Source organism: Camellia sinensis, chromosome 11 (assembly GCF_055761805.1).
Source record: "Camellia sinensis isolate YWXY chromosome 11, ASM5576180v1, whole genome shotgun sequence".
In the NCBI taxonomy this organism is placed as follows: Eukaryota; Viridiplantae; Streptophyta; class Magnoliopsida; order Ericales; family Theaceae; genus Camellia; species Camellia sinensis.
This window is the reverse complement of record NC_138971.1, coordinates 76649899-76721987: the sequence shown is the minus strand read 5'-3', so window position 1 is coordinate 76721987 and position 72089 is coordinate 76649899. Positions and strand designations below refer to the sequence as shown.

The 72089-nt window shown below is 43.2% G+C and overlaps 1 protein-coding gene across 1 annotated transcript; it reads right to left on the bottom strand.

The window, feature by feature from the left end:
- Positions 1-34850: 34850 nt before the first annotated feature.
- Positions 34851-38450, bottom strand: LOC145802421 (uncharacterized). Its single transcript, XM_082895133.1, has 5 exons — positions 38310-38450; positions 37224-37487; positions 36934-37082; positions 36564-36831; positions 34851-34922 (listed from the first exon to the last, which is right to left on the bottom strand). Exons 1-5 carry the CDS (start codon positions 38448-38450, stop codon positions 34851-34853), a joined length of 894 nt encoding a protein of 297 aa, XP_082751259.1.
- Positions 38451-72089: the final 33639 nt, after the last annotated feature.

Sequence of the window (72089 nt, the reverse complement as noted above, 5' to 3'; positions counted from 1 at the left end):
GTTCGCCAAATCATATAATCAGTGCGTACAACCGTGCCGTTACATCGCGGAGGGTTGGTTCTCAAGAAAGTGCTTCCTGCCACTAAAATTCTGGCCGATAGCAAGCCGGGCTCCAATTGGCACGGCCCATATCAGATTGACTCAATTGCTCGGGCAGGGGCATATCGGCTCTTGGACATGGCTGGCAAAAAGCTTCCCCGACCATGGAATGCCACCCACTTACACAAATTTTATCATTAACCGACATGAGAACTATCCATGCTTTTTGGCTTTTTGAAGTATGTAACAATGACGTGTTTATCTTCTATTTCCGCTAATATGTATATAATTATTTAGTTCATCAATGACTTTTGCTTGAGTTTTATTCACTTGGATCTTATATGAATCGTAAAAAAGACTTCGAATTCGGAGCGCCCCTCGTACTTGGCATAATCAGCCGAACAAGCCTCTGAATTCAGTGCGCCTCTTATGCCTAGCATGATCGGCCGAATAAAACTCTGAATTTGGAGCACGCATCATGCTTGGCACGATCGACCAAACAAGCCTCTGAATTTGGAGCGCCCTTTGTGCTTGCACAATTGGCCATCAATGAAAGACTCTAAATTCGAAGCGCCCCACGTGCTTGGCACGATCGGCCGAACAAGCCTCCGAATTCGGAGTGCCTTTTGTGCTTGCACAATTGGCCATCAATGAAACACTCTGAATTCGGAGTGCCCCTCGTGCCTGGCACAATCGGCTAATTAAGACTCTGAATTCGGAGCGCCCCTCGTGATTGGCCGAACGAGCCTCCAAATTCAAAGCATCCTTTGTGCTTGCACAATTTGCCATCAATGAAAGACTCCGAATTTGGAGTGCCCCTCGTGCTTGGCATGATCGACCGAACAAACCTCCCAATTCGGAGCACCTTTTATGCATGACAAAATTGGCCATCAATTAAAGACTTTGAATTCGGAGCACCCCTCATGCTTGGCACGATCGGCCAAACAAGCCTCTGAATTCGGAGCGCCCCTCGTGATTGGCCGAACGAGCCTCCAAATTCGAAGCATCCTTTGTGCTTGCACAATTTGCCATCAATGAAAGACTTCGAATTTGGAGTGCCCCTCGTGCTTGGCATGATCGGCCGAACAAACCTCCCAATTCGGAGCACCTTTTATGCATGACAAAATTGGCCATCAATTAAAGACTCTGAATTCGGAGCACCCCTCATGCTTGGCACGATCGGCCAAACAAGCCTCTGAATTCGGAGCACCCTTTGTGCATGGCATAATTGGCCGTTGATTGGATACTCTGAATTTGGTACAATTACTAACCTTTCATAAATTGGCATAATGAAATTGGTGGAATAACAAGTAATCAATTTTTTCTGTTTTGCATTCTATAAAGTGCTCCTGCAAGTGCCGTACATCATATTGGGTCAAAGAGGCAAACACGATATGCACTAAAGTCCATTACACACAATTTATTAAAAAAAAAAAAGAAATACAAAGGTCTACATCCATTAAGCTGCTCAAGCTCTCTCAAAATTCGTCCTAGCCTCCCCGTCATCAGCCTCTTCTTCATCATCCGTTTTCTAAGCATCATAGGCCTGAAATGGAAATTTGTAATTTTGGTACAAGGGCGACGCCGAGTCAATACCCGCAACTGGAAGCACCTTGATCCATCCGTGTTTGAACCCGCGGTTCTTATATCGACATAAATCATTAGCCAACTTTTCCTTCGTCTTTGCAATACTGATTTTCTGCCCATCAAAGAAACCTTCCTCGTAGGCATGCAATCGTACGGCCTCTTTGGTAAACACAGCCACCGTGTTTCGATTAGGCAATAGCATGAACAATCAGCCGTTGGTTCATTTTATCGATAACAGCCATAGTCACCGATAACAAAGGCTGTTTTTCAGCAGCCCTGGCTTTCCGCCATTCACTCTCAACCTTCTTTGCATGACGTTCCAAATCACAAATTTAGCCGTCCTTCGGTGTTATCTCTTTCTGAGCGGTCCGCAAGTGCATGCCAGTCTCGTATGCACAGTAGAGCCCTTTGAGGGACCCATGGACACCCTCTCTGAACACTTCATAGCCACTTCGCCTAATCATGAACTGCTGAACTTCAGGCAAAAATATTTTCCTAGCAAAATCCACTACCTCGTTCGAATCATTAATCATCGAGTCGACCTCAGTCATGGGTTTGTTGCCAATAAAGACAGCGAAGCTTAGAGGGCATGGCGGTCTACTTGGCTCATGTCAACTAGACCTTTCGCTATTTTTTGGCTACGTCCCACCCCTGTGCACTTTCTCCGCCTCACCTCTCTTTGGCAATATACTTTGATGATCTGAAGCTACTGTACTCGCTCTGGCAGCATTGCCACTCTCTTTACGATTCATCTTTGCCTCCAATTCCGCCAAACTTTTTCCTCCACCACCAGCTGCTCATAAAGAATTGGTTGCTCAAGTGTTACGTTGAGAGCTGCTAGATCCTTCAGCCAGCCATGCTTGAAGTCACGGTTCTCAAACTTCAATGCCTCGTCTACATAGAGCTCTTTTGTTACCATTTCTCTAGCTTTATATGCTTTAGTTGCATCGACCTCTGCACGTGCTAGCGCCTCTTTCAATTTCTCCAACTCGGCCTGTAATTTGGCATTTTCTTCAATGGCCAACTTCAATTTACGGTCTATACTGTTTGCCCTTTCTTCGATGGCACGAAAGAGCAGATCGTCATGCTTCGTTCTCTCCTGTTCGGCATCCACCCTCATTTGTTCTTCATCAGCTCTTTTGGATTCAGCTTTCACCTTCTGTGTCTCTATTAGGAAGTCGGCCATAGCAGTCTCAGCCTTGCATTTTTCCTGTACAAGTTCGCCTTCTATAATGCTGAGTCTTTCTACGGCGTCATAGTGTCGACGACCGATTTCTACAATTCTCCCCACCAGCTACTAAACATGATATAACAAAGTTAGTAGTAGGCACAAGAATGATGTATACAATCCAAAGTGACTTACCAATAGTGCCGATTATGCCGCCAAAGCAATGGAAATGACGTCTGGCTCGGCATGAAAGGTGGCCTTGTCAGACAAAAGTGAAAGTGCCAACGCAACACTTAATGTGATGGCAGGATCTTTGATGGTCGATCCGCTGGCCAGAACTAAGGAACTCTTCATCCTGGGCTGGATGGTGAATGGCTCGGCCGAGTCTGGAGAAAATGCCTCCATCCTTTGTCGTTTGTCAATTGGTTTATTTGATGATTCAGCAAGGGCTTCGGTGGGCTATTTTTTACCTCTTTGCTCAGTTTGATCAGAGCCTGAAGTTTCTGTTTGTTGCTAACTAGGTACTTCGGCAACTTCATCCACAATCAACTGTGTAGTTTTTGGAACGGCCGCTGGAGGGGGAGTTTCCTGACCACCCCCATACTGGCTCTCCTCTTTGCTGCCATTTTTTTGGCATTCCTTCATCTGGCGAATTGGGAAAGTGACTCTCCACCCATCTCTTCAGACTTGGCCCCAGGCAAATCTCCTAATTTGGTGAAAATATCGTCTTCAGGAGAGGCAACTGTAGCTCGGCCGGAAGTAGAGGGTTTGCCGCTACCCTCTGGGATAAACTGCCCAAAGGCCAACTCAAGCTCCCTATTTTAAATCTTAGTCTTGCAAATGGGCTTCTAGTCCAGACTCTTCGCTGTCTGCACCCTTTTTATCTAGACGGTCTTCGGGTCCAGCCTCATCGGTGTCTGAACCTTCGAAGCCAATATCCCTAAAGCTTTTGAAATTAGGGAAAATAAGTGCCGTTAGTTGCTGTTCTCCCCTCAGCATAGGAATATGGTTGGCGATCGAAAACGTTAAGTAGGTGGGATCGTACTTTAACATAATATGAGTGGCCTGCCCTTGCCCTTGAAGATTTGAATGCCCTTTGTATTTAAGGACCGTCTACACCTGACTCAGAACAGCTTCGTCTGTCGAAGGGGGGGCACTTTTTAAGTCGTTGCCTACGAACAACAAACTGGGTGTAGACGTTCCCGAATGTCCCGGCAAAACCCGTTTTGTTCATTTGGGCTGACTACAGTTTGGACTCAGATGTCACGGTTCTGAATCTAATCTCGCAAAGTGCAATGCGAGATTGATAAATCACCAAAGAGTCTAAATTTGGCAAATCGTTTTGAAAAACTAATTTTTAGAAAGAAGTGCCAAGAATGGACTGCTTCACCAGATATAGAGTTGCCACCTAAATATTTTATTTTGGGAAATTTAAGAAACCCTGACTCGTGCCTAAGGCCACGTGTCCGTCATCACCAAAGTTGCCTCGGCTTGAGAACTTGGGTACGAGAGGGGAAGGTCATGCAATGAGCACCCCCGCTCGCCCGATCAAAGATCGGCCTTTACTATCATGATATCTTGTTTTTGAAAACACATGTGCTCTTATTCCGGTTATTAACCTATAATTACTATGTGATGCGCACAGCATACAAGTATAGACTGGATCGCCTAAGTTGGAACAAAACATCTCATGTTTGTTTTTGAAAGCGGTTTGCTACTCGCAAGTAGGCTAAAATGCGGATTTTGCCACCCTCAAGTGGGCTTAGAAAACATGGTGATTTGCCACTCTCAAGTGGGCTTGAAACTCGTAATCAATGAATTGTTCCAGTTCAAGTAATCCAACCTTCACCCACATGCATTCAGGCAGTTATATCACATAAGCAGTTAGCCTCATGGCAAGCATGCTATCATGGCAGTCACTCACACACATGCAAGGATGCTAAAGCATAAACACTTACCGAGTACTCCGAGCCAAAACAAAAGATAGTTAGTAATCATGCATGATCCTAGCTATGTCAAGAATGCCTAATGCAACACATGCAAAATGCAACTAAGATAGGCTCGGCTATTCTAAAATGTCATGTGAAATGCAACTTGATATATGTATTCGAATAGGAATTGAAATACAATGCAGTTAGTATGATGCCCCGAGCCCGGTGCATGCAAGACAGATGAATGAATGCGAACATGCGAGCATAAGGATGCTAATCAAAACATGACCTAGAACTAACCATCAAAAGCAGGTAAGTAAAAGGGAGAAAGACGTGGGGTTAGAAGACATGCACACACTCACGCACACTTATTACCAAATTCGCCCTCTCGACGGAGGGTCCGAATAAATAATACAGAATCGACTAATTAACTAACTATTCCAGCTAATTAATTATTACACAACCAAAATTGAAACAAATATACATTCTAAGCTAACAAAACACAGAAATGGCCTCATGATGAGGGATGTGTGTATGCTCGAATCGCCTCGCTCGGAAATCTATCGCGATGCCCCGATTTGCCACTGTTTGCAACTGGTCTCAGAACACTGCAAAAAGCTCCAGAAGGCTGAAACGTCATCATGGGAATTTGTAGGAGGGAGGCCGACCAGTTGTTGGCACGGGGGACCACCTGCCGACCACTTTTTGTGTTGAAAACTAGGAAAAGTGGTCGACCAGCCACTTTATTTGGTCGGCCGACCAGTTTTTGCTGCTGGTTTCTGGTTTGTTGCAACAGAGAGCAAGAAAGGAGCATGACAAAGTATTTGCAACACATGTATACACAACCACCCTCCCTCTCATTACATAAGCTCAAGGGGGTGTGGTTCTCGACCCTCAGGCCACCAATCACGCATCTTGATGCATAGTGGCCGAGGAGCCAAATTGCACAATTTAATATGGAAATGAATGCACAAGTAAACACATAAAGCCTAAAACTCTATCTTGTATGATCAAGAGCGTCGGCGATTGAGAATTGAGGCGCGTTTCATCACTTTGAGTATGAAACGCCCCTCGTTTCCCGTGTTTGGACTAACACCCACTCCAAACACAATGCACCAAGTGGCATGGAACATAGCATACTCAATGCAAGGAACAAAATGGCATGCACAGTGCGAATGACAACCTAGTATACTCAATGGAAGGTAAGGTGGCATACTCGATGCAGTATGACCTAAGCATACTCAATGCAAAGTATATGGCATACGCAATGCAATGGACAATATAGCATGCAAACAACATGCAATCAATCATGCTCAATGGACTTAAACTAAAGTGGACAGACCTCAACCATGCCCAAATAGAGGCCAATGGTGATAAAATAAAGGCATGGAAGTAAGAGAAATGCATGCACATGCATTGGCTCACCAATTAGGCATAAGAACACAACTTTCAAAAGGCATTGAAAGGATGAAACATGGAGTACAATGGCATATGTTCCAGCACTGAAATGGCATGCTAAATGACTTCAAATCATGCAAACAACTCACGTGATGCATGTTGCAAGGCTTAAGCATCAAAGCTAGTGAAATGTGTTACACTAGAGGCATGCAAGACAATGCTCAAATGGCCAAACCAACCCCAAACAGACCTTATACATGCCAAAACAGTAGCCAAAATAGACTGAGATGATGGCTTGAAAGGCAAGAAAATGAGGCTCATGCAATGGTTCACAAACAAGGCATAAAGGAGCAACTCTCAAACACATTGAAGGAGTGATAAACATGAGAGTATGGCAAAGATATAAGCTCTAAAATATCATTTAAAATGATGCCAAGGCATGCAAACATCACAAGTATAGCATGGTAGAAGCCTCAAAACTCAAGACTAGTCAAGGCATTTGCACTATAGCTATGCAATGCATGAAGCATATGGCAAACACAACCCAAAAAAGTCCTAGAGCATGCCAAAACAATGACAAAACATGCATGGAGCAAAGCCAAAACAAGCTAGCATGAAGGGTCAAAACATGGAGTATGTAAGGCCAATAAGGAAGTTTACACTACACCTACCAAAGCCAAGTGTGTGATGACTTAACCAATAAAAATCAGAGTTATGACATGTCAAATGATGGCAAAAAACCTACTGAAATGGAGCCAATACACGCTAGAAAGACATGCTACTTTGCAAGGCTACAAGTAGGTTTACACTACAAGTATAAGAAGCATGAAAGAGGTGACCAAGACAGACCGAAAGAGAGTTATGGCAGGTCTGGGAAGTCACAAAAACATGCTTGAAAAGAGCTAACATAAGCCACAAAAAGATGCTACTTTATAGAGCTAACAAGGCATGGCATAGAGAGACAAGAAGGGGAGGCTATCCCTTCCCATTTGGGACCTCAAAACAAGCTTTTTACCACTGAAAATCTTCTGGATTTTAGTGGTTCTAAAGCCACAAAAAGTTGTTTTGAAAGGCCTTAGAAGATGGCTCAATAGCTATACAAGTCAAGTAGCAAAAGGGAGGAAACACCTCCTAGCCAAACAAGGCACAAACCAACACTTTGAGGACTGAAAAATAGAGTTTTCTTCAGTTCAAAAATAAGCCAAAAATAGTTTAAAAGGGTTGCAAAACAAGCATGCAAGAATGGCCAAGATAGTGTACAAAAATGAGCTTAAAAGAGGGAGATGCTTACCCTTGAAGCATAGCTGCAAAACAACCACTTTTCTGAGCTAAACAACCTTCAATCAGCCCAAAAATCAATTCCAAGAGACCTCAGCCCATGGATATGCAACTTTAATGAAGGATGCCTAGGCCAACTAGTTATATTTCTCTACTTTTATGCCCTTCTATGCACAAAAGGGGAAGAGAGAGTGAACTATAGAGAGAGAGAGGCTGAGATTTAGGTCTGAAAATTCAAGAGAGAGAGGATTTTTTAGAGAGAGAGGCTCCCAAACTTGCTTAAGAAGTTCTCCCTTTGCAAAATGGGAGATATGGCTCATATATAGCAAAAAGCAAGAGTTGGTTCGAAATATCTGTTTATGGAACAGCTAGAGGTTGTGGAAGACAGCTGGAGGGAAAATATCTTCAAAAAATCTAAGTTTGGGACCAGCCAGCCACTTTTCTAGTCGGCCAACCACTTTTTCTGGTCGGCCAACCACTTTTCTGGTTGACCAGTTACTTTTTCTGGTCGGCCGACCACTTTTCTGCTTTCTAGGTCCAACTTCAAATGGGCATAAGTCCTTCATATGGACTCCTTTTCAGGACATTCTTGTATCCAAATTGAAGCCCCAGAAGTAAGCTTTCCAATGGTGGCAGCCTTATATCAAAATTCCAACTGTGTAAAAAGTTATGCTTATTTTGGTGAAGCCACTTAGTTTCGATCTTCTCGGATTCATGCCAAACTTCTCCCAAACTAGTTTTCTTCTCTCCTTTCTCTTTTCTTCAACTCCAAACCCATAAACAAAGTGTTTTGAAATATTTTTCAAAGATTTCATCTCTCTTTCATTCATTTCCACTTTGTCCTTGCTCGGTTTATCGAAAAGCGCGACATTTAACAAAATGCGAGTGTTAGAACATCGTAGAAACTTTATTTTCAAAACATTTTGAAAGAGAGGGTTTCAAGGTCTAAAATCTTTTGATCAAGATTGTTTTGGTCCAAAAGGGGTATGAAGTTGAGATTTGTCTCTCTCATTGCTGAAGAAACTGAACTTTTGCCTTGCACACATTTCTCTACCAAGTAAACCATCAGTAGGGCCCAAGTCTTAAGGGTGGTCAAAAATGGGGTGTCTACACTGGGTCAGCACCATATTTTCGAGCCGAATAGATCATATTTTAAACCAACTATTTTTCCACCTGGCTCACCTTTCCGTCTTAGTATGGGGTCTTGACGATCATCTCCCTCACCGAATTCCCAATTGCCTCTAACGGCGACCATAACATTGTCAACTCTTTTTCTAGAGCTGGCATGGATAGTCACCAAGTGGTGATCTACATCCTTGGCTTTGAGAAAATAACGGCCCTGACGACCAGTTGACTTTACCATGACATAGTTGTGACGAATAGATGGAATCCCCAGGTTGAGCCCAAGTAGGCGGCTCAGTTTTACAAAACTCATGATTATACGATAGAAGTTCACATTGGGTTGAGAAGGCAAGAGACCCCAGTAGCGCAGAACAGTCCTGAGGAATGGGTGTAAGGGGAAACAGACCCCACCCTCAACAATTGACAGAAGAGAAAAAATGATGGCGTTTGCATCCATTCTCTCCATATCAACCACATTATCTGTAACAAGGGACGGTTGGACGTCATCTGGAATGGAAAATCGATGACAGAAAGCGGTGATTTGCTTTTCAGAGAGGAGAGCTTTCATATGAGTCGCCATTCCAGACGGAAGGGAAGATACACAAATAAACAAAATACAAAAAGGGACTGGAATGCGAACAAAAGAGAGAGAGATTGGGGGACTTACAAGTTAGAGTGAAAGAGTGATAGGAAGCAAGAGTTGCAAATCATAGGAGTCTTTTGAAGAAGGAAGAACGGAATGAGAAATGTCAAAGAGCCAAGGTTCAACACAAACGGAGGGACAATTTTTAAATCGCATTAAATGAATGTCAAAACACGAAGGGGCAAGAAGCAATAATGGTATCATATCGCGTTTGTTTTGACGCATCAGCACTAAAAAGCATGCGAGCGCTGTATTCTTGATGATTGAGGTTTGTCAAGTCTGTAAGTCGAAAAAGTAGACACCGACTATGCTGAATAACGAATGTTAATCGGATGTTGGGGGGGGGGGAGGGGAAACTGTAGTGGCCGATTAAATGAATTATTATCTATTATTATTTATGATTAAGTGCTCGTCAGATGGCCAAATTCAAGTTGGCCATGCAGGGTTAGGCAAGTGGAGAAGCCGAGTACGAACAAGTTATGGATGCCATAGGAGCCGACTATACCCTTTCATATATGGAAGGCCTAAGGATATGATCAAAGCCTAGAAAGCAGTGGGCCCATAGATGGCCCCTGGAGGAATCATTATAAAAGGAACAACCATGATCAAGGAAAGGGGATCGAGAAAAAAGTAATAGAGAGAGGATTAAGAGGTTCTGTTTGGACGAAAGTGTATTTCTAAATCCATTTCACCACAATTGGCACCGTCTGTGGGAATACTCAAGCACGTTCATGACAGACGTTACCGACAATCCTTCATCCGGAGCTGACAATGTTACAGCAAGAACCATGCTTGGTTCGAAGAATATCACCGCTCGAAGAGCCTTGAATTTTGATCCAGTGGTTCAACCTTTACCCTCAACCTCCATACAGGAAACCATGTAGACCATCATGGATCAAGCAAAACAAAATGAACAACGTCTGGAAGAGATGGAGGCTGACAACGAACACTTTCTTCTTCTCTACTTTCTTTTTTCCTCCTCTTTGTTTTTCTATTCTTATTGAATTGAGGCCTACCTGGCCTAAAACACGATTACCCATTCACTAAAATAATGAAACAAACGAACTGTCTTGCATTTGGAGCTAGTCGGGCCTAAATGAAGCACGACCGAGCTCCAACGGATCCGATTGGGTCACGACAGCGGTCAAGGGTAGTTTGATATCACCCTCTCTCTCTCTCTCTTACCTTTTCTTCTCTCTAGATTTCCATCTCACTCGCATTACCCAACAACTCTTGTGTTTTTTTCCTTTGAAAACTCTTCCACCCCTTTATATTTTGAACCAATTAGAATTGGTTTTGGTTGAGTTTTGGGATTTCTCTTTGTTTTCCTTGGCTTCTCACGTGATTTCTCGAGATTTTGCCTACTCTCTCTGGATTTTCCCATTCTCCCTTTATTTTCTCTCTCTGGGTTTATATTTGGGGTTTTCACTCAAACTCACTCACCCACACACCTTTCTTCATTTTTTCCTCATATCCCCTCTATGGCTAGTGACGAAGTTCCCATTCTGAACCCTGCCGTAGGTATCGGTGCTATCCTTAGTGAGGACTTAGTAGCTGAGGATGTTCTCCCCCCTATACCAAAGCCTAAGTTACTCTCTCTTGTTGATTGACCTTTTGATGTGGCCACCTACCAGCCACGCACACACGTCTTGACCCCTGGTAGTTTTCTAAGATTTGAGGGCCTCATCCTAGGGATTGACGAGGATGTCTTGCGGCGAAAGCTTACGGAGCACTTATCTGTTGATGCCTTCATGGTAAGAAACCATTTTTTTACTTTTGTTTGTGAAAAGAAGAAGAACAAGATGTTTTTTCAAAAAGTCCCTTGCAAGCTTCAAATACAAGTTTTTAACATCTCTCTGCCCTAGGTGATGGCCAGGAGGGTGGGTGGGTACGGGACTGTTTCTAGCCCTCAGCACTGGTATGAGAGGCTGGAGGTCCGCACTATAGTTGTTGAAGCAACCTTCGGATCTTTCTACTCAGGGCTCATACAGATGAAGACCGAGCCATCGCTATATGGGGCCTTACGAAGAGCTGGCGGGATACAACCAACTCCTTCCACTTTTCATTGATCGGGGAACTAACCCTCATCCCGTATGACTTTTCGATGCTTATAGGCTTCCAGATAGGGGTTGGTGGCCTGATCCCATTCAATACTGACATGACACAATGGAGAGTTGCACAGCTTCACTTTCTTGGAGCGATCCCAGATACTGCTGACCATGGGATGGTACGCTACAGTTGGTTCTTGGACCACTTCTCTGGCCTTCAGCCAATTACCCCAGAGGAGGTTGCTCAGTACACCTGCGATTTCCTCATGTACCTCCTCGGTACTACCCTATTTGCAAATAGGGAAAATACTATGGGGTTATACGTCTTCGGCGTAATGGTGCATCTACTACAAGTGGTGGAGTATGACTGGGGTGGCGCCAGCTTGGCCACCCTATACTGCTACATGAGTTCCACATCTTGCGGAAAGGCGGATTCACTTGGCTGTTACTGAAGAGTTTGGGAGGTACACCTCACACTTCCTTTTTTGTTTTGCTTTTCATTTATCGTTTATGTCTCCTTCATTTGTTCACTTGGTTTCTTAACTTGTTTTCCTTTTGTAGCTGTGGGTTTACACATACTTTACTTCCCTTGCCCCAGTCCCAGTGTGGCCGATCGAGTTGTTTGTACCTCGCTCTTGGTACTACAACTCCCGATCTGAGCGACGACAACGCGTAGATCGTGACTTTCCTTACTTTTGCCACTTCTTTGACACTGTCACCACAGAGAGGGTAACAAAACCCGATACTAGTCTTTATCTTTTACTACTTTTACTGTTTCCATACCGTTCAACCCTTGATAACTGACACTAGCCTTACATTTCTACTCGTAGATTGACTAGCACCCTTGGGTAGGCATTCCTCAAGCATCGATGATGACCTATATTGCTCCATGGGAGGCTTCCTCCATGTGGATTATGTTCAAGGGTCCCTTTGGCAGGGAATATCACTTAGGGGAGTGATTCATTCACCAGAGTCAGGGCCGAGCAGATCCTGAGGTTCCAAACCCTTCTCCTTTAGGTATGAGGATTGCTGATAAGCTCCGTGATGTTCCACTAATTGTTCACCTTATGGAAGGAGAGGACGGTGATTGGTACAACAAAGCCAGTGACTTCATTGCATTTCCTACAGACTTGTGTGATGGCTCCTCTTACCAGGGGTGTGGCTCGTATTTCTTAAGGCTACTGCTGCCAGAGATGTTCTTGCCGCAACTCCCATTCCCGGGCTTCCTATGATTCCTATCAAGGTGGTGTACATGTGACTAGATGGGGAGATCGAGCAGATCCCTCTTGAGCACATTGCAGAGAGCGATCGTAGGTCGGTGGTCGCTCCCAGCGTCGAGTAGGTGAACACTTCTCATATATTTCTGCCCACTATGCTTTACAACTTTGTTCAACATTCTCAAATTTTCTCTCTTTTACAAGTACCTGTGGGGTATGTTGATGACCTTCTCTAAATGGTTGACTGCCTACTTTTCATGGTACTGACGAGACAGACTGCTTGGTTTGCTCATGGGATCAGGGTACACTTTGCCCATAGTCAATTATTATTGCACTCTTGCTCATCATTCCTTCTAATATCTGTACTCTTTTCAACTTGAGCCGGCACCAACTATACCTACAAGACCCTCTCTAGCTGGGAAAATGAGAGGGAGATGGGCCCAAATGAGAGGTGGAGAGCGGGTTGATCGTGGGAGACGCAGAGTGAGACAGTGTTCGCTTTCTTCCGAGGCTACTTTTGATTAGTACAGGATCCCTGAGGATGAAGGGGACAATGTTGACATTCAGCCCAACAGTGCTAGTGATGATAGTGATTCGCCTCCTCCGTGACCAAGGATGAAGAGGGCATGGATGGGTTGATTTTTCTTTTTCTTTTCTTCTTTCGCTTTGTAGCTAGAAACTATGTAGCTTCATATAGACCTTTCATTTTTGTTTTTCTTAAAACTTTTCTTTTGTTTTTTCTTTTGTAAAATAATGATTGGGGTTAGACCCACTAGTTTATGAAAAGAAAGATTTTGGATGGTTTCTCTTGCATAGCATGTGATGAATGGCATAACCCTTTCATAACAACCTTGTACAAGACTTTAAAATCTGAATGTTTGCTTTGAATTCAGTCTTCATTCGGATAATAACCTACAACTGGACAAAATGTAAAATTCAACTCGATAATGGAAAAATAAATTGAAAACAATTGTAAAAACACCAAAACAACTTGCTAGGACCAAGACTAGACTCAAAACAAAACAACAGGATGCGTTACCAAAGCTAACCTCCCTTACAAATACTACTACCTTGGCCACACATTTAGACACGATCGGGTCTAAAGAGGCATGGCCTGGCCCTAATAAGGCACAGCCGGGTCAAAAAAGGATGTCAGTCAGTAATCCAGCTGTCCTGCACTGCCCTTTCCCAATCTCTATAAAAGGTGCTCTCATGCTATTTTTCTAGCAGAATAGAAATTCATTAGCATTTTATCCTCAAGATGGAGATTTTACTCAACAATAGGCTTAGAGATTGGGTAGCCACTTTCGATGGCTCTGAAAAGTTGAATTTCCATGGTTTCGACATAAATGCACTTTTTCCGTTGAGTCGTACTTCACTTTGTTTTCCATTCCTCCATGCCACGGTCTGTAGACACCCTATTTTTGACTGTCCTCAAGACTTGGATGTTCTTGTAGGTACATCCAGCAACAAGTTTGATTTCTCATCGAGTACTCGACTTTCGCAACGGAATGTTCCAGGTTTGATCCTTCAAGAACCTATTTCAATTCTGTCTCATATTTGGACCATGTCATGGTCTTTGCATAGTGGTCTTCTTGATGGCATGCTGGCCATAATTGAGGTATACTGGCCATGGGCTTTGCCCTGTCGGCCATCAATAGACCTTGCCGGCCACCACTGATGGCCGGCCGGCCACCAACTGTTCGATAGATATTTTGTAGATATTTTTGACAGCTGTTTGCACAGGTTGGCTCATCTACACCCACGTGGATGGCTGGATCTCTTCAAGGATCCTTTGTATCTTCTATATATAGAAGATATCTATATGGATGCAAGGGGTTAGAAATTTTGGCTGAGATATTTCATCCTCTCTCTCTCTCTAGAATACTCTCTCTATATTTTGTTCTTGAAAGTGTGTTTTCTTCACATATTTGCACTAAAACACCTAGCCAAACACCTTCACCTTAGTGATGAGGATCTTAGAGGCCTTGTTTGAGCTCCTTGGAGTGGTTTTGGCTTGGTTTTGGCTCAGAAGCTTGCTGTTTTCTTACTGTGCTTCAAGGGTAAGAGCTTTACCCTTTTAAGCTTTGTTCTAGTCCATTGCTTTGCATCTTTGTATGCAACTTTGAAGCTAGTTTTAGTCTCAAAAAGTTCTATTTTTTAAGGCTTAAAAATGTTGGTTTGAGCCTTGGGTGGTTTGGGTGGTGGTTCTCCTCTTTTGCTCTTTGGCTTGTAAAGCCTCTTGAGCCACCTTTCTAAGCTTTTGTAATAGCCTTTGTTTGGCCTTCTAACCACTGAAACTCAGAGGAATTTCAGTGGTAGAAAGTTGGTTTTGAGGCCCAAAATAGGAGGGGGTGATCCCCTCTCCTTGGATCTTGCTTGCTTGTGTTGATGGCCTCATACTTGAGCATGCTTTTCTACTCTTTTGTAACTTAGTTCAAGCATGCTTTTGGGTTTGTTTTGACATGCTTTAACTCTGTTTTTGGGTGTTTGGGTCACCTCTTGCTTGCTTTCGTACTTGTGGTGCAATTGTGCTTGTTGGCCTAACATGCTTCATGCTTTAGCCTATCATTCTAGCATGTATTAGTCTAACTTCAGCATGCTTTTACCACTGATTTTGCATTCTTTAACTCTGTGCTGAGTGGTTTTGGTCATATGAGACTTGTTATGCATGGTTGTAGTGCAAGGGCCCTTGACTAGCTTTGAGTCTCAAAGTCCCTAGCATGCTTTGCTTGAGTTGTTTGCATGCCTTAGTCTCATTTCTCACATGATTTCAGTGCATATAGCATAGTCACATTCTCACATATTCCACTCTTTCATAGCTTTTGTGAGTTGTGCCTTATGCCTTGTTTGTGAGTCAATACTTGAGCATGATTTATTGCCTCATGGACTTCCATCTCAGCATGTTTTGGCCTTTATTTCGGCATGTTTGAGCTCTGTCCAGAGCTAGTTTGGCTATTTGAGTATTGTATTGCATGGTTCTAGTGTAAAGCTCCTCACTAGTTTTGATGCTTAAGTCCCCTAACATGTTGTACATGAGTTGTTTGCATGTTAGAGTCTTATGTTTTATGCCATTTCAGCACTGACATTCTGCCACCCGCCCTCCCTTCTTCATCTTTTCATTTGTTTTAAGGATTGGTTAGTCTTGAGGTTGTGTTTAATGCTTAGGATTGAGGCTTATGCTTAAATGGCTTTAACCATCTTTTGAGGGTTCCTCCTAGTCAAAAGCATGGTCTCTCTTATGCCTTAAGCCATTGTTTTGGTTGTTGACCTCTTTCTCATTAGAGGACTTTCACATTTGGACAAATTAATTAAAGAATGGCTTGGTAATGCTAAAATGTGTAAACAAGAATTGAACCAAGTAAAACATGCCAAGATAAGCATTGTTGTTTGCATCGCATTGTGTTCAATCGAACGTCATATTGAACACAAGGTGAATTGGTCCATTTCATACTCAAAGTGATAAAAATGGGCCAATTCCCTTTGTCTCCATTGCCTTTGATCATCCATGATAAGGTGATGGCCCTAGAGTGTTGTTTGTCTTGCATTTATTGAATTTGTGCAAGTTGGATCTTTGGCCATCATGCATTGCATGCTTGATTGATGGTCTTGGATCCAATGGTACCTCTCCCTTGATGTTCAGAGATGATAGGGAGTGGCATAGTACATATATGTTCTTGGAAGACCCTCCATTTTCCTCCGTTTTGTGCTCTGTTACAGTTTGGTGTTGCAGCACACCAGTGGCCGACAGTGCCACACTAGTGGCCGGCACTGCTTCGTCATTGGCCGGCAGTAGCTCCTCATGGCTAGCAGGCCACTGGAGCAGTCTCCAGCAGTGTTTTGGTAAGGTTCAGCAGAAAGGTCTTGGAGACACCCTGCAAACAGAGTCTCAAGAGAGCAAACCGAAGAGCTTTTCGGGGCGAAAACTGAATGCATGCATGTTCAATTCCTTGAAGCAGAGCTGAGGCAGCGTAGTTTAATGCTTTACTTGTTAGTTAGCATGGTTTTGTACTTTAATTAATTAATTTGTTTGTTAATTAGTTAAAGTGTTGTAATAATTAGTAATTAGTTTGTTAGTTATTCATTCAATTTGTTTTGTAATAATTACTCTAATTAGTTTAATTAGATTAGTTGATTAGCTTAGCTTATTTATTCGGACCCTCCTTCGCGAGGGCACAATGTTGTAATAAGTGTGCATATGTGTGTGCATGTCTTCCAACCTCCACTTCTTTTTCCCTTTTACTTAACCGCTTTCGATGGTTAGTGTAGACACCCCATTTTTGACCGACCTTGAGACTCAGACGTCACCAGTTGAGCGCTCGGTGATATTGCATATTGTGCTCATTCAGAAGTTTCAGAGTCTCGGCTGCGAGCCTTGCCTCCGAACTTCTGGACTCTTTTGTGCTTTGTCTCGGTTTGCGAACCAGGCTCCGTTTTCTCTATTTTCTCTTCCTGAAGGGAGGGAGAGGTCTCGTAGATCATCTCTCAGTGGCTGTAGGCTACGTTTCGTGGTCGTAGGCCGTTTTGCCCGTTTGGAGTCCGGTTTCCGATTTTTCGTAGCCGTTGGCCGTGTGCCTCGGTTCGGGACTGCTTAACCACCTCTGTTTGCTCCAGTTTTTGGCATGCATCTTATTTACTCCTTTTGAGGGACACTGCGGTCCGAGAGACCAACTTCGTGGTCGAACACCACTTCCGGTGCCTAATAGCCCACTTTCGAGGCCCCGAACTGCGTGTTTTGGCTCCCGACCCTTCATTCTACATTTTTGGGCTCCGACCCGAACTTGAGATAGTCATATTTTGAGGTCCTTTTCATGTTTGATTAAGGACCTTTTGCTGTTGGAGATCTCCTACTGCCACTTGCTTCTTTACCCCTCTTTTAGGCCTTTTCTTGCATGATAGTTTAGGCCTACTTGTATTTATTTTCGTGGCTTGTCATAAACTACAAAGTGTCTTATTTTGAGCCCCTCTTCAACTTTGTCGTAGGGATCTCTTCAGTTTGAGATCTCCTACTATCACTTGCCCCTTTATCTCCCTTTTAGGCCAATTTTGAGGGAAAATTTGAATTTCATTTCCCCCCCATTTTCCCCCCTCTTTTCCACCGTCTTGTGTCTATATAATAGACCCCCCAGCTGTGTTTTAGGGGTTAGAAAATTTTGGTTTGGAGCTCTCACATTAAATCTCTCTCTCTCTACTCTAAGCCTTAAAAAACCCTTCGATTCTTACACCATTTCCTCACCATCACCTAGCACCACACCACCGCTCCATTCCAGCAGCTTGGAGGGTCTTCTCAGAGCTTAGGAGGCAGCATTTCTTGGTCCAAAAGGCTGTCAAAGAGTAGTCTTCAAGGGTAAGTCCTCTTCTCTCCTTTTTGACCCTTTTCTTGGTTCATACTCTAGCTCCTTGTACTTACTTTTTTGAGCTCCAACCCTAACTGAAAATAGTGTTTTTTTCAGCTCTATTTCATGTGTGTTTAAGGGCCTCTCACTGTTTGAGGCTTCCTTGTGGCACTTGCTTCTTTACCTTTCTTTTATGCCATCTCCTTGCATAGTATTTTAGGCCTATGTATAAACTGTTTTGAGCTCTGTCATAAACTGAAAAGTGGCTTATTTTGAGTCCTTATTCAATATTGTTGAAGGGCTCATCACTGTTTGAGGCTTTCATTTTCCACTTGCCTTTGTATCTCTCTTTTAGCTCCATTTTTGCATGATTTGTTAGCCTCTTATGCTTCAGTTTTTGGGCTCTGGTCCGAACTATAAATGGCCTTATTTTGACCCCCTATTCATGATTGATCAAGGGTATTTTGCTGTTTGAGGCTCCTTTTTTACACTTTGTGTTTAAACCTCTTTTTAGGCCTTATTTTGCATGGTATTTTAAGCTTACTTATTCATTGTTTTGGGCTCGGTTGTAAACTTTAAAGTGCTTCATTTTGAGCCCCTCTTCAACTTTGTTGAAGGGCTCTTAGCCATTTAGGGCCATAAGCTTCCACTTGCTTCATTACCTCTCTTACGGGGCCATTTTTGCATGCTAGCTTAGCCCCATCTGTGTTCATTGTTTGGCCTTGCTTAAAACTGTAAACATGCTTTTTTTGGGACTCCCTTGAATCTGTATTGACACTTCATGTTCAAATAGTGCATGTTTTGTATAGCTATAGGTCATTGCGCATGCCTAATTTTGCATTTCGGGTCTCATTCCATGCATCAGGTGCCATGTTTCTATGATTCGGGGCTGTTTTGGGTCATATTTTAGCACTGATATTTGCATGCTAGTATGCCATATTCCATGCCTTGCCATGTCTTGTTAGAGTGGCATTTGTGCCTTAGGATCGGTCCTCGATTTGCGTGCATGTGTGCACGCATTCCGAGTTGTCTCATTTTCATCTCATGGCTACCGATGTGAGTGTGGATGAGGTCCACTCATGTTGGTGTAAGTCCATTGCGCATTGTGTATGCCATTTCATTTCATAGCATTGTGTATGCTAGGTTGTATGTTAGCGCATTGTGTATGCCATGTTACCTCGTGCATCGTGTATGCCATTTCATAGCATTGTGCATGCTAGGTTGTATATTAGTTGCATTCATGCATGTCATGCATATCGTATTGTGCTTGGGATAGGAGTTAGCCCGAGCACGGGAAACGAGGGACGTTTCGTACTTCGAGTGAGGGAACGTGTCTCAATTCCCAGTCACCGACATTCCGGATTATCCATGATGGAGTTTAGGTTTTGTTGTGTTTATATGTGCATTCATTCTATATTGAGTTGCACAATTCGACTCCTCGGCCATCATGCATCGAGATGCGTGATTGGTGGCACGAGGATCAAGGCATGCATACATGTGTGAAAATACATTGCCATGCCCTTTTCCTACTCTTTGTTGCAGCAAATCAAGAATCAGCAGTCTTCCAGGGCTTGGTGCGCTTTCCAAAAATTATTGCAAAACAGAGGCTAATTGGGGCATCGCCGTGGATTTCCGCACAAGGCAACCCGAGCACGCATCATTCATCATCCGGGGCGGAGTCAAGGCAGTCCCTGGCTTAAATGCCAGTTTATTGTTTTCCTAGTTTAATTGGTTAATTAATTAGGATTTTTGTACATATTTGGACTGTATTATTTATTCGGACTGTATTATTTGGTCTGTAATATTTATTCGGGACTATATTATTCTTTTGGACCCTCTACGCGAGGGCAATGTTGTAAATAAGTGTGCGTGTGTGTGATGTATGTCTTCCAACCCCACGTCTTTCTCCCTTTTATTTACCCGCTTATGATGGTTAGATTAGGGCATGTTTTAATTAGCATACAGTATGATAGCATGTTTGCATTCATTTATCTGTTTTGCATGCACCGGGCTCGGTGCATCATACTAATTGCATTATATTTTCAATTCCAAGTTGAATACATGTTAGCTGTAGCATTCCATATGCCATGTTTAGAATAGCCGAGCCTGCTATAGTCGCATCTTGCATATGTTGCATTAGGCATTTCTGTATAATTAGGATCATGCATGGATTTCTAATTAACTTCTATTTTGGCTTGGAGTACTCGGTAAGCTTTATGCTTTAGCATCTTTGCATGCGTGTGAGTGACTACCATGAATAGCATGCTTAGCATGAGGCTATGTGCTTATGTGATATATCTGCCTGAATGCCTGTGGGTGAAGGTTGGGTTATTTGGATTGGAACAATTCATCAAATGTGTGTTTTAAGCGCACTAGATAGTGGCAAAATCATGTTTTCTAAACCCACCCGAGGGTGGCAAATCCACGTCTTAGCCTACTTGCAGGTAGCACCATCAAACCATTTTCATACAAACAAACATGAAATGTTTTGTTCCAATTCAGGCGACCCAGTCTATACTTGTATGCTGTGCGCATCACATAGTAAATCTAGGCTAATAACAGGAATAAGAACACACAATGTTTTCAAAACTTGATATCATGGTTAGTAGAGGCCGATCTTTGATCGGGCGAGTGGGGGTGCTCACGAAGTGACCTTCCCCAATCGTACCCAAGTTCCCGAGCCGAGGCAACTTTGGTGATGACGGACACGTGGCCTTAGGCAAACGAGTCAGGGTTTCCTAAATTTCCCAAAATAAAATATTTAGGTGGCGACTCTGTATCTGGCAAAGCAGTCCATGTTTGGCACTTCTTTCAAAATCTGTTTTCTCAAAACGATTTGCCGGATTTGGACTCTTGGGTTCAGATTAAAAACCGTGACAATTTGAGAGTCCTGAGCTGTAGTGAGCCCAATATCGAACGGAACCGGGGGGAGGGGGGGGACTCATCCCTCCCGGGGCGTTCGGGGACGTCTACAGTTTCTGGCGACTCCACTGGGGAGTTAGAGAACTTGACTCGAACTCATGATATCTTGTTTTGATTACACTTATGTGTTTCTTTGCATTGCATTTGCATTGGTGCGCCTAGGACACCGTGTTTGCCATCTGCTATTCCTGAACGGTTTGCCGGAGGCTTGTCTTGTCAAGGCATGACCATAAGGCTGACCGGTTGTGGGCTCTGCTAGTATGGGAACACAAACCCCGGTTTTACCGGGGCACCCTTTTTGACCATTCGACCTAGTGCATATTCGGATCCAGAGTGACCATTCCAAACTAGGACAGGTTGCTTACCCGTTTATAGGTTTTTTTGAAACCGCTGCGTGTGTAGTGAAACCCTAGCTCCTGACAAAATAGGATAGGGAAACCCTACCCCAACATAGGGGCGTTTTGGCTCTCACTTGCTTGTTATGTGCTTTTAGAGTGCGTCTCTATAGGAATGCATGAATCAGTCTACAAGTTTGGGCATCAGGCCTGCGGGCATCAGTATCTGGGAATCAGTTTTACCCGAGGGTATCAGATTTGAGGCAGAATTTTGGGGGTAGAATTCAGTAGAGAGCACACTCATTCAACTAGGCTCATATCTGTTCAGGTGAAATCAGGCTGAGATGTTGCATGTTTTCCCTTTTGCTAGGGTAGTCTTGGAACCATAGCTTCAGAAGGCTCCGATATCCCCCGGGTACATTGGATCCGTGTTGATAGACTTTGTCAAGTCAGAAATTCAGTTCAAGGGCAAATCAGTGTTCCTTCGTTGAGGTAAGGCAAAGGAGGGCCAGATAGGGTTCATTTTGTTCATCTGATCCGACAGTCACCAGTCACATCATCAGCAGACCCGTGATGGCACAGGGTTCGGAAGAATTTGTGGCCATGATAGCAGCGTTAAATCAGGGAACTGCAATGCAGGATAAGACCAGTGCTGAAACGCAACGCCCATCTGGGGCATCTGTTTCGTATCCAGCTTCGGGACCCCAGCCAAACTTGGACCCACTTCTACCAGCTGAAGATTTGCAGGGTCCAGATCCCCGAGAAAGGTTGACTCAAGCTCGAGTTTCCACAACCCTGGTGCAGCCTACTGAGAGACTTCATCTCTCTGATGCTAACGAATTCAATCCGACTGCAGTGAAAATTGTGGACCTTGAGAAGCAATTCAAAAGGGCGCAGGGCCTTAACTCCATTCACGACATTGAGGATTGGTCCGCCGAGGTTGCCGTAAGGCTCCCGGTCGAGAGTACCAATGCTGGAGGTAGCACTATTTCCAAACCTGCTAAAGTCAACACAGAACAGAGTCGCCATAGCCGACCCTTTTGCCAAGGCCAGCCTACAAATAGCCAGCCCAGCCCGAGCTCAGGGCAGATTTTTCACCCCCTCCATATGAGCCTAACCAGCGCATTCAAAGTTCTGATGGAAAGAGGGCATCTCAAACCCCTTAATCCTCAACCTTTGCCAAATCCACTCCCTGCCAGACATAACCCTAGCAAATACTGTGTATATCATCAACAACGCGGCCATGGCACCGATGGTTGCTACCGCCTTCATCATGAGATCCAGAATCTCATTGACAACCAGACAATAGTTCCACCTCAAAACCCCAAGGACCAAGTACCTCATCCACATCTCAACCTCAGCCATACACTGCCACCCACCTACAACCCCAGTGTATACACCCCGACCCATATACTCACACCCGAGATATTTATCCGGGAAAGCATGGGCTTAAGCACGATGGATGCACTTGAACCCCAATCATCTCAAACCCGTGAGCCCACTACTTCTGAGTTGAAGAGAATGATCGAAGATCTTCAGAGAACTGTGACAGATTTGGCCTCCGGGACATTGGCTCCGTCATCAACCACATCATATACCAGGAAGTTCATGTCAAAAGGCTCCCTAATCTTGGAACAGGCTGTATATGAGGAATGCCAATCCCTTGGCAAAGTGGAGGCGAGTGGAAGGAACAAGATGGGGGCGGACATGGATCCCTATGAACATCTTCTGTTGGCTATTGAGGCTTTGAAAGCTGAGTGACTGAACAAAGAGCAAGTGCTCGCAGTTGTTGCAAAAACTGTGGACGACATTTTCGCCACTCAAGTTGGGGGCAGTTTGAATCAAGGGGCAAGCCGGGAGAAGGGTCGTTGCATCAGAAGCGTTCCTTTCAGCTATAATCTTGCACTCGGAAGAGATCAACAAACCAGGCCAGCACCTACTAATCCCTCTGCTGGTGTGTCCAACAAAAATCCACAAACCTTGAAGTACCAATCTCGAGGTCGGAGGGTCTTCCATGCCCTCTATATGCCTTTGTCCAAAGCCCTCCAAATCCTTATTGGACAAGGCCATCTCAAACCCCTTGAGCCTCGGCCTCTCCCGAACCCTCTTCCGGCTACACATGATGCTACCCAGTACTGCGCGTACCATCAGCAAACTGGCCATACTACCGATGACTGCTTTCGTCTGTGCCATGATGTACAAGATCTGTTTGACAACGGGGTCATCCCAGCACCAGGTCCTACAAAGTCTATTGGCACTTGATCAGTGAACGTGCAGAGGATAATGTGATGTGATCGAGGGATGAACCACCTGCGGGCAGTGCTCAGTTTACTCCAGATATGGTGGATGGCATGCACTGTTTTGAGCATTTGCGAATACTAGCTTTTGTGCTTTCTGACTTGGGTATTGGGTCAGTCTTGTTGTTTTGTTTTTGAGTCTGTCTTTTGTTTTGAGTCAGTCTCTTTTGTTTTGGGTTTGTCTTGTTGTATCGACTCAGTCCTGTTGTATAGGAGTCGGGTGATCCCGGGGGCGTTACCTCGGATATCACTATTTTGTTTTGTGTCTGTCTTTTCACTTCCTTTTGAGTATGTTTCTGCCAGGGAGCCAGTAACGCCAGAAGATTTGAATGAAACAGCAGTGGTTTTTCATGCTTTTGTGCTTGCTTCTGCCGTGTGCCAATTGTACCAGAAATTTCAAATGAGATGGCAGTATTTGACTGGAAGTTGTGTCTTTTCTGTGCCTTGAATTCGTTGCATCGACCTAAGTTTTCCAAAACATTTTTCGAAACGTTGTGATAAAAAACGAAGAGGAAGGAATTTCTCGGGTTTGGTAAAATTTGATCAATTGAGAGAAAGAGAGGCGTGCTAAGCCCTTAATGATTGAAATCATGCTTGTTAATGTGAGTACTGGGAAGGATCCTGGCTTGATCCAGATTGGTTCTACACTGTCTTCAACGCGAGCGACTGGTCACTTTCTTAAAAGATTTCAAAAAATGTTTTGCGCGGTCCTGCGAAGACTTGTGTGGAATCGCTCCTGAGATTGTGCAGCCGAGGATCGCTCTCAGCCTCAGGACTCAGCCCCTTGCTTTCAAACCTTGAACTTGCATTCAGAATGTTCAATGGTCAACCATAATGTGGGGCCTGCGTGGCCAGATTCAAAGCAGCCCTTGAACAAGAGGCAAGGAAGTCAGATCAAGAAGACCAGATGTCATCAAAAGAAGCTTGCGAAGCTAGGTCAGAAGCACCCTTCGAACTAGGGGCAAAAAAAAATGTCAGACAGCTCGAAGAGCCAAAGGCGGATCATTCCGCAAGTTGATGAAGATCGGCAAGAATGCCAAATCCCAGAAGGGAGGAAAGAAGAAAGTATTGCTGAAGGACAGCTGAGTTCCTATCCACAACAGTAGGGGCAAATTCAGCCCCCATTGGATGGACTTCTACTTCATCAGCAAATAACAGCCATTCTCCTGGATTCAGACGACTTCAGGATCTCAAAACCATTGGACATGGCAAAGCTTCACTTTTACCCTTTGAGAGGCTCGCTGGGCCGAAAATCCGGAAGGGCGGCCCAGGCAAAAGTTAGAGGAAGAAAAAAAAAAGAAGAAAAATGAAGAAAAATGCAAAGAAAAGAACAAAAAAAAAAAAAAAAGAAAATCAAAAAAGAAAAGAAAAACAAAGCTCGCAAGGTCGAAACCAGCAACTGGCGTCTTGGCAAAAGTTAGAGCATAAAAAGGAGAGGTTAAATACCCGAGTGTACCTTAACCCCGAACTACGTAAGGCTTGATTCCCATCTTTGGGATACGTAGGCAACTTCATTCTGAAGTCCAACCGTAAAACAATTCGATTGTGTCCATGCGATGGTTCTGGTCATCTTTGTCTTCTCTGTATCTGAGGATTTGGTTGTGTTCGTCACTCTGAGGACTGCCTACAATGCGCTGCGGTGCCATCCAAACAAGGGGCAACTTTCCGTTGCCATTCAATGCGTCGCGGTGCCGTTCAAACAAGGGGCAACTTTCCGTTGCCATGCAGTTCCCCTCAAGCAAAGGGCAATTTTCCTTCGAATCTGAAGTTGTGCATCTCAAGAGCGGGTTCCGTGCTCGTTGAGCAGTGGCCGTTTGCAAAAATAGTTTTTGAGAATTTTTAATGAAGTTGACTAATTTTCTCTCAAAATTATTCCATTTTTCCAAAACTGGACCATTTCTTGGACCCCAAAAAGGGAAAATTTTCAGTGCTCACAGCCTAACTTGCATGATTTCAAATCAGAAAATCGAACAAGCGCATTAATCTAACTCTCGTTTTGATCAAAATTGTTTTAGAAAGCCAAAACAAAAAAATGGTCAAATTGATGAACTAGGGGCACAGTTGAGTCAGGCTTCCTGTCTTTTCCTCGTTCTCAATGCATTTGCTAGAAAGGGCACTCTACTTGCCAGAAAGGGCATCGTATTCGCCAGAAGAGGGCACAACTGAAGTTAGCAGAAAAGGGCTGAAAGCTCTCAACATCCTCCAAGCAGCAAGGTATCAAGCCAAGTGCAAAGCACGAACTGGAATGATCTGATCACGTCCAAACTCCCCGGTGGAGCATCATCAACCAATGTCAATTACAGATCTGCTGCACATCCAGCCGCATCATAACCCCTCTGTGGGAGAAACTCACTGTTGTGAACAAGAAGAAGAATCTATCGGAATGCTAGGGGCAAGAGCCTGCAACTTTCTGTTTGTCCATCAACCACCCAGGGGAGGGATAAAAAATGAGAGATTGAAGAATAGAGAGATGTGCGCTGAGAGAAAAAGTGAGGAAAGGGCTTTTCAGAAAAACAGAGCCTGAGGGCCGAGTGATGTGAGAGACACAAATGAGAAAGGGTGGGAAACAATATCCGGAGAAACTGGCTCCTCGCGATTTGAGAGGTCTGTCGTCTTTGTGATACGTCTGTGTGTCGTGTCTTTTGTTTTGTTTGTCTCGATTCTTGCTTTGAGTCGTCCCGAGCGTGTCTCGTTGTGTTTAGGTTGTTTACCTTTTTGTCTTTCATTGTTGAGTCTTTTTCGCTGTGTTCAGTCGTAGGCTCAATACTCGGTTAATAACTCATTTCTTAATTCCAAAAATAAAATCGTTTTGTGCTCAGAGTGCTGTGCCATTCTTCATGATTGTGCAAAACAAGATTCGTTCTTTCATAAAACCGCACGGTTCAACCCAAGTCATGTGAGAATAGTAAAATCAGGATCTATCTGAAGCTATATAGGTTCCAAGCTGCGAAGCAAAAGAAAAGAGGGAAAATTGGAGCATTTGAGTTTGTTTCAGTTTCCGTGATTATACTCTCTGTTATTATACACCAGATGTACCTCTTCAGGCCTTGTCAATGCTCCGAAGTATGAGTGTGCCTCTACTCCCAGGCTCAAGCCTACTTTAATGCCAGAATGGAAATCGAAGTGCTCCCTCAGAAAACCATCCCCTGCCAAATGCATCTTGACTGTGTTTGCAATGAGTTCCTAGGAGACCAACTGCGACGGTGGAAACTAGAGTTCGGACGGCTATTGCCTAGAACGCAAAGGTTCGGAATTTCTGAAACTAAAGTCTGGTTTAAATACCTAGGGGTCTATCCTCGGCTTGAAATCTGTATGGCAGCCCCATAGATTGAGATAGCATGTGAATGCGCCTCGATTCTGGATACTGAATCAACCTAGTCTGTCACCCCATTGGAGAATAGGGAAAGTTGTGAACATGGCCAGGAAGGAAAGGTAGTAGCTGCGGTTTGGAAGTACAATCAAGAAAGTGCAAGAAGAACCCACTCTTTTCAGCTCAAAATGTTTCTGCGGAATTTTCAACTCATGTCTTCGATGTGTAGCTCATCGTCAATCGGCATGGACGAGGTGTATCCTTTTTGGAATGTATCGTGACCCCTCCGAGAGGTAAATCGGAGGTTGCATTTGGAATTTGGTCTACTTAAGGCTTGTATTCCCTTAGTCGGTATTTTTGTTTCAAACGGGTGTTGTCACGCGTGTTCCACTGGCATTGTTATGCTCATTCGTTGCATTGTTCTGCACATCTATCTAGCATTGTTATGCTCATTCGTTGCATTGTTATGCACATCTATCTAGCATTGTTATGCTCATTCGTTGCACTGTTATGCACATTTATCTAGCATTGTTATGCTCATTACTTGCATTGTTATGCACATCTATCTAGCATTGTTATGCTCATTACTTGTATTGTTATGTACACTTCACCTGCATCGTTATGCACCTTTTCACTTGCAATTGTTGTCTTTTCTCCTCTCGCATGCTGTGCGTTAGGACATCTTCGGTTTCGAACATTCGGACGAGTTCCGGTGTTCATTCATACCTTTCCTCTCTTGCGTGTGATATGCTGAGAGGTTTTCTCTTGCGTGTGATACGCTGAGAAATTTACCTTTTCTCTCTTGCATGTGATATGCTGAGAGGTTTTCTCTTGCGTGTGATATGCTGAGAAATTTACCTTTTCTCTCTTGCATGTGATATGCTGAGAGGTTTTCTCTTGCGTGTGATACGCTGAGAAATTTATCTTTCCTCCCTCGCATGTGATATGCTGAGAGGTTTTCTCTTGCGTGTGATACGCTGAGAAATTTACCTTTTCTCTCTTGCATGTGATATGCTGAGAGGTTTTCTCTTGCGTGTGATGCGCTGAGAAATTTCCCTTTTCTCTCTTTCATGTGATATGCTGAGAGGTTTTCTCTTGCGTGTGATACGTTGAGAAATTTATCTTTCCTCTCTTGCATGTGATATGCTGAGAGGTTTTCTCTTGCGTGTGATACGCTGAGAAATTTGCCTTTTCTCTCTTGCAGGTGATATGCTGAGAGGTTTTCTCTTGAGTGTGATTACGCTGAGAAACTTGCCTTTCCTCTATTACGTGTGATATGCTGAGAGGTTTTCTCTTGCGTGTGATACGCTGAAGAATTTGCCTTTCTTCTCTTGCGTGTGATACGCTGAGAGGTTTACCTTCTTCCTCTCCTATGTGTGATACGCAGAGAGATGTTGTGTGTAAGACTCCAGGTATTCTCAGTAGTCGCTTTTAGTCTTCTCCGCGTGAGACGCAGTGAGAATTGCATAATTTTCTTACATCCTTTCTGCATGAAATGTAGTTAGATTTGTATTCACTTTCTTAAAACTGTTGCATGGTATGCTTCATTACAGTTTTCTTTGCATGATCATAAGTTATGTTCAGCTTCTTGCATTGGCAGTTGCATTTTGCCCCTGCCTGCGGGCACATCCGTGTTATTTTGTATGTTTGTCTATGTCTTCGGCCTTGTCAAAAATGGGACGTCTCTGGGCTTTGACATTCACTCCCGTCACTTATGACTTTCGAGTTCTGTAAAAGAGTGGCAACTGTAGACACCCCATTTTTGACCGACCTTGAGACTCAGACGTCACCAGTTGAGCGCTCGGTGATATTGCATATTGTGCTCTTTTAGAAGTTTCAAAGTCTTGGCTGCAAGCCTTGCCTCCGGACTTCCGGACTCTTCTGTGCTTTGCCTCGGTTTGCGAACCAGGCTCCGTTTTCTCTGTTTTCTCTCCCGGAAGGGAGGGAGAGGTCTCGTAGATCATCTCTCAGTGGCCGTAGGCTACGTTTCGTGGTCGTAGGCCGTTTTGCCCGTTTGGAGTCCGGTTTCCGATTTTTCGGAGCCGTTAGCCGTGTGCCTCGGTTCGGGACCGCTTAACCACCTCTGTTTGCTCCAGTTTTTGGCATGCATCTTAGTTACTCCCTTTTGAGGGACACTGCGGTCCGAGAGACCAACTTCGTGGTCGGACACCACTTCCGGTGCCTAACAGCCCACTTTCAGGGCCCCGAACTGCGTCTTTTGGCTCCCGAACCTTCATTCTGCATTTTTGGGCTCCGACCCGAACTTGAGATAGTCATATTTTGAGGTCCTTTTTATGTTTGATTAAGGACCTTGTACTGTTTGAGATCTCCTACTGCCACTTGCTTCTTTACCCCTCTTTTAGGCCTTTTCTTGCATGATAGTTTAGGCCTACTTGTATTTATTTTCGTGGCTTGTTATAAACTACAAAGTGTCTTATTTTGAGCCCCTCTTAAACCTTGTTGAAGGGCTCTCTTCGATTTGATATCTCCTACTATCATTTGCCCCTTTATCTCCCTTTTAGGCCAATTTTAGGGGGAAATTTGAATTTCATTTCCCCCCCATTTTCCCCCCTCTTTTCCACCCTCTTGTGTCTAAATAACAGACCCCCCACCTGTGTTTTAGGGGTTAGAAAATTTTGGTTTGGAGCTCTCACATTAAATCTCTCTCTCTCTCTACTCTAAGCCTTAAAAAACCATTTGATTCTTACACCATTTCCTCACCATCACCTAGCACCACACCACCGCTCCATTCCAGCAGCTTGGAGGGTCTTCTCAGAGCTTAGTAGGCAGCATTTCTTGGTCCAAAAGGCTGTCAAAGAGTAGTCTTCAAGGGTAAGTCATCTTCTCCCCTTTTTGACCCTTTTCTTGGTTCATACTCTAGCTCCTTGTGCTTACTTTTTTGAACTCCAATCCTAACTGAAAATAGTGTTTTTTTGAGCTCTATTTCATGTTTGTTTAAGGGCCTCTCACTGTTTGAGGCTTCCTTGTGGCACTTGCTTCTTTACCTTTCTTTTATGCCATCTCCTTGCATAGTATTTTAGGCCTATGTATAAACTGTTTTGAGCTCTGTCATAAACTGAAAAGTGGCTTATTTTGAGCCCTTCTTCAACATTGTTGAAGGGGTCATCACTGTTTGAGGCTTCCATTTTCCACTTGCCTTTGTATCTCTCTTTTAGCTCCATTTTTGCATGATTTGTTATCCTCTTATGATTCTGTTTTTGGGCTCTGGTCCGAACTATAAATGGCCTTATTTTGACCCCCTCTTCATGATTGATCAAGTGTATTTTACTGTTTGAGGCTCCTTTTTACACTTTGTGTTTAAACCACTTTTTAGGCCTTATTTTGTATGGTATTTTAAGCTTACTTATTCACTGTTTTGGTCTTGGTTGTAAACTGTAAAGTGCTTCATTTTGATCCCCTCTTCAACTTTGTTGAAGGGCTCTTAGCCATTTAGGGCCAGCAGCTTCCACTTGCTTCATTACCTCTCTTACGGGGCCATTTTTGCATGCTAGCTTAGCTCCATTTGTGTTCATTGTTTGGCCTTTCTTAAAACTGTAAACATGATTTTTTTGGGACTTCCTTGAATCTGTATTCACACTTCATGTTCAAATAGTGCATGTTTTGTATAGCTATAGGTCATTGCCCATGCCTAATTTTGCATTTCGGGTCTCATTCCATGCATCGGGTGCCATGTTTCTATGATTCGGGGCTGTTTTGGGTCATATTTTAGCACTGATATTTGCATGCTAGTATGCCATATTCCATGCCTCTCCATGTGTTGTTAGAGTGGCATTTGTGCCTTAGGATCGGCCCTCGGTTTGCGTGCATGTGTGCACGCATTCCGAGTTGTCTCATTTTCATCTCATGGCTACCGATGTGAGTGTGGCTAAGGTCCACTCATGTTGGTGTAAGTCCATTACGCATTGTTTATGCTAGGTTGTATGTTAGCGCATTGTGTATGCCATGTTACCTCGTGCATCGTGTAGGCCATTTCATAGCATTGTGCATGCTAGGTTGTATATTAGTTGCATTCATGCATGTCATGCATATCGCATTGTGCTTGGGATAGGAGTTAGCCCGAGCACGGGAAACGAGGGATGTTTCGTACTTCGAGTGACGGAACGTGTCTCAATTCCCAGTCACCGACACTCCGGATTATCCACGATGGAGTTTAGGTTTTGTTGTGTTTATATGTGCATTCATTCTATATTGAGTTTCACAATTTGACTCCTCGGCCATCATGCATTGAGATACGTGATTGGTGGCACGAGGATCGAGGCATGCATACATGGGTGAAAATACATTGCCATGCCCTTTTCCTGCTCTCTGTTGCAGAAAATCAAGAATCAGCAGTCTTCCAGGGCTTGGCGCGCTTTCCAAAAATTATTGCAAAACAGAGGCTAATTGGGGCATCGCCGTGGATTTCCGCGCAAGGCAACCTGAGCAGGCATCATTCATCATCCGGGGCGGAGTCAAGGCAGTCCCTGACTTGCATGCCAGTTTATTGTTTTCCTAGTTTAATTGGTTAATTAATTAGGATTTTTGTACATATTTGGACTGTATTATTTATTCGGACTGTATTATTTGGACTGTAATATTTATTCGGGACTGTATTATTCTTTTGGACCCTCTACGCGAGGGCAATGTTGTAAATAAGTGTGCGTGTGTGTGATGTATGTCTTCCAACCCCACGTCTTTCTCCCTTTTATTTACCCGCTTATGATGGTTAGATTAGGGCATGTTTTAATTAGCATACAGTATGATAGCATGTTTGCATTCATTCATTTGTTTTGCATGCACCGGGCTCGGCGCATCATACTAACTGCATTGTATTTTCAATTCCAAGTTGAATACATGCTAGCTGTAGCATTCCATATGCCATGTTTAGAATAGCCGAGCCTGCTATAGTCGCATCTTGCATGTGTTGCATTAGGCATTTCTGTATAATTAGGATCATGCATGGATTTCTAATTAACTTCTGTTTTGGCTTGGAGTACTCGGTAAGTTTTATGCTTTAGCATCCTTGCATGCGTGTGAGTGACTGCCATGAATAGCATGCTTAGCATGAGGCTATGTGCTTATGTGATATATCTGCCTGAATGCCTGTGGGTGAAGGTTGGGTTATTTGGATTGGAACAATTCATCAAATTTGTGTTTTAAGCCCACTAGATAGTGGCAAAATCATGTTTTCTAAGCCCACCCGAGGGTGGCAAATCCATGTCTTAGCCTACTTGCGGGTAGCACCATCAAACCGTTTTCAAACAAACAAACATGAAATGTTTTGTTCCAATTCAGGCGACCCAGTCTATACTTGTATGCTGTGCGCATCACATAGTAAATCTAGGCTAATAACCGGAATAAGAACACACAATGTTTTCAAAACTTGATATCATGGTTAGTAGAGGCCGATCTTTGATCGGGCGAGCGGGGGTGCTCACGGAGTGACCTTCCCCAATCGTACCCAAGTTCCCGAGCCGAGGCAACTTTGGTGATGACGGACACGTGGCCTTAGGCAAACGAGTCAGGGTTTCCTAAATTTTTCAAAATAAAATATTTAGGTGGCGACTCTGTATCTGGCAAAGCAGTCCATGTTTGGCACTTCTTTCAAAATCTGTTTTCTCAAAACAATTTGCCGGATTTGGACTCTTTGGTTCAGATTAAGAACCGTGACAATTTGAGAGTCCTGAGCTGTAGTGAGCCCAATATCGAACGGAACGGGGGGGGGGGGGGGGGACTCATCCCTCCCGGGGCGTTCGGGGACGTCTACAGTTAGTTTAGGGCATATTTCGATTAGCATACCTTATGATTTGCATGTTTGCATCATTCATTTGTATTGCATGCACCGGGCTTGGCGCATCATTCAAACGGCATTGTGTTTCAATACCTATTTGAATACGTGTATCAAATTGTTGCATTGATATGTCATGTTAGATAGCCGAGCCTATTTAGTTGCATTTTTGCATGTGTTGCATTAGGCATCTTAACATAGTTAGGATCATGCATGATTTCTAACTAGCTTTTGTTTTGGCTCAGAGTACACTGTAAGTGTTTATGCTTTCGCATCCTTGCATGAGTGTGAGTGTTGCCATGAAAGCATGCTTGCCATGAGGCTATTTGCTTAAGTGATTAACTGCATGAATGCTTGTGGGTGAAGGCTTGATTGCCTGAATTGGAACAACTCGATGATTGTGAGTTTTAAGCCCACTTTGCGGAGTGACAAAATCATGTTTTTTTAAGTCCACCTGAGAGTGGCAAATCCGCGCTTTAGCCTACTTGCAAGTAGCACTTTTAAACCATTTTCAAAAACAAACAAGAGTTGTTTTATTCCAATTCTCATGATTGAGTCTATACTTGTATGCTGTGCGCATCACATAGTAAAGTTAGCTAATAACCGGAATAAGAATACATGTGTTGATAAAACAACATATCATGCTTAGTAGAGGCCGATCTTTGATCGGGCAAGTGGGGGTGCTCATTTCAAGACCTTCCCCTCTCGTACCCAAGTTCCCGAGTCGAGGCAACTTTGGTGATGACAGACACGTGGCCTTTGACACGAGTCAGGGTTTCCTAAATTTTCCAAAAATAAAATATTTAGGTGGCGACTTTGTAATCTGGAAAAGCAATCCATGTTTGGCGCTTTTTGATTAAAATCAATGTTCCAAAATGATTTTTCGGATTGGACTCTTTGGTGTTTATTAGTCTCAAATTGCGCTTTGTGAGATTAGATTCAGAACCGTGACAGGAGTCTGAACTGTAGGATGACCAACTCGAGCCCACTCTGAAAGGGGGGCGCGAAGATAGTCGAGTGCTACACGATCCGATGTTGGAACCTGATTATGCATGTTTTTTGCTTAGGAGCACAAGAAATGTGCCCTACGCTCGAAGAATTTGAAGCTCTGTTGGAGTCCCAGCATGATGAGAAAATTATGCACCAGCCTCGTTTTGGCTATGCACGGGCACTTGGACGAATGTGTGGGCTCACTTTATACAAGGCTCAATCCTTGGATCATGATGGGGTAGCCTGATTCATTGGTTTTCCGATATTGGAGACAGAGGCAACCTTCTCTGGTGAGGTTATCGTCAACATACCCTCTGTCTATGCTTTCTTGCACACTTCCTTCTTGCCCCTATTTATGGTGAAGCTAGCATTAGGTTGATCGAAGTGGACCAATGCGTCAAGAAGGGTAAGAGTTGCATGGGTTTAGCATTAGCAAAGACTTTGATGGGTTTGGACACTTTCCATAGGCGAGAGACCACTCGGTTTATAGGGAGTCCACTGCTTCTCCAGGTATTGTTTCCCACCTTTCTTGTTTATGATACTCACATCACTCGGCACTCATTCTCTATTTTTCCTCGATGCCATTTTCTTCATTTTCTCTCAACGCACATCTCTATATTCTTTAATCTCTCTTATTTTATCCATTCCCAGGTGTGGTTGATGCTGAAAGTAGTGGATCCTTGTCCCGAGTATTCAGCCAAAGCCTACTTCTTTCGCCAGCGGCTAGTTGACTTCTCTTTAAAGGGATTGTGGTGCGACTAGATGTGGAGTAGATATGTGGCTAACATCGCTTGCCATTGCCCTTGGCTTAATGTGGTAGCGATGGGCTACAGCATGTCCCGACAGCCGGGTATAGAGTTGATTGGCCTCATGCACTATGTGTTCTATTTTTCATTCCGATTCAGACGCCATTTTGGACATGATTAGACCTGTCTGAAGGAAAGGGTGGAACACTCGGCTCTATTTCCCATTCATGGTTCGTACTTGCCTCGATACCTCATTGCTTGGAGGATGAGAGAACTTCTGGCCCCTTCTCGTAGCTTCAGCTACGCCCTTTCTGGCAAATGCCTGGCTTGGCTTGAAGACGAGGCATAGGTTGGGCCGTCTTTGGATGCAGAGACCTCCACGAGTGCGAGCAGAAGACATAGGACCACCTGACTTATCTATGCCCCTAATTTATCTCTTTGTCTTTTATTTTCATATTTTTATGATGTAAAGTAACTTTGATTTAATCAAAGAGTTGGAGAATGTACTTATGTTGAAATCAATGGAATTAAAGTTGCGAGCACTGAAAATCTTCCTTTTTTGGTCTAAATGGTCTGTGTTGTAAAAAGTAAATTTTTGAGAAAATCAATTTTATTAACACTTTCAAAACAATTTTTGGAAATAGTCACTGCCTGACACATACAAAATCGACCCCCTTAAGATGTACAACCCCAAATCAGAAGATCATACTGCCTACAACTGCATTCACCATCACTGCTTTCACTGTTTTATCTTGCAAATGACCTTTCTGCCAAATAGAGACAACACAACCAAGAGAACAAATGATGGAAAAAGATGGCCTGATCAAACAAATGAATAGGACAGTTGAGTTGGAGATGGTTATAGCCGAACTTCAGGATCAAGTTGCCTACATATCCCAAAGATGGGAATCATGCCTTTCGTAGTTCGGTTCGGGTTCACTCGAGTATTAACTCTCTCATTTTACGTTCTAACTTTTGCCGAAGCTGCCCTTTCGGGTTTTCAATCTTGCGAGCTCAGTTTTTGTTTGTTTCTCATTTTTCATGCTTTAACTTTTTCTTAGGTTACCCTTTCTGGTTTTTGGCCTAGCGAGCCTCTCAGGGATAGTATTTCTTTAACTTGTCTGTGTTGATTGGCTGTGAAAACTCTAGACCGTCTAAATCTATAAGGATAATCATTCCTCCTGACTCCAATTGGGTTTGAACTTGCCCCAGGGTCATAGATGGGGGCCGGTTATCCTTGAGCACCGTATCTCCTTCTTTTAGATTTCTGGATTTGACTTTCTTGTTGAAGGCCCTAGCGATTCTGTACTGATGCCCTTGGATGTGATATAACACCTTCAACCTCCTCTTGTCAAACAACATCAATTCTTTGAACCTGCTCTACTGCCAATCCACCTCTGTTATCTAACACTTGGCCAGAATTCTCAGCGATGACACTTCAATCTCAATTGGCAGAACAACTTCCATCCCATACACCAGAGAATAGGGAGCTGCCCCTATGGATGTCTGAATCGACGTTCTATTACCCCAAAGTGCAAATGGCAGTTTATCCGGCCAATCTTTATAAGTCTCAACCATCTTCTGCAGGATATTCTTAACATTCTTGTTAGTAGCCTTAATAGCTCCATTGGTTTGTGGTCTATAAGTTGATGACATATGAAAAGCCACGTTGTATTTCTTAAGCAAATCGACCACCTCTTTCTTGAAATGCGAGCCATTGTCCGAAAAGATCTCATTTGGCACCCCGTACCAACAGATGATGTTGTTATTGATGAACTTGGCCACATGCGTTGCTTTCAACACATAGTAAGACTGAGCTTCCACCCACTTAGTAAAATAGTCGAATGCCACTAAAATGTACTCATGTCAATTTGAACCCTTTGGCATGACTGCCCCAATGACGTCAATTCCCCAGATTGGGAAAGGTCATGGCAAAGTCATGTTGTAGAGCTTTGACGGCAGGATGTTCATTTGATTGGCATGAATTTGACAATTGTGGCATCGTTGAACAAAACTAATACAATCCTCCTCCATAGTTGACCAATAATAGCCTTGCCTGAGGATCATCCTAGCCAGCATCACACCATTCATGTGTGCTCTACACTCTCCTCCATGGATGGCCTTAATGAGACGTTTGGACTCTTCTTCTTCAACGCAGAGCATGTGCATTCCTAGATGACCTCTCTTATACAACTTATTTTTGCAGATAATGAATTGGACGGCTAGACGCCATATTCCTTGTTTATCCTTAGCATTTGTCCCTGGTGTATACATATCTTTCTCTAAAAAATTCCAAATGTCGTAATACCAGGGGTTTTTTTCTTGGACCTCATCTATTGCAGTTGTGGTCTCATAAGCAGGTGTATACCTCTGTTCAATGATGATTGGACTCCAAGCGGGATGTCTACCATGCAAGATAGAGTTGCTAATGCATCAGGGGACTGGTTGTTCTCTTTTAGCAGATGTGTAAATGTCAGCTTTTCAAACCTCGGAATGAGAATATCTAACGCCTGATGATAAACCTTTATATTCTCTTCCTTGAGCTTCCAATCTTCGTTGGCTTGAGAAACAACCAGGTTTGAGTCTCTAATGACTTCCAACCTTATTGCCCCTAGTTCTAGGGCAGCTTCCAATCCAACGATACATGTCTCATATACTGCTTCATTGTTAGAGAATCTGAATCGGAGTTTGAAAACTAAGGTCATGTAGGAGTCATCAGGTGCTATTAGCAACACACCTATCCCATAACCATACTGATTAGATGCTCCGTCAAAGTACATTGTCCATGTTTCCTCTTCTATTTGCAAAATGTCTTCATCTGGGAATAGATACTCTACTGCTTCATCTCGTTCTACTGGGTGGTCTGCCAGGAATTCTGCTATTGCCCTCCCTTTAACTGATTTGCGCGTGACATACTTGAGGTCAAACTAAGAGAGAAGAAGCAACCAACAAGCTAGCCTACTCATAAGTGCCAATTTCTCAAATAGATATTTGATGGGATCAAATCTCGAAACCAGAATTACAGAGTGAGCTAGCAAGTAGTGTCTCAACTTCCTTGGTGCCCATACCAAAGCTAAACAAGCTTTCTCGAGGGGAGTGTAGCGAGTCTCGTACTCCAGCATCTTCTTGCTCAGATAGTAGATGACCTTCTCCACCTTAGCTTCTAATTCTTGAGCTAACATGCACCCCATGGTCGAATCTGTTATGGAAAGGTACAAGATCAGTGGCTTCCCTGGTTCTGGTGGTGACAATACAGGTGGATTCAGAAGGTACTGCTTGACCTGCTCAAAGGCAAACTGACATCGATCATCCCATTGGAACTTTTTCCCTTTCTTCAAAATACCAAACAATGGTTCACAAGTCAAGGTTAATTTCGAGATAAATCGTCTTATGAAATGCACTTTACCTAGAAAGCTGTGTACCTCCTTTTCAATCCTCGTTGGTGGCATTTCTAGGATGGCCTTGATTTTTTGGGTGAGTCTACTTTAATTCTCCTATGCTTAATTAGAAATCTGTAGACACCCCATTTTTGACTGCCCTCAAGACTTGGACGTCACCGTTTGAACACTTAGTGATCATCCTTGTTTGTGTTCGTCTTGAGTTCCTGGAGGTCTCGGCTACGCGCCTTGCCTCAAGATCTCTGGACTCAATTGTTTTGTGTTTGGCTTTGCACCAAACACTTGTGTTTTTGCTCTTGAGGGCAGGGAATGGCTTGTTGCCGATCCCCACACTCCACTGGCCATGGCTTGAGGCCACCGGCCACTGGTTTGTTGCCATCGGCCAAATGTTTGGCTGACCGGCACTATTTGTAGTCGACCGGCCATCTATTTTGGTCAAATTGCATTTTTGGTCGGCCGACCATTGTGCATCTACTTTTGGCAGATATTTTGTGCCAGCTGTGATAGCTGGCACCCACTTTGCTCCCCTCCATACACGTGTATAGAGGGATCTCCCTCTTGACTAGCTTACTTGAGAAGCTTTGCAAGAGTAAGCTTCTATAAAGAGGAAGCCTCTCCTCCCTCTTCTAGGGTTAGAAAAAAGCTCCAGAGGTCTGGTTCTTTTTTAGGTTAGAAGTGTGCCTATTCTATCTCTATACTTTCCTCTCATTGTGTATAAGTGTGTGTTTGTGAATAGTTTTGCACATAAACACTTACCATTACACCTTCCCTTAATTGCTGAGGCTTTGGAGGGTTGATCTTGGACTTTTTGAGCTGGTTTTGATCCAAGAAGAGATCTGACCTTGTGATCTTGGAAGTGTTCTTCAAGGGTGAGTGTTCGTGCCTTTTGTTCCCCATTTTTGCATAGCCTTTTTGCCTATCTTGCAACTATTTTTTATAGCGATCTCGAATTTGTCTCCTTTATGTACAGTGTTCAGGTCTTAGGTTCCGTGGAGTTGGTGGTTGTATGTCCTATTGTCATCCTTTAAATTCCATATGTCTGAGTTCTAGGATGTGTTGGGCGCGTTTCGAACAGGTTGGTTGAACCTTAGTCCCTTTCCTTGTTGCCCAGAGTTTTGGTAGTACGCTCGAGCGAGTACCTTTGCGCTCGAGCGGAGTTGGATTTTTAGTTGTACGCTCGAGCGGACCATATCACGCTCGAGCGGAGTTTTCGCACTTCCAGTATCTGTGCCTCTGCAAAACTTCCGCAGATGTGTTTTTCACGCTCGAGCGGGTTTCCTCACGCTCGAGCGGATGTATTTTGTTCTTGTGTCTTGGCGCTTGAGCGGGCCTTCTTGCGCTCGAGCGGTTCCAGTTTTTGTGCTTGACGCTCGAGCGTTCTATTCTCCGCTCGAGCGGATCATGCGTATATTAGTTGGCAGCAGTGCATTTTTGAATCACATTTCAACATCTTTTCTTTCTCTTACTTTTTCGAAAAAGCCATTTGAGAGCTTCTCTCACTAAAACTCAACTTCTCTCTAAGTATTGATCTAGTATGAGTGATTTCCTCACCTTTGGCCTTTACAAAAGTTGTGTTGATCGTCGAGGGCTACGTTTTGATCCGAGCATATTGAGTTTTGGAGCACTTTGAGTTTCGTCATCTTCTCCCTTTGAGCTCTAAATTTGAGGTAGGGATATCCTACTCCTCCTTATGAGCTTTGTCTATGAATTTTAGCATTTTGATATGTTGGGGGTTGTTGGGTATTTTTTTTTTGAGAAAGTTTGGGTCTTTGTGTAATTTTACAAAAGATGGGGGTTTGTTATATGTAAACCTATATGCATGTTTGATATAGAGAAATGAGGCTAATGTTGAACCATTGAAGAAAATGGAACCTTAGTGTTGTTATGTAGATTATGGGTAAGGCCCTAATTACATTGATAAATTAATTTGTACAAGAAATTTAGGGAATTGAGAAATTGAATAGGAAATATTCAAATTTGAAAGATATGGGGTTAAAGGGTGTAGTTGGACTTACTTATCGCTCACCTAGTTAAACTGTTGATAATAGATCAAATTGGTGCATTTATTTCCTATTTAGAAATAACTGTATTGGACTATCGGTGGAGGATAGTCTTGATTGTTGTAGGCAATGTATGATGATTAGGCAAACTAAAGCTAATCTATTGAGTATGCTAATGAACATGGCAATTGGTTTAATACATCAAAATGTTGTATTGATAGGTTGAATTTGTATATGATAATTGTTTATATACAATGTATTGTGTGGGAGGAGAAATGGGCTGTATTCCACGGTTTATTGGAAGAATGGGGCTGGACCTCTAAACCGAATTTTGTGTGACAGTGATACAGCACTACAATGTGTATCAGGCTGCGAATTAGAAATGTTTTTGTTTCATTAATACATCACTACAATGTGTATTATTTGACACTTATGGAAGTGTTTGTTTTGATTTGATATAGCACTAAAATGTATATCATTATCATTCGTGAAATATGGAATTGTTTGTTTGATTTGATATAGCACAAAAATGTATATCGTTGAGAAATATGGAAATGTTTTGTTTGACTTAGATATGACACCAACATGTATATCCATCACGAATTTTGAAAGTGTTCTAGTGGGGTATTATGATCTCATCAAATTATTTGGCCAGGGCACTGAGCCTTGTTTTCAAACTCTAAGTTAAATAAGAAATGGAAAGTGAATTGCAACACGGACACGAATGTCATGGAACAGTAATGTGGGGTAAACGAGTGTACAAGTGTTGACTATCTATCAACTGCTAATCTTTTAGTCATTGCTTATAGTCGGTTTAGTGTATTTCTACTGGGCTATGGCTCACCCTTTATGGGACACCATTTTCAGGAACAGGAAGCATGCCACCTCCAAGGACATAGCTTGAGAGGCTAGAGGCAGGCAGACGTTTGTCGTTGTGTTACATGTAATTTCAAGCCAAGGGCTTAATGTGTATTTGAGTTAGTACTCTCCTCTTTGTAACAAAGTGTTAACTTGGAAAACTGTAAGCCCGTAGGGCATTTGCTTTTGTTGTTAACATGTAATGCTTTTGAAAAGAATTACTCTGATGAATAGAATGATGTTTATCTCTTATACCAATGCATGTCTAAATTGATGGGATTAATGTTATTTTTTCTAAGGGCGTTACATTTTTAGACTTTGCATATAACTAATAAAAGTCTTGTTTTTACTTGCTTAACATAGTTGTTTAAGGGTGTTTTATTGTTTGGGGTTGTTTGACCCCTCTTAGGGCTTGTTTGGCCCCATTTTTGTGCTATTTTGGTGAGCTCCGGGACCACCTTGTTTGGGCCTCCTCACCACTGAAATCTTGAGGGATTTCAGTGGTGAGGATGGTGGTTTAAGGTCCTAACAAGGAGAGGGCCACCCCCTCGCCTTGTTGTCTTCAAAATGTGCCATTTAAGCATCATGTGTGAGCACCATTTTTGAACTCATGCTGGCCATGTTTCAGTAGGTATTTGGTAGTATTTTGCCATGCTTTACCTCTGTTTCTACTTGGTTTAGACACACCATGCTTGCTTAGCATACATGTCCTGTAATGCCATGAATTGCCTTAACATGCCTTGTGCTTTGAGCCTTGTTTCTAGCATGTTTTTGGCTTAGCTCTGTGAAGCTTTTATGCTTGTTTTAGCATGCTAAAGGTCTATTTTTGGTCATTTGGGTTGTCCATGCCTTGCTTTGTATAGCTACCATGTAGCCACTCTTGTATGACTTAAGCATTGACCCCTCTAGCATGCCATCCTTGCATCATTTCAGTGGTTTGGAACCACTTGCCATGCCATTTCAGTCCTTGTGGTGTGCTTGTATGCTTGTATTTGATGCCCTTTTAATGTGTTAGAGGTTTCGTGTTTCATGCTCTATGTTTGTGCTATTGTGTATGCCTCTAGGATTAGATCATTTAGATGCCATCTAAGTGGTTTTTTGGGGCCTACTTTTGAATGATTTGAGACTGTTTTGATTCACTTTGATCATTTGTTTCATGTGTCACATGATCATGGTTTAAGCCATTGGGCTAATTCCAAGCTTTTATGCATGCTTTGCTTGTTTTGATTAGTTGGTTTGGCACCTCTTTTTCATGATTTTCAGAGCTTATATTGCTTGCCATATGCCCATGTTTAGCCTCTTTTAAGTGTGCTTAGAAGTTGCTTCTTTATGCCTAAGTGATGAACCATGTTTGCATGCATGATTGTATGTTTAGATACTTGGTTCAAGACATGTTGTTGCATGCTTGAATGGTGTTGCATTTGGCATGCATTTCTTGCTAAGTTGTCTAACATGTTATATGCCTTGCATGTGTGCATGTTGACATTAAACTTTGCATGCTTGCTAGTTGCATCCTTGCATCTTCATTTGCATGCTCATGTTGCATACTAGCTCGCATGCTTAAGTTGCATGGCATTGGCATGCATGCTTTGCCTCTTGAATTGAGTATGATAGGGGTTGGGCCATTTGTTTGTTTAAGTGCATTTCATTCGACACTGAAATGGCACACTTGGTTTCTTGGTCCATCACACATCTAAATGCACAATTGATGGTCTGAGAATCGAGGACCATCCTTCTTTGAGTCAAAAACATGATAAGGAGTGTGGTTGGTGCAAACATTGCTTGAAATACATTGCCATGCCATGTTTTGCCCTCTGCTGCTGTCAAAACAGGTTCCTGCAGGAAGCTTTGGCTGGCCGGCCTTCTATACAGCCGACCGACCAATTATTGATGGCCGAGAGCTCAACAAATGGTCGATGACCATCCGGACATGATCGGTGGGGTTTCCACTTGGTCGGTGGTGATCCACAGTGTCCATGGAGCATACCTTGGGATTTGTGGAATTTTCAGAGGAGCAGAGCAAGGGAAACAGAGGCAACTTGTGCATGGCAGTGGACTTCTGAGCGGAACCGAGCACGCACGCATTGGGCCCTCTTCCTGAGGCTGCTTTTAATTCTTAATTAGCTTAGTTAATTTGCTTAACTAGTTAATTGTCTGTGATATTTAATTAGCTTGATAGTTAGTTAAATTGTATTATTCTTTCGGTTCCTTCGATCGAGGGCAAATTTGTAATAAGTGTGGGTGCGTGTATGCATGTCTTCCAACCCCCCACTTCTTTCTCCCTTTTACTTACCTGCTTTGATGGTTAGTATTAGGGCATATTTAATTTAGCATACGCCATGCTATGCATGCGTGCATCCATACATTTATCTTGCATGCACTGGGCTCGGCACATCATACTAACTGCATTGTATTTCAATTCGAAGTTGAATACGTGTTAGTTGTAACATGTCACATGTCATTCATAGAATAGTCGAGGCTATTTCTAGTTGCATTTTGCATGTGTTGCATTAGCCATCTTAAGCATTAACTAGGGTCATTACTAACTAGTTTCTTGTTTTGGCTTGGAGTACTCGGTAAGCTTTTATGCTTTAGCATCTCGCATGAGTGTGAATGGTAACATGATAGCATGCTTACCATGTGGCTAGATGCTTATGTGATATGAATTGCCTGAATGCCTGCGGGTGAAGGATGGATTGTTTGAGTTGGGATAATCCATCGAAATCCGTATTTTAGCCTACTCACAAGTAGCAAAATTCAAACCATTTTCCAAACAAACGAAAATACGATGCTTCATTCCGACTTAGGAAATTTAGTCTATACTTGTCTTGCCGTGCGCATCACGTAGTAATTCTAGGCTAATAACCGGTATAAGAACACATAACGTTTTCAAAATTGGATATCATAGTTAGTAGAGGCCAATCTTTGGATCGGGCGAGAGGGGGTGCTCATAGCTGACCTTCCCCAATCGTACCCAAGTTCCCGAGCCGAGGCAACTTTGGTAATGACGGACACGTGGCCTTAGGCAAACGAGTTAGGGTTTCCTAAATTCCCCAATTAAAAAAAATATTTAAGTGGCGACTCTATATCTTGCAAAACAGTCCATGTTTGGCACTGCTTTTCTAAAAATTTGTTTTCTCAAAACGATTTGTCGGATTTGGACTCTTTGGTTCAGACTAAGAACTGTGACGCAAAGGGAGTCTGAACTGTGGTGGCATAAAGCCCAAGGGCGCATCCACAGTTTCTGGCGACTCCGCTGGGGATCTAGAGAGCTTGACTCGAACTCGTGATATCCTGTTTTGACTACACTTATGTGTTTCTTTGCATTGCATGTGCATTGGTGCGCCTAGGACACCGTGTTTGCCATCTGCTATTCCTGAACGGTTTGGCGGAGGCTTGTCTTGTCAAGGCATGACCATAAGGCTGACCGATTGTGGGCTCTGACAGTATGGGAGCACAAACCCTGATATTACCGGGGCACCCCTTTTGACTATTCGACCTAGTGCATATTCGGAATCCATAGTGACCATCCCAAGGTAGGACAGGTTGCTTACCCAATGTTAGGTTGTTTGAAACCACTTTGTGCGTAGTGAAACCCTAGCTCCTGACAAAATAGGACAGGGAAACCCTACCCCAACATAGGGGTGTTTTGGCTCTCTCTTACTTGCTATGTGCTTTTAGAATGTATCTCTACAGGAACGTACATACCAGTTTGCGAGTCTGGGGCCTCAGGCCTAAGGGCATCAGTATCAGAATTTGAGAATCAGTTATATCCGCGGGTATCAGATTCAGTGTTTCGGGGCAGTGATTTTGTGGAACAGTGATCAGTAGTAGAGTACAGTTATTCAGCTACGCTTGTATCTGTTCAGTTGGGCTAAAATGCTGTTTACTTTCCCTTTCAGGAGGTTTCAGAGAATTGGGTTCAGAGATTTGGTCTTCTTCCTCGCTGAGGCAAGACAGATATCGGATCCATCGATCACCGACTGCATCATCTCCGTTCAGTTCAGTGGACTTATGATGACGCAGAGTTCAGAAGAAATCGTGGTTATGGCAGCTGCACTAGACCAAGGAACCATCTTGCGAGATGAGCCCAATGTGGAAGTACCACACCCGCCCAGGTCGCCTGCTGCGGGCCCGATCTGGGAACCCCAGATGTTTCAAGTCCGTGAACCTACCACGTTTGAGTTAATGAGAATGATCGGCGACATCCAGAGATCCGTGGCCGATCTGGCCTATGGAATGTCAGCTTCGCCACCTACTGCACCATATGTCGGGAATTTTATACCGCAAGAGCCCCCATTACTGGAGAGAACCGTGATCAAACTCAGCCAACCTAAGGTTTTTTCAAGCTATGACCGTGACATGCCAACAACAATCGGGTTTCGATCTGATGTAGCAACCCAAACCCTCGAGCAGGCTGAGGCTAGAGGTAAGAATAAAGTAGGAACAAATGTTGACCCTGTTGAGCAACTGCTGTGGGCAGTCGAGGCTTTGAAAGCTGGGGGAATGAATAAGCAGCAAGTGTTTGCAATCATGACTAAGGCTGTGGATGATGCTTTCACCACTCCAACCGAAGGCAGTTCAAGCCAGGCAGAAAATCGGGATAGGCCCCGTCATGCCAAGACAGTTCTTTCCATTCCCAACCCTGCACCAGGAAAAGATCAGAAAGCCAAGGCAGTGCTTGCCGACCCTTTTGCTAGTGCACCTAGCAGGAACCCTCAGACTTCGAAGTATTTGCCTCGTGGGCGCAGAGTCTTTCATGCCCTTTACATGCCATTGTCTAGGGCATTTCAAATTTTGGCTAAAAAGGGGCATCTTAAACCCCTCGAACCCCCCAAAGAATCTCCTTCTTACACATGACGCTGCCTTATACTGCGCGTACCACCAGCAAACTGGTCACAGCACCGACGGTTGTTTCTGCCTTCGCCATGGAGTGCAAGATTTGATCAGTAATGAGGTCATCCTCCCACCAACCTCAGCAAAGTCTGTTACCATTGAGTTGTTGGACTTCGAGGATACTGCAAGTATGTGATCAGGGGTTGGACCACCTGTGGGCGGTGCCCGGTGTATTTCAGATGTGGCGTTTGGCATGCACTATTGGGGGCATTTGCGAATGCAGTTTTGTAATTTCTGGCTTGGGTGTCGAGTCAGCTCTTTGTTTTGTTTTGGGGTCCGTCTCATCGTCTTGTGTCAGTCTTTTTGCTTAAGGGTTTGTCTTATTATGTCGAGTCAGTCCTTTTGTATAGAAGTTAGGTGATTCCGGGGTTGTTGCCTCGAACACCCTTTTGTTTTGTAATTACCTTTTTTTTCTTTTGAGTCTGTCTCTGCCGTGGAGCCAGTTGCAACCAGGGAATTTGAATGAAACAACTGCGGCTATTATGTTTCCGTGCTTACTGCTATTTTGAGCTAGTTGTGCCAGAGGATTTGAATGGAATAGCAGTACATTCCACCTGCTCTCTTGTGCCCTGAAAATCATTGCATTGACCTAAGTTTTTCAAAACCTTTTTGAACACTGTGGTAAAAACAAAGGGGAAGGAATTCCTCGGGATTTGCAAAACTTTGATCATTTGAGAGAAAGGGAGGCATGCTAAGCCCTTAATAATTGAAATCATGCTTGTCAGTGTGAGTACTAAGAAAGACCCTGGCTTGATCCAGACTGGTTCCAACTATCTTCAGCGCGAGCGATTTGTCGCTTCTTTAAAAACTTTCAAAAGCAAAAAATATTTTGCGCAGTCCTGCGAAGACCTGTGTGGAATCGATCTCGAGATTGTGCATCTTAGGATCGCTCTCAGCCTCAAGACTTGAGCCCTTGCTTTAAAACCTTGAACCACAATTCGGAGTGTTCAACGATCGACCATCAAGAGAGGCCTGTGTGGCCAGATTGGAAGCATCCCTTGACCAAGAGGCACCAAAGTCAGATCAAGAAGATCAGATCCCATCAGAAGAAGCTTGTGATGCTAGAACAGAAGCACCCCTCTAACTGGGGCAAAAATGCCCGATGTGCTCGAAGAGCCGAAGATGGGTCCTTCAGCAAATCGACACAGCAGTCATTTTCCTGAATTCAGATGACTTCAGGATCTCATAACCATTTGGCATGGACTTGTTACACTTTTACCCTTTGAGAGGCTCGCTGGGCCGAAAACCCAGAAGGGCGACCCAGGAAAAAGTTAGAGCAAGAGAAAATACAAAAAAAAAAGAAACAAAAAATGCAAAAGAAATGAAAAGAGGAAAATACAAAAAAAAAAAAAAGAAAAAGAAAAGAAAAGAAAAGAAAAGAATTAAAAAAGGAAAGAAGAACAAAGCTTGCAAGGTCGAAAATCCACAACGGGCGGCTTGGCAAAAGTTAGAGCCTAAAAAGTGAAGGTTAATACCCGAGTGTACCTTAACCCGAACTACGTAAGGCTTGATTCCCATGTTTGGGATACGTAGGCAACATCATCCTGAAGTCCAGCCCCCAATGCTTTCATAGCGACTGAGTCCATGTAATGGTTTTGATCATCCTTGATTCCCATGTTTGGGATACGTAGGCAACTTCATCCTGAAGTCCAGCCACCGACACTTTCAAAGTGACTGTGTCCATATATTGGTTTTGACCATCTTCGTCTTCTCTGTGTTCGAGAGTTCGGTTGCGATCATCACTAATAAGGACTGACTACAGTACGCTACGGCGATTATCCAGACAAGGGGCAACTTTCCATTGCCATGAGTCGCCATTCAAACAAGGGGCAACTTTCCGTTGCCATGCAGCTCTCTTCAAGCAAAGGGGCAATTTCCCATCACCTCCGATCCGAGGTTGTACATCTCAAGAGTAAGTACCGTGTTCGTTGAGCATTGACCGTTTGCAAAAATAGTTTTTGAGAATTTTTGCTGTGGTTGACCATTTTCTCGAAAATTATTTCATTTTCCAAAATTGGACCATTTTCTCCAACCCAAAAAGGAAAATTTTCAGTACTCATAGCCTGACTTGCATGATTTTGAAATCAAAAATCGCACAAGTATGTTAATCTAACTCTCATATTGGTCAAAATTATTTTCGTAGAAACCAAAACAAAAAATGGTCAAAATGATGAACTAGGGGCACAGTTGAGTCAGGTGTTCTGTCTTTCCTCCGTAGTCAACATACTTGCCAAAAAGGCACTCTATTTGCTAGAAGAAGGCACAACTGAAGTTGTCATTAAAGGGTTGAAAGCTCTCTCAACCTCCGAACAACGAGGTATCAAATCAAGTGCGAAGCACAAATCGGAACGGATCAAGATACTCCATTCCCTTGTCTGGGGCATCGACCAAACGCCACCAGAAAAAATAGCCGCGAGCTCACCATATCGGGTGTGAACCCACAACTTCCTATTCATCCATCAAACACCCCGGGGAGGGATAAAAAAATGAGAGAATAAAGAATAGAGAGGTGTAAGTTGAGAGAAAAAGTGAGCCAAAGGGTTTTGTGAGAAAAACTGAGCCTGAAAGCCGAGTGATGTGAGAATCACGCAAATGAGGAAGGGTGGGAAACAATACCCAGAGAAACTGGCCCCTCGTGATCTGAGGTCCCCCGTCTTCGTTAACACATTTGTATGTCGTGTCTTTTGTTTTGTTTACCTCAGCCTTTGTTTTGAGTCTTTTTCGAGTGTGTCTCACTGTGTTTAGGTTGTTTGCCTTTTTATTTTCGCTGTTGAGTCATTCTCGCTATGTCCAGTTGTAGGCTCACTACCCCGGTTTGAAAAACCCTTCTTCAATTTCAAAAATTAATCGTTTTGTGCTCAGAGTGCTGTGCCATTCTTCACATTTGTCCAAAAACATGATTTGGTTCTTTCATACAACTGCAGGGTCCACCCCCGATAAGTGTGAATAGAAAAACCCGTGCCTCTCTAAAGCTTTTGGGTTTCAGATTGCATCTGAGTATGCTTCAACTTCAGCCGATCCCACCTTTGTATTCCGTCTTTTCAGATTGGACTGTTTGTTCAAGATTCACTGTATGCAGATTAACGCCCAGCAGAGTATGAGCCGAGGGTTCGGACTGAGCAGTGGGTTGCTTAAGTTGTTTTGCTGTTAGCTGGTTCATTACCTGGTTATTACAATACAAATTTTTGATTTTTCAGAAAGGTGATCATTCTCATTTACATTGAGGTGTAATATGATGTAATGCGATGCAGTGTATGAAAAGTATCAATGTAACACTTTTTCAGATAAAAAGTTTGTGTTATTTCATCATCTTTTCAAGTGCAAAGTTTTAGAGAAAACAAAAACCTGCCTGTGGCAGTACAGGGTACTCTAGCTATCGGCAAAAGGAAAAGCAAAATAAGAAGAAGAAAAAAACAGCAAAAATCTGGATCAATGTCAAAATGGTCTCAGGCCTGGAGGCCTGTCCTTGTCCTCTTCCTGGACGAAGGTCCAGGAGCATCATCATCAGTGCCATCATCTGAGCCTGAGTGAGTGCCATCTCCGGTCTCCTCCTCAGATAACTCCGTCTCTACCTCCGCCTCGAACTTATCATCGTCAGGAACTGGTGCCCATGAGCTACTCCCAAAATGAGTGCGCCACGCCTTGGTACAGGGGTATACTCTGCCCTCTCCATCTCCCCCTCGAACAGGAACGGATGGTCCAGCTGGAGCACCTCCTACAGTAGGAATCTGGAAGGGATACTGAAAAGTACAAATGGCAAACGCATCAGTATGCTGCAGAATGCAGTATATGAATAGTGTGTGAATACTGTGAGCAGTGTATCACAGCAGAATGCAGTATATGAATACAGTGTGTAAGTATTGTGAGCAGTGTATCAGTGTAGAATGCAGTGTATGAATACAGTGTGTGAATACTGTGAGCAGTGTATCAGTGCAGGATGTGGTGTATGAATACAGTGTGTGAATACTGTGAGCAGTGTATCAGTGCAGGATGCGGTGTATGAATATAGTGTATGAATGCCGTGAGCAGTGTTGTGAACAGTCTGTGGGCTACAGTGTGTCAGATACCGTAAGGGCCGTGTATCAAGTGTTGTGTCGTGCATCAGATTGTGTGAAACAGTTTATGTATGGTTTGAGACCGCGGTCAGAAGAACATACCGGAATACTATAAATGGCCAGAAGGTCGAGGCTCTGCTGAAGCATCCCCATCACCGAGGCGGTCAACTCTAGGGACTGGCGAGTGTACTCGGAGGAAGCCTGTAAAAGTGTTAGAAGCATCAGTATTCTGCGGAATATCAAATGAATTGAAAAGAACTAACGGTGCAAAATGCAAAATGCAGAAGTACATACCGGAGGCAAGTCGTAGAAACCGACTAACTCATGATCAGTTGGAGGAGGAGTGATGGGGATCTGGTAAAGCGCCCCACCACGCCCTCAGCATGTCATCATCATGGGCAGTGCTGGCCAACTAGCCCCCGGTCCTCTCCGAGTTCTACTCCTGCCACGGACTTGAGCCATCCTCGATGTCCCTGCCCCTACTCCAGTCACTGGTGCCCCCGGCCTCTCTCTCGCAGCTTGACGGCTGCTGCTTAAAGGCCGCATGATATATGTCTGAACGTACTTTGAGTAGTCGCCTATGCCTCTGAAGCGTGTCGCATCCCAGCCGATCGCATAGTCGGCCATCTGCTCAGGAGTGAACCTCTCGGTATCCCTCATATGCTCAGGAGGGTGAACCGGGACTATCTGCTCTGGCAAACCCAGGGTCTGGCGTAGGAAACACTCACCCATGTACCAAGCCCGACAGACTGGCCCCTCCAACAAGATCCTGAAGCGTGCAGTCTCCTCGGCACTGGCAAATCGCTCCCGCGTTGCAGCTGGCAATGGGGCCCAAGGTTGCTAGGTGATCTGTAAATGGCATGCAGTTTGTTATCTACTGTTATTGAAAATATAGTGTAAAGCGAAGTTTAAATAAACTCTAAAGTTGAACATACCTCTACGGGGGTGATGGTCTCAAAGTAGCGGCGGAAGAAGATGAATGTCTCCCGCGGTCTTCGCACGCATCTCACGTCGAAGCGTCGGGAGAATGGAACGACAAGAGGGGTCTCCTCGTCAGGCACTGGCGCAAGCCTCGAAAAGTAGGCGTTGACCCACAATTGCAGAGTAAGTATCAATATGCTTATCAGATAAAGTGAAATGCAGAATAAAGCAGAAATCACAGAGCCGTGTATTGTGTAGTGTATTGTGCAGAGTGTACAGTGTGTGCAGTGTACAGTCAGTGTAAAACAGAGTATATGTGTGCCGTGTGTGCAGTATACAGTCAGCGTGAAGCAGACCGCAGTGTGTGCAGTGTACAAAGTACAGAAAATGTAAAGCATAAATGTAAAGTGGAAAAGAAGATGTACCTCCCAAGCCCGCCAATAGCCTCCGAGCAACTGGCCGCTGCAATGAGAGGCTGAGCTCATGTATCCGTACAGAGTGGCCAAGGCAATGCCACCCTAGTCGTAGCACAGGATTCGCGTGACGTCCACTAGCGCACTCAACAAACAGAGAGGCACGGTGCTCGCCCGATCGGCGAAAATGGTCGTCTCCAGCAGAAACATCAGGAAGCCTCGAGCGTACTACTCCACCTCCTCCTGGGCCATTGGTGCCTCCTAAGCCAAGGCTGGCTGAACCCTGAACTGGACCTCGAACCATGAATATTTGATGAAGTCGGGGCGTGCGATAGGCGACATCTCGCCCAGCAAGTAAATCTGAGCGGCCTCCCACTCGTCCATGTCGGTGTCGAAGGGGATCGGATCACCCCCTACCCCGATGCCGGTGAGCATCGAGAAGTCATAGGGAGTCATCGTCATGTCTCCTGCGACCGAGAAGTGGAATGAGTTGGTGGTGTCCCACCACCTCTCTACCAGAGCGGCGAGAAGAGGCTTGCTCGCAGTAAGCTAGGAGAGTCCTCTACAGAAGGCGTCGAAGCCGGCCTAGCCTACGATGTGACGGACCGCACCTGGCAGCTCTATGTACCAGTCCCGAGTGGCAACGTTCCCATACCCCCGAAAGGCATGGGAATCTCCCTGTGTTCAAGTAAAACGGTTACGAAGCAATATAAAATGTACAGTTTTGAAGAGCATTCAGAATTGGTGACAATACAACGTGTGTGCACGTTTCAAGTTCAAACAAACATCGGGTGCCGGTGTGCTTACTGTGAACTACAACATGTGATGTGTCAGTGTGTTTGAGTGGTTCAGTGCAGATACAGCGTGTGTGCACGTTTTCAAGTTCAAACAAACATCGGGTGCCGATGTGCTTACAGTGAACTACAACATGTGATGTGCCAGTGTGGTTGGGTGGTTTAGGGACAATACAGCATGTATGCACGTGTTCAGATTCAAACAGATATCAAGTGCAAATGTGCTCACAGTCAACTACAATATACAGTGTATCTGTGTATCCGAGTTAAGCAGTTAAAGAACAGGATCAACTATGGCAGTTAAAATATTTTGCATTGCGGAAAATGAAACGGGGAAGAATATACCTCGGAAGCGCCGTATGATAGATGCGACTTTGGCTCACGCAGGAGAAGCTCTAAAGCCACCGTTGTATCAAAACTCTTGAACTAGCGAAGTCCGTCAGGAGGAAGCACATGAATTGCCGATCGGTAGGTCGCTGGATCGAACGGGGGGACGCTCAAGGGGAGGAGCTCGGCCTCTGGATCCATCTCATGCTCTGAGGGAGTCCCACCACCTGGAATATCATCTGCCATCTTAGAGAGAGTGTGAAAATGACCGAGAATGTGAAAACCGGGTAAGAACACGAAAAATCAACGGAAAGTCAACCCCGAGAGCGTAGAAAATGGCCAGAAAAGATGAAGTGTGGAAAAGGCACAAAAATCAAGAAAAACTCGAGGGAAACAAGCCCCGAGTGTTGAAAATCAAGAAAGAGACTCTGAAACGATGTTTCGTTTGGTTCAAAATGTTCGAAACGCGATGGTATACGCAAATCGAATGTCAAAACGGGCCCTAAAATCGAGAAAAAACAGTGAATAGAAGGGAGAAAAATGCTTTAGAGAGAGACGGGAAGGATTTTCACACAAATGGGAAGTGACAAAATAGGGTTTGAGGCCCTATTTTAAAAGACCCTAGGCCAAAAGACCAAACTGCCCCGATTCAGGCATGTTAGGCCGGTCGGCCAAATTTTTGGCCGGTGAACCTTTTTGGTAGCCGATGGATAGCCGGTGACCTCCTACAATGGCCGGTGAGCCTCCTACACCCTTGCTTGGGTCGGATGTGTGGTTTGGGGCCTTAATTGTTCAAGACAGTGCAAGAAAGCGCATTTTCGAAGCTCAACCGGTCTCCGTTTTAACCTCGGACCGTGCCTTATGTGCGTGGCACTCGAATACGGGTGCGATGTATCCTTTTGTATCCTTCTGTCTTTTACAAGATTCGAAAGTTGCCCTACATGTGTCGCTTTACAACGCTTTGATATGAACGAGCGTTGGGACATATGTCGTTTCATTCGCATCGTTATGCACATATCTTGCATTGTCATGCACATCATCATACTTGCATTAGTATGCACATTCTTTGGGTCGCGTCGTCATGCGTACCTCATTTGCATTATCATGAATCAAAAGCCGCGTGTTGTCGAGCATTCAAGTTCACATGCATCATCATGCATTTGCATTTCAAAAAAAAAAAAAAACAACACATGCGTCATTTGCATTCAAAAAAAAAAAAAAACATGCATCGTCATGCATTTTCCCTTTCATGCATTTGTCATGCATTTCAAAAAAAAAAAAAACAAAAAAATGCATCGTCATGCACTTTCCCTTTCATGCATTTTGTCATGCATTTCAAAAAAAAAAACAACAAAAGAATGCATCGTCATGCATTTTCCCTTTCATGCATTTGTCATGCATTTCAAAAAATTTCAAAAAAAAAAAAAAAACCACAAAACAAAAACATGCATTTTATTGTATATATTGCATATGTCATGCATCATTGTAAATAAGTGCATGTGTCATGCATTATTGTATATATTGCATATGTCATGCATCATTGTAAATAAGTGCATGTGTCATGCATCATTGTATATAATGCATATGTCATGCATCCACTGTATATATTCCATCCATTGCATATTGTAAATATTGCATTGTAGCTTGCATGCATTCACTGCATCACCCCCAGCTACGACTTGCGCCTTTCCAGGTTGAGGTTGGTCTGGTATGTGCCCGTACTTTTCGTGTTGAAACATAGATCTGAGACTTTCGTGTACGCGCCTATTCCACGCTGGTATGTTGGTTTGAGGTGTGCGGCACCGTTTCTGTGTTAAACGTTGGTTTGTATGTGTCCATGCCTTTCCTAGGCAAAATATGGTTTGGCCGCAGGCCTTATCCACTGCATCCATTGCACTTCTCCCCAGCAGATCGCATTGTACATAGCATTCATTGTATATAATGCATTGTACATCCATTCCGTGCATTGCATATTGTAAATATTGCATTGTAGTCTGCATGCATTCACTGCATCACCCCCTCCATCTATGGCTTGCGCCTTTCCATGTTGAGCTTGGTCTGGTATGTGCCCATATCTTTCACGTCGAAGCACAGTTATGATATTATGTGTACGCACCTATTCCACGCTGGTATGTTGGTTTGAGGGTGACGGCACCGTATCTGTGTTAGACGCGGCTTGTATGTGCCCATGCCTTTCCTAGGCAAGATTTGGTTTGGCCGCATGCCATATCCATTGTATATATTACATTGTAATGTAATTTTTGCATCCAGTATTAGGATCATTGGTCTTTCCTTAGCGGGACATTTCCTCACTTATGTCATTCCACCCAATTACTTGTTCTTGTGTTCGTCTACATCACTCATAGTTCTGCATGTGTACGCGCCTATTCCACACTGGTATGTTGGTTTGAGGGTTGCGGCACCTTTTCTATGGTAGACGGACTTTGCATCCCCATCATCCTTTTGACATCTGTGTGGTTTTGAACCGCTCATGATTTGATTATGATTCAATTGTATTGCATTCTCATTTGCATTATTATACATAGTTTTGTATATATCACATATCATTTTGCATTCATTTTGCATTGTCATGCATGTTGCAAACAATATTGTACCTGTTAAGTTGCTTTCTTTTATAGGCACGATATTGTATGTACGGTTCATTTGAAGCTGGTGCAACCAGACGAACCGCGCAGGTATTGTATTCTCCGAGTGAGACGTATCGAGAATTGCATAATTCTCTTACATCCTTTCTGCATTGTAGTGTAGTTGGATTGTTGTATGCTAGCTTAAAACTGTTGCATGTTATGCTTCGTTACAGCTTTCTTTGCATGATCATAAGTTATGCTCGGCTTCTTGCATTATCAGTTGCATTTTGCCCCTGCCTTCGAGCGCATATCTTTATTGTCTTGCATGCTTTGTCTAAGTCTTCGACCTTGTCAAAAATCGGTCGTCTCTGGGCTTTGACACTCACTCCCGTCATTCTTATGACTTTCGAGTTCTGTCAAAGAGGGGCAACTATAGACACCCCATTTTTGACTGTCCTCAAGACTTGGATGTCACCGTTTGAACACTCGGTGATCATCCTTGTTTGTGTTCGTCTTGAGTTCCTGGAGGTCTCAGCTACGCGCCTTGCCTCAGGATCTCTCGACTCGACTGTTTTATGTTTGGTTTTGCACTAAACACTTGTGTTTTTGCTCTTGAGGGCAGGGAATGGCTTGTTGGCCATCCCCACACTCCACCGGCCATGGCTTGAGGCCACCGGCCACGGCTTGAGGCCACCGGCCACTGGTTTGTTGCCATCGGCCAAATGTTTGGCCGACCGGCACCATTTGTAGTCGACCGGCCATCTATTTTGGTCAAATTGCATTTTTGGTCTGCTGACCACTGTGCATCTTCTTTTGGTAGATATTTTGTGCCAGCTGTGATAGCTGGCACCCACTTTGCTCCCCTCCATACACGTGTATGGAGAGATCTCCCTCTTGACTAGCTTACTTGAGAAGCTTTGCAAGAGTGAGTTTCTATAAAGAGGAAGCCTCTCCTCCCTCCTCTAGGGTTAGAAAAAAGCTCCAGAGCTCTGGTTCTTTTTAGGGTTAAAAGTGTGTCTATTCTATCTCTATACTTTCCTCTCATTGTGTATAAGTGTGTGTTTGTTCATAGTTTTGCACATAAACACCTACAATTACACCTTCCCTTAATTGCTGAGGCTTTAGAGGATTGATCTTGGACTTTTTGAGCTGGTTTTGATCCAAGAAGAGGTCTGACCTTGTGATCTTGGAAGTGTTCTTCAAGGGTGAGTGTTCCTGCCTTTTATTCCCCATTTTTGCATAGCTTTTTTGCCTATCTTGCAATTGTTTTTAGACTTTGCATATAACTAATAAAAGTCTTGTTTTTACTTGCTTAAAATAGTTGTTTAAGGGTGTTTTGTTGTTTGGGGTTGTTTGACCCCTCTTAGGGCTTGTTTGGCCCCATTTTTGTGTTATTTTGGTGAGCTCCGGGACCACCTTGTTTGGGCCTCCTCACCACTGAAATCTTAAGGGATTTTAGTGGTGAGGATGGTGGTTTAAGGTCCTAACAAGGAGAGGGCCACCCCCTCTCCTTGTTGTCTTCAAAATGTGCCATTTAAGCCTCATGTGTGAGCACCATTTTTGAACTCATGTTGGCCATGTTTCAGTAGGTATTTGGTAGTATTTTTCCATGCTTTACCTCTGTTTTTACTTGGTTTAGACACACCATGCTTGCTTAGCATACATGTCTTGTAGTGCCATGAATTGCCTTAAGATGCCTTGTGTTTTGAGCCTTGTTTCTAGCATGTTTTTAGCTTAGTTTTGTGAAGCTTTTATGCTTGTTTTAGCATGCTAAAGGTCTGTTTTTGGTCATTTGGGTTGTCCATGCCTTGCTTTGTGTAGCTACCATGTAGCCTCTCTTGTATGCCTTAAGCATTGACCCCTTTAGCATGCCATCCTTGCATCATTTCAGTGGTTTGGAACCACTTGCCATGCCATTTCAGTCCTTGTGGTGTGCTTGTATGCTTGCATTTGATGCCCTTTTAATGTGTTAGAGGTTTGGTGTTTCATGCTCCATGTTTGTGCTATTGTGTACGCCTCTAGCATTAGATCATTTAGATGCCATCTAAGTGGTTTTTTGGGGCCTACTTTTGCATGATTTGAGACTGTTTTAATTCATTTTGATCATTTGTTTCATGTGTCACATGATCATGGTTTAAGTCATTGGGCTAATTCCAAGCTTTTATGCATGCTTTGCTTGTTTTGATTAGTTGGTTTGGCACCTCTTTTTCATGATTTTCAGAGTTTATATTGCTTGCCATATGCCCATGTTTAGCCTTTTTTAAGTGTGCTTAGAAGTTGCTTCTTTATGCCTAAGTGATGAACCATGTTTGTATGCATGATTGTATGTTTAGATACTTGGTTCAGGACATGTTGTTGCATGCTTGAATGGTGTTGCATTTGGCATGCATTTCTTGCTAAGTTGTCTAACATGTTATATGCCTTGCATGTGTGCATGTTGACATCAAACTTTGTATGCTCGCTAGTTGCATCCTTGCATCTTCATTTGCATGCTCATGTTGCAGACTAGCTCGCATGCTTAAGTTGCATGGCATTGGCATGCATGCTTTGCCTCTCGAATTGAGTATGATAGGGGTTGGGCCATTTGTTTGTTTAAGTGCATTTCATTCGACATTGAAATGGCACACTTGGTTTCTTGGGCCATCACGCATCGAAATGCGCGATTGATGGTACGAGAATCGAGGACCATCCTTCTTTGAGTCATAAACATGATAAGGAGTGTGGTTGGTGCAAACATTGCTTGAAATACATTGCCATGCCATGTTTTGCCCTCTGCTGCTGTCAAAACAGGTTGCTGCAGGAAGCTTTGGCCGGCCGGCCATCTATACAGCCGACCGACCAATTATTGATGGCCGAGAGCTCAACAAATGGTCGATGACCATCCGGACATGGTCGGTGGGGTTTCCACTTGGTCGGTGGTGATCTACAGTGTCCATGGAGCATACCTTGGGATATGTGCAATTTTCAGAGGAGCAGAGTAGGGGAAACAGAGGCAACTTGGGCATGGCAGTGGACTTCCGAGCGGAACCAGGCACACACGCATTGGGCCCTCTTCCTGTGGCTGCTTTTAATGCTTAATTAGCTTAGTTCATTTGCTTAACTAGTTAATTGTCTGTAATATTTAATTAGCTTGATAGTTAGTTAAATTGTATTATTCTTTCGGTCCCTTCGAGCAAGGGCAAATTTGTAATAAGTGTGGGTGCGTGTGTGCATGTCTTCCAACCCCCCATTTCTTTCTTCCTTTTACTTACCTGTTTTGATGGTTAGTATTAAGGCATATTTAAATTAGCATACGTCATGCTATGCATGCGTGCATCCATACATTTATCTTGCATGCACCGGGCTCGGCGCATCATACTAACTGCAGTATATTTCAATTCCAAGTTGAATACGTGTTAGTTGTAACATCTCACATGTCATTCTTAGAATAGTCGAGCTTATTTCTAGTTGCATTTTGCATGTGTTGCATTAGCCATCTTCAGCATGAACTAGGGTCATTACTAACTAGTTTCTTGTTTTGGCTTGGAGTACTCGGTAAGCTTTTATACTTTAGCATCTCGCATGAGTGTGAATGTTAACATGATAGCATACTTACCATGTGGCTAGATGCTTATGTGATATGAACTGCTTGAATGCCTGTGGGTGAAGGCTGGATTGTTTGAGTTGGGATAATCCATCGAAATCCGTATTTTAGCCTACTCGCGAGTAGCAAAATTCAAATCATTTTCCAAACAAACGGAAATGCGATGCTTCATTCCGACTTAGGCAATTTAGTCTATACTTGTCTTGCTGTGCGCATCACATAGTAATTCTAGGCTAATAACCGGTATAAGAACACATAACGTTTTCAAAATTGGATATCATGGTTAGTAGAGGCTGATCTTCGGACGGGCGAGAGGGGGTGCTCATAGCTGACCTTGCCCAATCGTACCCAAGTTCCCGAGCCGAGGCAACTTTGGTAATGTCGGACACATGGCCTTAGGCAAACGAGTCAAGGTTTCCTAAATTCCCCCATTAAAAAAAATATTTAGGTGGCGACTCTATATCTGGGAAAGCAGTCCATGTTTGGCACTTCTTTTCTAAAAATCTATTTTCTCAAAACAATTTGCCGGATTTGGACTTTTTGGTTCAGACTAAGAACCGTGACGCAAAGGGAGTCCGAATTGTGGTGGCATAAAGCCCGAGGGCGCGTCCACAAAATCCTAGCATTTTCTCTGCAGTCATCCCAAAGGTTCATTTTTGTGGATTCAACCTCAGTCTGTACTCCCTAATCTATTCAAAGAATATTTCCAATGCGGTATGGTGGCCTTCTCACTCTTTGGACTTGACAGTCATGTCGTCCACATACACCTCAACTTCTTTATGGATCAGGTCGTGCAAGATGGTGGTTGCAGCCCTCAGATATGTAGCCCCAGCATTTTTTAACCCAAAAGGCATGACTCTATAGCAGTAGGTACCCCATGGCGTGGTGAAAGCTGTCTTCTCTCTGTCCTCCGGTGCCATCAAGATCTGTTTATACCTGGAAAACCCATCCATGAACGAAAGCAAGGCATGGTTTGCGATGAAGTCTACCAGTTCATTGATGTGTGGTAATGGAAAGTCGCCTTTCGGACTAGCTCTGTTCAAATCCCGAAAGCCGATGCAGACTTTGATTTTGCCATCCTTCCTTAGAGCTGGAACAATATTAGCCAACCAGGTTGGATACTCAGATACCATATAGAAGCCTGCATCAATCTGTTTGGTGACCTCCTCCTTAATCTTTAACACCGAATTTGGACGGACTTTATGGAGTTTCTGTTTAACTGGTTGAGCCTCGGGGTCAAGAGGGATCTAGTGCTGTATGATCTCAGGATTGATTTGGAGCATGTCTTCATAGGACCACGCAAAAACATCTTTGAAATCTTTTAATAAAGTAATTAAACGCTCATGTTCCTCCAATGACAATGTGCAGGTCTTGGATTTCAATGATTTCATCTGTGCAGGGCTTAACACACCTCTCCTCCTCTTGGTCAACCAAAATTTTCAAAGCCCGAGTAACTTCTTCCTCTTCGTTTAAGTCAAAATTTTAAAAATCAAGACCGGTACAACAAACAAAGGCACAAAGAAGTAAGTGAAATCTATTGCATTCCTATTAGTCAAGTCAGGATCCTCGGCTACAGTCAACTCAAGAGAAAAACTAAAAGAAGAACTTGATAGGATTTTGGCATCGGGGTTACCACCCCCAGACGTACTAGACTCCGACTCCTCAGACGAACTCGAATCTGATCCCGACTCAACATACTCAGTGGAATCAAATTTAGGCTCATTATCCGATTCAAAATAGCCAACGGTGCCTTTCTCAAGTTGCCAGACCAGGCGTGGAGCCTCAGGTGCATCCACGACGAGACCAGAGAAATCTGCGGCTGGTTTATATCCGATCATAGAGATAGTAACACTATCCCCCAAGCTACGGGACTCAGCCCCAGCATTAGAGTCCATTATTAGATCAATTAGCGCCATCCCTCACAGCTCCTCTTCATTGATGTCCAAGCCTATAGTTTTGTCTTTCTTTGTATTGATGCTCAGGTTAATCTGCTCATCCTCATCTTTTGGTAAGTGGTGCCCGAAGAAGATCTCAAATCTCAGGTACCTTGTCTTTGTTTCCCGTCAATCCACAGCTTTGGGAATCCACAGAAAGGGAAATCTTCCCCTTAGCGGACAAAGCATCTGTTTAGGGTTCCCCAAACTGGCTTGTGGACTAGTTCATTTTGTCTCGTGACCCTTTTCGCTTTCAATCTCCCTTTCAACTTATCCCTTTTTCTCTTCCAGCCTTTGGCAGTAGGTTTATACCCCAACCCAAAAACATGGGTGTTGTGACTTATCTCTCTGGCAACAGTACCTTCTTGCCTACCACTTCTACCTAGTCCTGATTCAGGAATATGCCATTGTTTGTTTATTATGTAAATGGATTAGGCACTCACATAGTTCCCATCATCTTCCACCATGATAGTTTGAACTAGCCAGGCCTTTGCCAAGGAGAAGCAAGAGAGGAACAGGTCCTCTTCCCTATGTATTATTTCCAACAAATAAGTGGTAGTTTCCTGTGGAGGATGGATCACAGAATTGCTGTAGACAATAGTGATCCCACCTTTAAATGGATATTTCACCAGCTAGTGAACTGTCGATGACACTACTCTCATTTGATGTAGCCAAGGCCTTCCCAGAAGTAGATTGAAACTTACTGGTACGTCCATAACATGGAATTCAACCTCATGTTCAAATGGGCTGATTAATATTTGGCTCATAAAGGTCCCGATGACTTCTTGGCTGGTGTTGTCATAGGCTTGAATAGCTTGAGTTTTGGGCGTGAAGTTAGCCAACTTCAAACCTATGGCGTAAGTGGTCCTTGCCGGACATGCATTAATTTTCGAGCTGGTATCCACTAGTACCACTGGGATCCACTTCTTCTGGCTCTCCAAAGTCACATACAGGGGTCTATTATGGTTCGCACCCATAGGTTGCAACTCTTTATCTGTAAAAGATATTACTGGAGTAACATCCCTAGACATGACAAAGACACCAATTGGTCAATGGTGGTGTCGATTGGCAGCTTCGTTCTATTCATTGCCTTTAGCAGTGCCTGCCTATGCTCCTTAGAGGCCATTACCAGCCCCCAAATTGATATGTTTGCCTGAATGTTTTTGAGTTGTTTCAAGACCAGGTCTACCTCTACATCCTTCTTCGTTAACTTCTCAACCTCTTTCCCGGAGGATTCTGGCTGATCTAGAGCCAGGGGTTTGAAATACCTACCACTTCGGGTCATGTGGTTAATCTCATATGTAGACCACCTATCATCAGGGGTATCAGCTTTCCACCCTCCGTCAGTATACGCATGGCTCAAATCATTGTCTTCCCACCATTCCCCTGTAGCCATTGCCAGGCCATCATCGGGCTCCACTCAGATCATGTTCACATCAATCTCTTCACTGGCATACCACTCCTTCCCTGTAGCTGATTCAATCTTTTCCCTCTGATATTGTCTAAGTTTCTTTGGCATCTTTCCCTTATCACCAGACTTCCACACGGGCCTCCATGGTTTGGACATCGTCCACTGCTGTCTCGGTCCCTTCTTTTCTCTTCAATTTTTCCTGCTCTAGGGCTATCTTCCTCTGCATTTCCTCTATTCTTTCTCGTTGGAAATGTTTGAATTCTCGTTCCTTGTCAGTTATAGGCATGGCCTCAGTCATAGGCACAGCCTCAATCTTACTGCTATCCCTAACTTCCTCTCTTTTCACAGTCTCCTTTGCTTGCTCCTCCGTATCTAATTCCTATGCACTCAACCATCCATTGCTGGATTCAGATTGGCTTGGATCCCACCACCCAATCTGTACACTGCCTATATCCTTTTCTCCAAAGAAGTAGAGATTCTCCAAATTTTCCTCTAGGTCAGCCAGGTCCTCTTCTAATTCTGCCAAGTCATTCAGGCCTTGTTCAGGCCAATCATTCTGATTTTTCCCTAGCTCATCTTCCCCAATGGCATTGATACCGAGAGAGTCCGGTAGCAAGACTACATGCTTAGGCTGGTCAACAATCACAATATATCAACTTGGGTCGTACTCTTCTACGAGTGAAGCCCCTTTTCTATAATTCCTAGACAACCCCTTCTCTAGTGCATTCTTCTTCTCCTTTTCTTGCATCACCACAGGCCCTGGTTGGGTTTTGGGTGTTATGTCCATCATGCACATTGTAGACACCCCATTTTTGACCAACCTTAAGACTCAGACGTCACTGATTGAGCGCTTGGTGATGTTGCATAATGTGCTTGTTCAGAAGTTTCAGAGTTGCGGCCGTGAGCCCTGCCTCCGGACTTCCGAACCCTCTTTTGTGCTTTGCCTTGGTTTGCGAACCAGGCTCGGCTTTCTTTGTTTCTTTTCCTGAGGGGAGGGAGAGGTCCCGTAGACTATCTCTCAGTGGCCGTGGGCTACATTTGGTGGCCGTAGGCCATTTTGCCCATTTCGGAGTCCGATTCCCAGTTTTTCGGGACCGTTGACCGTGTGCCTCGGTTTGGGACTGCTTAACCATCTCCATTTGCTCTGATTTTTGGCATACATCTTATTTTCTCCCTTTTGAGGGACACTGGGTTCTGAGAAACCCACTTCGTGGCCGAATGCCACTTTCGGTGCTTAACAGCCCATTTTCGGGACCCCGAACTGCGCGTTTTGGCCCCCGAACATTCGTTTTGCAACGGTTTTCGTTCATTTTTGGCAGATACCTCTGTTTTATCACCGTGAAGGTCACTGAAGGATGGGAGGCCAGTAATTGTTGCAGCAACCAGTTATATATCCTCCGACGCCCTCCGACGCCCGTTTTTCACACTTCCGGGCTAATGTTGAACACCTTGGGGCCATTTTCTTGAACTTTGAACCACATATTTATGATGTACACACATGGGAGGACCCTAAAAGTTGGTGGCCGGCCACTAATGTTACTTGACCCTTTTGAACCCCTCCTTCCGGGCTAATGTTGAACACCTTGGGGCCATTTTCTTGAACTTTGAACCACATATTTGTGATGTACACACATGGGAGGACCCTAAAAGTTGGTGGCCGGCCAGTAATTCCACCAGACCCTTTTGAACCACTCCTTCCGAGCTAATGTTGAACACCCTTGAGCCACTTTCTTGGACTTTTAACCATAGGGTTGTGTTGTACACACATGGGAGGACACCATCATGTGGTGGCCGGCCACTAAACCAGCTTGACCCTTTTGACCCCTAGCCGGCCGGCTAGGGGATGTGGCCGGCCGGCCACCTACAGCAAAAATACTTGGCCGGCCATGATCCTCACACTGTTCACTTTACAGCTGTATGGTTTTATCCCCCAGAAAATATCTATATCCGGGGGATATTTTGTGGGGGAAAGTTGGCCTCCTTTTCCCCCACCTTTACACCCCCTTTTTGGTCCATATAACCAGCAGGCAATATGATATTTTGGGGTTAGAAAATTTGTTCTTCAAGCCTCAAGACACAAATCCTCCTCCATCCCTCTCATTTTCCTAAAAATCCCTAAGTCCTATACCTTGTTTTCTTCATCACCACCAAGCTCTACCACCACCACTCCATTTCAGCAGCAAGAGGAAGAATTCCAGAAGCTTAGAGTCATCAAAATTGGTCCAAAAAGCAACAAAAGTATTGATCTTCAAGGGTGAGTCCATTTCCTTTATTTTTGGCTCATTTCTTGCAACATTTCTTAGCCTCTCCTTCTTATACATTTGAGCTCCGACCAAAACTGAAAGTACCATTTTTTTGAGCTCATTTTCATGTCTCATTAAGGGCTCAACCCTGTTTGAGCCCTCCATCTTGCACTTGCTTCATTATCCCTCTATAGTGTCATTTTCTTGCATGATATTTTTAGCTTGTGTGTGATTTATTTTGGAGCATGTCATAAACTGTAAGTAGGCTTATTTTGAGCCCTTATTCAACATTGAAGAAGGGCTCAACACTGTTTGAAACTTCCATGTTGTACTTCCCTTTATATCCTCTTTTTGGCCCCATTTTTGTATGCCATGGAAGCCCCTGATGTTGCTGTTTTTGGACCTTGGTCCGAACTAAAAGTGGCTTTATTTTGACCTCCTGAACATGTTTTATTAAGGGTATTTTCTTGTTTGGTGAATTTTTTGTATACCTCATGTTATAGCCACTTTTGAGCCTCATTTTTGCATTGCATTTCTAATATATTTGTATACTGTTTTTGGGGCTGCCATAAACTGTGAAACATCATATTTTGGGTCCCTATTCAACATTGTTGAAGGACCCTAACCTGTTTGAGGCCAGCAGCTATGAGTTTCTTTTTAATCTCATGTTTAGGGCCATTTTTTGCATGCTAGTTTTGCCCTCTCTTGGTTTGCTGTTTGGCCATGTTTCATACTGGTAAAATGCTAATTTTGGGGCTGCCTTGCTTCTGTCTTTACATTCCATGTCCATATTGTGCATGTTTGGTATAGCTATAGGCCATTTCGGGTGCCAAAATTCGTGTTTCGGGACTATTCCGTGCATCGGGTGTACTTTCGCCTCGTTTCGGGGCTGTTTTACCCCATATTTCATTGCTGAAAATCCATTAGTATGCTTGCATTCTATATGCCATTTTCCATGTCATTTGCATTGCGTATGCCATTGCCTCGGTTTGCGTGTCCGTGTGCACGCATTTCGAGGCACTTCATTTTCATCCATCGGCCTCTCATGTGAGTGTGGCTGAGGCTCTCTCATATTAGTGTAAGACCATATCACATTTTCATGTCATTTAGATCGCATTCTGTCATTTTCTCAGTTTGCGTGCCCATGTGCACGCATTTCGAGGCATGTCATTCCATAGCATTGTGTATGTTAGGATTGTATCTTAGTTGCATTTCATGCATATCATGCATATTTCATCGTGTTCGGAATAGGAGTTAGCCCGGGCACGGGAAACGAGGTGCATTTCGCACTCCGAGTGACGGAATGCGTCTCAATTCCCAAGTCACCAACACTCCGGATTATCCATGATGGAGTTAGGTTTTAGCTGTGTTTTCATGTGCATTCATCCTATATTGAATTGTGCATTTCGATTCCTCGGCCATCATGCCTCGGTATGCGTGATTGGTGGCACGAGGATCGAGACATGCATATATCTGTGAAAATACATTGCTATGCCCCTTTCCTGCTCTCTGTTGCAGCAAAATGAAGAATCAGGAACTTTTCGGGGCTTGGCGCGCATTTCAAGAATAACTGCTAAACAGAGGCTAATTGGGGCATCCCGGTGGATTTCCGCGCAAGGCAACCCAAATGTACATCATCCATCAGAAGCAAGGCAGTCCCGGGCTTGCACGCCAGTTTTATTTGCTTTCTTAGTTAATTCATTAATTAATTAGGAATTTGTATATTATTCGGACTGTAATATTTGGGACTGTACTATTCTTCCATTTGGGACTGTATTATTTATTCGGACCCTCTGCGCGAGGGCATAACTGTAATAAGTGTGCGTGTGTTGTATGTCTTCCAATCCCACGTCTTTCTCCCTTTTATTTATCCGCTTATGATGGTTAGATTAGGGCATATTTTAATTTAGCATACAGTATGATAGCATGTTTGCATTCATTCATCTGTTTTGCATGCACCGGGCTCGGCGCATCATACTAACTGCATTGTACTTTCAATTTCAAATTGAATACATGTTAGCTGTAGCATTCCATATGCCATGTTTAGAATAGCCGAGCCTGCTATAGTTGCATTTGTGCATGTGTTGCATTAGGCATTTTTGTATACTTAGGATCATGCATGATTTCTAATGTAGTTTCTGTTTTGGCTTGGAGTACTCGGTGAGTTTTTATGCTTTAGCATCCTTGCATGCGTGTGAGTGACTGCCATGAATAGTATGCTTGCCATGAGGCTATATGCTTATGTGATATATCTGCCTGAATGCCTGTGGGTGAAGGTTGGGTTATTAGGATTGGAACAATTCATTCACTGTGTGTTTTAAGTCCACTAGATAGTGGCAAAACCATCTTTTCTAAGGCCATCCGAGGGTGGCAAAATCTGCATTTTTTAATCCTACTTGCGAGTAGCAAACCATCTTTCAAAAACAAACATGAAATGCTTTGTTCCAATACAGGCGACCCAGTCTATACTTGTATGCTGTACGCATCACATAGTAACCTAGGCTAATAACCGGAATAAGAGCACACAATGTTTTCAAAAAATAGATATCATGGTTAGTAGAGGCCGATCTTTGATCGGGCGAGCGGGGGTGCTCACGAAGTGACCTTCCCCAATCGTACCCAAGTTCCCGAGCCGAGGCAACTTTGGTGATGACGGACACGTGGCCTTAGGCAACGAGTCAGGGTTTTCTAAATTTCCCAAAATAAAATATTTAGGTGGCGACTCTGTATTTGGCAAAGAAGTCCATGTTTGACACTTCTTTTCTAAAAATCTGTTTTCTCAAAACGATTTGCCGGATTTGGACTCTTTGGTTCAGACTTAGAACTGTGACACAAGTTGGGTCCGAGCTGTAGCGAGGTCCCCCGCGGGCTTGTTACACACATGTCCGTGCTTTTCAGAATAATCACCTTTGGTTTAGGTGGATGGGATGGGGTGATATATGCATTGGGGTTAAAGGTGGGTGATAGTGTATGGATTAGGTTAATATTTCTAGGTGGTGGGACTTGGTTATGGGTGGGAAGTGGGTTGGTGGTTACATTTGGTTTTGTGGGTGGAGTTGAGAGTGGAGTTATGATTTTATTATCAATGAGATCCTGGATCTCATGACGTAGGCGATAGCAACGATCAGTGGAGTGACTGTGCTGTTGATGGAAGATGTAGTACTGGGTAGGGTCGTGTCTAGGTGGGAGTGGGTCAGAAAAAGGTCGAGGGTCGAGGGGTTTGAGGTGTCCCTTTTCCATTAGTAGTTTAAGAGCACGTGCTGGGCCTATGTGAAGGGGGTAAAGGTTCTTTGGTTTTGGTTTGGGCCGGTAGATTGCGAAGTTGTACCAGAGGGGTTTAGTCTTCTCAGATATGATAGCCCTACAGTTCGGACTCCCGTGGTTCTGAATCTAATTTTACAAGTGCAATGTGAAACAGATAAACACAAAAGAGTCCAAAGTCGACAAATCATTTAGAAAATCGAGTTTTGAATCAAAGATGCCAAAAATGGACTCAATTGCCAAATTTCAAAGTCCCCACCTAAATATCTTTGGGAAACTTAAGAAACTTGTGACTCGTGCCAAAGGCCATTAGTCCATCATCACCAAAGTGTTTCGGCTCGGGAACTTAGGTATGAGAGGAGAAGGTCATGAATTGAGCACCCCACTCACCCGATCAAAGATCGGCCTCTACTAATCATGATGTGAATCTTATGCACATTATATGCTCTTGTTCTGATTATTACGCTATCTTTACTATGTGTTGCACACAAGTATAGACTGATTCACAAAAGTTGGAACGCTTTGATTTCATGTTTGTTTTGAAAAGTGTTTGAATATGTACCACTTGAAAAAGTGATCTCATATGTACATTTATTCAAATCATCCCAACTGAAGCGAAAATCCTCCATCCATAGGAGTTCAAACAGGTATATCAACTAAGCATTTAGCCTCATGGTAAACATACTTGACATGGCAACACTAACACATACAACATGCTAAAACAAGAAATGCTCACCTAGTACTCCAAGGAAAGTGAAAGAAAATTGAAATAATTAGAAAAATGCATGGTCCTAAATATTGCAACATGACTAATGTCACGCATACAACATGCAATAAATAGGCTCGACTACTAGCATGGCATGTGAGTCAATTCAAGACATGCGACAAAGCACGTATTCGGGTAAGGAATTTGTAATTGACATGGATTAGTATGATGAATGCGTGCAAACACGGATACCAGTCATGGTAATGTTTATGGATTTAAAACATGAATGCAACATACAACCATCATAAGCAGAGAAATAAAATGGAGAAAGAAATGGGGGCTAGAAGAGATACACAATATTACAATTTTGCCCTCATGAAAGAGGGTCCGAGTGCCCAAGTGTCTGAATTAATTACTTATTACAAATCCAAATGAATAATAAATAACTACCTATCTAATTTATTACAACAATGATATTACAGTAATACATGTAAAGTATGCACACGGATCGCATGCGCCCCCACGAAGGCAGCCCTCAGAAACGGCCCCGTCTTCCTCCTGGGAAACTGTTCTGTTTCACCCCAGCCACTGCTTTGTGTTTCAACTAAAAGTGCTCTATTTACCATACATTGCAACCCGGCCGACCCCCAATGAGGCCAGATCGGGCCCAAAAACATCTGATCGTGCCCTATTTTCTTGCAGAAAACTATTTTTGTGCTCTGAGGTGAAAACAATGTAGACAGAGCATTCATAAGCCATGTTTGTCCTTTCTGCTCTCTTTATCATAGAGATACTCAAGAGAGGAGCAGATTCGGTTCCCAAACCATCAATGGTATTTAGTTGATTATGTGATGGTTTTGGACACGTTTGGATAAAGAATTAATAAATGTAATGAAAAATAACCACACGTCCTTCCTTTCATGAAGTACTTCAATGAGGGAGGTAGACACGCTTTAAGAATCATCAAACACCACAAATTAATACGCGATGACTCTAGAAGTGACGAATTTGGTATAATGTCCTACCAAATCCTTCTCACTTTATTCATTTCTTTTATGTCCATTTAAATCGATTTTAATCCTATTTTATTAGCCTTTTCTGACTTACCATTCTATTTCTTATCTTTTATTCCATTTTGTCCAAAAGTGATATTTAAGTCCACTAAGTCCAAAAGCCATAAAGATGAACAAGTATTGACTTAACTTGCGAAATGAGCCTTTCAAGCTCTTTTCTTTTGGGGCAAATTACAAAGGAGGAGTTAAACTCATTTCCGAGCAACAAGGGATCCGGAGTCAAACTGGAGAGAGGGCGATAATGACTTTAAATCCGAACGTGATAATAAGTTGTAATGAAACTTTCCTTTGTGATTTCCAAGGGTCTAACTAGAAAGTTAGTCTCTTAGAAGCAAATACACCGGTGATAAAGAGGAATGGCAAACAAGAGGTTGTGTCTAGCATAAGAGAGATGTAATGCCTTGGTAATGAACCCCTAAAGAGATTAAACCATTAAGCATGGAAGGTCTCTTTCTTATGCTTGAACAACAACGTTTTGTTAAACACAACTCTTTAATAAAAAAAAAGCAAAGAATGGAGAGAGGTTATAGAGATGATTATGCAAAGTTGATTATCACAAAAGTGGGACTGTTTACATGAAAACTAGGTAGAGAAAGCCACCAACTCAAATGAATTGGTGTATAAGGCCTAAAAACCAAACTCATGAGGACTTACAACACTACAAACATATATTCAAAGCACAAACTAATGAAATGAATTAAACAGCCCCTACAATGAAAGAAAAAAAAAAAAAACAGTTCCTAAAATTAGGTTTAAAGAGCACAAAAGATAGCCAAAAATGAGAGGATACAAAGCTAGTAAGCAAGACCAGGGAGGGGTGGCTAACCCCTCCAATTTTGGGAGTTCTAAATCATAATTTTTAGCCCTTTAAAAACTCTAAAAATCAGTATTTAAACCAAAGAAAGAAGTGGGAAAACAAAGGGTATGAGCTATGAGATAAGGTTCAAGAAAGGGTTATAAGCCCCTCCACCTTAGGTAGCTCTTTAACCCCAAGTTTCAGCACTTGGAATTGATCCAAAATAGCAAGAAAACACAAGAAAAAGATAGATAAAGATTGAAATGAAAGCAAGGAAGATGGTGACAAGCTTATACCTCTTGAAGAGAATGTTTTTGTTGTAAGGCAAACTTGATCCTAAGGTACTCTCAAGTCTGAATTATGGTACTAAAGTCTCAACCAAAGCTCCAAGTCTAAGCTGTAATGGTGTATATGGCGTATCTATATAGTTCAGGGGTGATAGGATAGCACGAAGATAACTTGCAAGGGAAGAAGGAGCTCTCAAAGGCCTTTTACACTCTTTGAAATTTTTCTAACCCTCAAAACAGATACGTAAGCTTGTATTTATAGAATTTTAGGTAAATAGATCATAAATATCTTCAAAAATAGACAGTTGGCGGATTCTCGCCTAGAACAGTGTTTATCGCCCAAAAGGCACAGCCGGGCTCTAATGGGCATGGCCGGGCCCAAATGAGACACGGCCGGGCCCCAATGTGGTTCCGTTGTTTCTCAATTTCAGGTTTCAAGCAGGTTGGCACAATGCTCAAAAATGATTTTCTGAGGTAAAAACACCTTGGGTATGGAAGGTTGGGATTGTTTAGAGCTTGAATTCGGATTCCTTCGTTGAGAAATTTAAACTACTTACACAATGTAACCTTCATCATCAAGTACTTAGAATAAACTACCCAAGTCTTGCGGGCGGTCAAAAATGGGGTGTCTACAGAGGGTCTTAAGGTTTAAAATAGTTTGGTCAAAATGAGGCATAAGGTTGGGATTTAGAGCTTGAATATGAATTTCTTTGCTGAAGATTGAAAAGACTGTTTAGTGTAATGTTTCATCACTGGGTTTTCGAAATGAAGCGCCCAAGTCTAAAGGGTGGTCAAAATGGGGTGTCTCCAGTACTCCCCCTTTTCTTGCTATTGTCTTCCTCAATACGGAGCCTGACAATGAGCTCTTTGACTGTTATCTTCTTTCGCTTGTGCTTCAAGTAGTTCTTGATGTTTTCTAGCCATTAGGCAACTTCTAAATTAGAGTAGCAACCTAGAATGAATCACTCAGAAACATTCCCTGTGCATGAATCTCGTGCATAATTACTTGGAAATCTTGGACTTGACTAATGACGTTTTTTGAATCCATCATTTTGAAGTCCATAAACTGGCTAACGAAAAATTTCTTTGCCCCAGCATCTTCGGTCTTGTACTTCTTGTCCAAAGCATCTGACAAATCCTTTGCCAACTTCATGGTATAAATCACATTGAATAGTGGGCCTGCTAAGCCATTTTGAACATAATTCTAGTAAAGGAAGTCTGACCGCTTCCAAGCATCTAGAGCCACAAGCTTCTACTTGTCTTGCTCATTTTTTTTCACTGTTGGTGGATCCTCACTCAAAAACCTCGGAAGGCTTAGAGTAGTCAAGTAGAACAACATCTTCTGTTGTCACCTCTTGAAATTCACTCCCCTGTTTTCTCCGAGCGCTCATGATGATTGACTGGTCCTCCCAGAATAACCAGAGTAATAATAAGGTTGACCACAGAGGTTGTAGCAGCAAGGGTTGGCCAGCCAGTTGCCCCTGGGTTCTGATCCCCACCAATATTAGTAGCAGCAGTAGCCGCAACATTGGTAACAATTTCCATTTCTGAAAAATACAACAGAATTTCACTATTCTGCGTTTCCAAAAATTAAACTTAATGCTAGAAAATCCCAAAGTTGAAAATTTAATTTAAAACTAATCTCACCACTTAACTTAAAATCGAACATAGTCAAGAATGTTTCTACTAAGACTAGAGGGGTCACATTTGTCCCACTTAAAACCTAGTTAACCTTAAAAAAAATTTTCAAGAGCATGTTGACTCCTAGTCCATGGAAGACAATTTTTAGAATTAAGTTTTCCAAGGGATGAACTAGGTTAACACACACCAAGTTTCAAACTTACATGCAATTTAAAAACTGCTAACCAAATACAAGCAACTAAAACAAGTTGCTATAAGAAATATAAGCAAAATAAATACTTCAATACATTGGTAAAAAACATCAACAAAAGCTCAAGCAAAAAATTGCTTCAATTATCTAAACAAAATAGCCAATCCATAAGGATTCTATTTAGTTCAAAAGCCTTTCCACGTTTAGGTATTCCTGTTCAACACAAAGGTTAGTTGTCCAATTTTTTTATTTTTTATTTATTTATTTATTTATTTATTTTTTTTTTTACGTCCCAAAGACTATTCATTAGGTTTTGTATTTGTTTTTCCAATCCCTTTCGCATAGGTATTCCTGTAAAGAAAGTTAGCAGAAAAACATTCGAAATACAAACCAAGCAATCTAAAGAACCTTGAAACCATCTAGCAAACTACTTAATAATAAAATTAACTAATGATATAAAATGCTAGATCAGTTACAAAAATAAAACTTATAACTCCACATTTAAGTTAAAATTTTAATAGCCGTGAGTTATATATGAAATTATTACACAACAAAAACT

Coding starts and splice junctions, on each gene's coding strand:
- LOC145802421 (XM_082895133.1), bottom strand. CDS start 38,450: ATGGGGAACAAAAGGCACGAACACTCACCCTTGAAGAACACTTCCAAG. Junction 37,488..38,309: donor AATTAAGGGAAGGTGTAATG/GTAAGTGTTTAT, acceptor GGTATTTTGAAG/AAAGGGAAAAAGTTCCAATG. Junction 34,923..36,563: donor TAGCAACTCTATCTTGCATG/GTAGACATCCCG, acceptor TCTATTTGGCAG/AAAGGTCATTTGCAAGATAA.